Source organism: Pseudorasbora parva, chromosome 1, assembly GCF_024679245.1.
Source record: "Pseudorasbora parva isolate DD20220531a chromosome 1, ASM2467924v1, whole genome shotgun sequence".
Taxonomy (NCBI): Eukaryota; Metazoa; Chordata; class Actinopteri; order Cypriniformes; family Gobionidae; genus Pseudorasbora; species Pseudorasbora parva.
The window spans coordinates 5372830-5444918 of record NC_090172.1 but is presented as its reverse complement, the minus strand read 5'-3'; the positions used below and the strand labels follow the sequence as shown (position 1 = coordinate 5444918).

Genomic DNA, 72089 nt, shown 5'->3' with positions numbered 1-72089 from the left:
CCTTGATGAAAACCTGCTCCAGAGCACTCTGGACCTCAGACTGGGGGAAGATTGATCTTCCAACAGGACAATGACCAAAGATAACAAAGGAGTGGCTACGGGACCACTCTGTGAATGTCCTTAAGTGGGCCAGCCAGACCCCAGACTTGAACCTGATTGAACATCTCTGGAGAGATCTGAAAATGGCTGTGCACTGACGCTTCTCATCCATCCTGATGGAGCTTGAGAGATCCTGCAAAGAAGAATGGGAGAAACTGCCCAAATATAGATGTGCCAAGCTTGTAGCATAAAAGTCAAGAAGACTTCAGGCTGTAATTGGTGCCAAAGGTGCTTCAACAAAGTATTGAGCAAAGGCTGTGAATACGTCTGCACGTGAATTTCTTTTTTCTTTCTTTTTTTTTTTTAATTTGCAAAGATTTCAAACAAACTTCTTTCAGTTGCTATTATGGGGTATTATTTGTAGAATTGTGCGGAAAATAATGAATTTAGTCCAGTTTGGAATAAGGCTGTAACATAACAAAATACGGAAAAAGTGAAGCGCTGTGAATACTTTCTGGATGCACTGTTGAGAACATTTTTAGTTAATGTTTCACTAACATGTTCTGAATATGTTTCAGAGTGGAGGGATCTATATGTTTGCCAATCAGAAGGGCTGTGATGGAGACCGCCTGTACTACGATGGCTGCGCTATGATCGCCATCAATGGAGATATTGTTGCCAGAGGAGCGCAGTTCTCTCTCGAGGATGTAGTAAGTGACTGAATACTGAAACTCACCCAAGTGGCTGTGATTAACATGCTAAACATTTCAGTCTGATCAATCAGATGCGTTTCTTTTGCCTTGCAGGAGGTTGTCACAGCCACTCTTGATCTGGAAGATGTGCGCAGCTATCGAGGAGAGAGATGCCACCCACATATGGTGATAGACACTGAAAGACATTAGATTTTAATATAACTTACCTGCTTTAAATATTTCTTGTACCGCACAGGAATATGAGCACAAACCGTATCAGAGGATGAAAACGGACTTCTCTCTGTCTGACTGTGATGACCGGTGTCTGCCCACACACCAGCCTGTGGAGTGGACTTTCCACACCCCAGAAGAAGAGATCAGGTAACTTTTCACACAGAAAAATTGACTTCAGTAAATATACATAAACAGTGGAAACCAAAAATGAAGCCAAAATATCCCAGAAACAGTCGTTGCCGAGTATGTCACTTGGTGTCTGCGCAGTATTGATCATGCGGTGGACCCGTGGTATCAAGGTCCCGCCCGTATTCTCGCAAACACAGCTGTCAATCATGACATTATGCCCACATTTATAGCATCAAATAACTAGCTAAAACCAAACTTCTTGGAAAAGCAACAAATCTTAAACATACTTCTGCATGATAAGAACTAAATAAGAACGAATAAAGAACATCTTTGGAAATGTAATATTTGGGTAACACTTTATAGTAAGTATGTAATAACCTACTTACAAATCATTTGCAAACTATTAGTTTATAGTTAATTAATCGTTTATAAACTGTAGTAACTACATTACGGTGGGGTTTATGACCTATACTGCAGCCAGCCACCAGGGGGCGATATGTTTTGGCTTCACTTTTGAGTGTTTGCAGCACGATCGGGAGAAACAGATCTGTTTTGCTTCTCTCTATTGGAGATGTACATTAATAAACCCTCAAACAAAAAGAGTCCTCTAAAGCCAATTCTGACTCAAAGAGCAGCCAGTTTACACAGAATTGCTAAGTGATTTAAATTAAATAAGATGCTAAATGAAGTGTTCTGCTCCAGTGAGACTATTTTTTACTCTATTACTATAGAGGTTTAGAAGAGGAGTACCTTGTGACACAAATTTATTCCTGACTGTGTTTATCATATCTGTTTGGATATGAGGAGCTTTTAAAACACTATACAGTGCAAATATGTGTACTTTTTTGTGTTATAAAATGGTGCAGTGTTTATTAAATCAATTACATTATTAAATATATATTTTGGGTGTTATTTCAGTCTTGGCCCTGCCTGTTGGTTATGGGACTACTTAAGGAGGAGTGGACAGGTGCGTTTTTTTGTGTGTGCATGTTAATAGGAAAGTTTATGTTGGGATATTCTCTTTGTGCTTGTTTTGTGTGTATCTTCTTGTCTAGCTTTTGGCAATGCGTGTGAAGCTGTTTAGCCAATGAGGTTTGTATGTTTTTTTGGTTTTCAGGCTGGCTTCCTTCTTCCTCTCAGTGGTGGTGTGGACAGTTCATCTTCTGCCTGTATTGTGTACTCCATGTGTGTGCAAATCTGCCAAGCCGTCAAAGATGGCAGTAAGTCCAAAACTCACACAACAGCTCTTCAAAACATGTAATTTAGATGGTTAAACGCGTGCACCGCTCTTCTCAGATTCTCAGGTGCTGGATGATGTGCAGCGGGTGGTCAACGATTCGTCCTACAGGCCTGAGGACCCACGTGAGCTGTGTGGACGCCTCTTTACCACATGCTACATGGCTAGTGAAAACTCTTCTGAGGACACCCGCAACCGAGCCAAAGATCTCGCTGCTCAGATCGGCAGGTCGGTGGATGAAAACATTAGATTGATGCATTTGACCAGGGCTTGATGTGAACCTTTTGCTCACCAGCCACTGTGGCAAAATTACTAGCCCATCAGCATTTTCACTGGCTGCAATTTTACAAGGTGAGGCCTCCGTGGATCGGACTTGTTTGATCGACTGGATCGAGATCTGGGGAAGTCAATACCTCCGAATCATTGTTGTGCTGCTCAAACCATTGCTGAACCATTTTTGCTGTGTGGCATTATAGCCACACACACACACCCTGACATCCACGTGACAAAAAAAAATGGATTGCAGGACTCAAGGTTTCCCAGCAAAACACTGTCTCCGCTGGCTCGCCTTCTTCCCATAGTGCATCCTGGGGCCATGTGTTCCTCAGGTATGTGACACTCACGTACCCGGCCATCCACTTGATGTAAAAGAAGACACGATTCATCAGACCAGGCCACCTTCTTCCATTGCTCCGTGGTCCAGTTCTAATACTCACGTGCCACTGTTGGTGCTTTCGGCAGTAGACAGGGGTCAGCATGGGCACCCTGACTGGTCTGTGGCTGTGCAGCCCCATACGCAACAAACTGAGATGCTCTGTGTATTCTGACACCTTTCTATCAGAACCAGCATTAAATTCTTAAACAATTTGAGCTCCAGTACCAGCCTTCACGTGCATCAAATGAGCCTTGGCCACCTATGACCCTGTCACCGGTTCATCACTGTTCCTTTCTTTAAATAAAAATACAAAAAAAAGTATTTTCTGCTCATCAAGGTTGAATTTATTTGATCAAAAATACAGAAACACAGTATTATTTTGAAATATTATTACAGATAAAAAAAAAATCTATCTTTTTAAAAAGGTAACTTATATGATGATTTTTAACAGTACAGAACTTTATTATTGTGCGATTAAGAGGTTTATTTTGAACTGTTTTTCCCTCAGCAATCACCTAAATATCAACATTGACATGGCAGTGAAAGGCATTCTGGGAATCTTCTCTGTGGTCACAGGGAAGTGGCCCCAGTTCCGCGCTAATGGAGGAAGTGCCAGAGAGAACCTGGCTCTTCAGAACGTCCAGGTACAGCCCTCGTCATCGACAGACACTGATGCTGTCATTAAATGCATGATATTAGGAACTTGTTGCCTATTTTCTGCACCTCATATATAATATGAACATTATTTGGTAGATTATGATTTTGAATAAATTGAGAAGCACATTTTTGGGGGGTTAAAAATAGAGATCATGAGTCTCATATGATTATGAATAGATTATAATTAAATAAAAAATACCATGCAATTTACTAGGAATAAAATAATAATTCAATAATTAAAATAAAATATTAAAATATTAATAATAATAATTAAAATAATTCATTACATTTATATATCGCTTTTCTAGGCACTCAAAGCACTTTACATAGAAGGGGGAATCTCCTCAACCACCATATATATATATATATATATATATATATATATATATATATATATATATATATATATATATATATATATATATATATATATGTAATATTATGTATATGTAATATTGTGATATATTATTACAATTTAAAATAATTTGGTTTTCAATTTATTATTCTTTAAATGATCATTTATTTATGTGATGCAAAGCTGAATTTTCAGTATCATTCCTCCAGTCTTCAGTGTCACATGATCCTTCAGAAATAATTTTAATATGATGATTCATTTTTAAAGTTGGAAACAGTTCTGCTGCTTAATATTTTTTCATAACCTGTGATACTTTTTTATAATACTTTGATGAAACATTAAAAAGAAAAAAGAAGCAAATGTTTTAAAAATAGAAATATTTTGTAACAACTGGTCAGTAATTTGGGGTCAGTCAGTCATTTTTTTCTTTCTTTTTTTGAAATAAATCAATAGTTTTATTCAGCAAGGATGTGGTAAATTGATAAAAAAAAATACAGTAAAGGAAATTTATATTATTTGAAAATGTTTTTATTTTGAATAAATGCAGTTCTTTTGACCCTTTTATTCATCAAATATATTCAGCAGCAGAACTGTTTCCAACACTCATAATAAATCATCATATTAGGATGATTTCTGAAGGATCACTAAAGACTGGTGGAACGATCCTGAAAATTCAGCTTTGCATCATAAAAATAAATGATGATTTAAAGTATAATAAATTGAAAACCAAATATTTTAAATTGTAATAATATATCACAATATTAAAAAAAAAAATCTGTATTTTTGATCAAATAAATGCAGGCTTGATGAGCAGAAGAAACTTCTCTCAAAAACATTATAAATAGTAATGTGTCCAAACTTTTGGCCTGTACTGTATATATATTTTATTAATTCATTAATTTAAATTATTTAAAAAAAAATTTTTTTAAAAAAGATTGAATAAGACTTAATTTTTTTAATTACTGGATGAATCAGCGTTTTTGAACAAATCTCTTAAATTAATGATTCAGTGGCAAAAAAGAAGATGTACAGTCACTTGTCTCCGGCGACTGGTGTAACAATGTAACTGACAGAATCTTTTTTTAAGCGTCAGGTTACTTTCAAAAGGTGATTTCTGTTTTGAGAAACTCGCTACCTTAGACATCAGTGTTTAGATCCAAACTATAAACCCTTATCCCAGTATTTCTGTGATGACATACATTGTTGTAATGCAGAAAAGCAGATACAGTGTGGTTGAAAAGACTCTTTTTCTTTTGAATTGATATCATGGATTTTTGAATATTTATCGTGCAGCTCTACATTAGTCTCAGAAATAACCAAAAGCATACGAATACATTGGACAGCCACATTATGCAATAACATTCTGTGAATGTGCAGTAGTTGCTGGTGGCCATTTTGAAATAAAATAGATGTTTTGATCATTCGTTTTACTATGTAGCTTTTTATATATATATCCCCTGACATCACAAAAGCGCGGGCTTGAGAAAGCCTTTTCTATGAAAGTGATACTTTTGCTGACTTTTTCAATGTGCTGTTTGCTTGCATTGTAACACAACCACCACAATTTTCACAAAAAAAATATTGCAGTTAGTCACCCCAAGCGTCCAATGACCTATAAATTAGCTGAGGCTCACTATTTCTCACTATTCACTATTTAAAAGCATAAGTAACGCAGTTACATTTTTCCACGGTCTGATCAGGCATAATTTTGCCAGTCTAACACATTCAGACATAGATGATGCATCACAGCTCTGAAAGAAATGAAGAAAACGTTTGACTGATGAAGACTTATATCAGTGGCCTAGAAAATTATAAATACTTTTGAGTATTCGAGCATTTCAGCTCATTACCAATTTATTTAAATTGTGCTTTTCAAAATAAATAATTTTGTGGGAACGTGAATTTAAAAAATTTGCACGGATAAACCATTTATAAGAAATACTGCATTATTCAAAAAAATATATAAATTTTGATTTCATGGTGAGTTATCATTGATGATGAAATATCAATGATACATTCTTTTGTACCTGAAAGTGCATGATGCATGCATGTGTATGTGTACTTTAACACAGGCTCGTGTCAGGATGATTTTGGCCTACCTCTTTGCCCAGCTCTGTCTGTGGGCTCAGGGAAAACCTGGCGGTCTACTAGTTCTTGGTTCAGCAAATGTGGATGAGAGGTGTGAATTGTTTTCTTTTGGTATCCCACTATCAATAATAATGGAGATCACTTAAAAGAAAGTATTCTCTTACTTTTCAGTTTGACTGGATACTTCACAAAGTATGACTGCTCCAGTGCCGATATCAATCCCATCGGAGGTGTTAGTAAGACGGACCTGAAGTGCTTCCTGCAGTACTGTGTAAAACACTTCCAGCTCACTGCCCTCATAAGGTGTGTAATCTTCCCTTTTGTCATACATTTGCTCATATAACACTGATTATCTCTTCATCACGGCACCTGTTAGTGAATGGGATATATTAGGCAGCAAGTGAACATTTTTTTCCTCAAATTTGATGTGTTAGAAGCAGGAAAAATGGGCAAGCGTGAGGATTTTAGCGAGTTTGACAAGGGCCAAATTGTTACGGCTAGACGACTGGGTCAGAGCATCTCCAAAACTACAGCTCTTGTGGGCTGTTCCCGGTCTGCAGTGGTCAGTATCTATCAAAAGTGCTCCAAGGAAGGAACAGTGGAGAACCGGCCACAGGGTCATAGGCGGCCAAGGCTCAGATATGCATGTGAAGACAAGCTACTGGAGCTCAAATTGGTCAAGAAGTTAATGCTGGTTCTGATAGAAAGGTTTCAGAATACACAGTGCGTCGCAGTTTGTTGCGTATGGGGTTTCCCCTGATTCTGCTAAAACGTCAGGTTGCAGCACATTGAGAGTCAGAAAAGGCAGCATGCTCACTTGTGCCCATCTTCTGTGCAGCATTTTAGATGCTCCACCAACAGCAGAGCTTGAGCCGCTGACTGATGGGAAGGTGGTCCAGACTGATGAGGTACACGTCGTCACCTCATTCTCTAATACAGTTATCAAGAAATGTCACCGAACATTTGCACAGACAGATCGCATGTGTTTTTAAACATTAAAATGTAGCATGTTATGGGGAAAATATATTCTACACCATATATTTACATATATTTTTTAATAAATATTCTCAGTATGTTTATAACAAGGTTTACACACCAGAGCCATGATGTTCTGGATGGCGCAAATGTGCTTTGTGTTACATGCATGAATTAAATTATGAAGAATGTTGGGTTGGAGATGCTTTTGTGTGTTTTTTTATGCTTATATGGCTTCGGCAAGCAATTCTTTCAATGGCTTTCAAAAATGGTGGGGGGATGATGTATCATGATGCAAATGATGACTATGCATATTGGTCATATAGCAATTAAAATATTTTGTTTCATAAATACTTTTAATGAGTTTTAGTTCTGCTAATAAATATATGACTGATATTTAATATAATATTTAGCAAATGATCATATAAAAACTATTTTGCAGTTTTAGGTCAAATGAAAAAATATTTATGTAAATATATTATACTATAAACACAACATATAATATCTCAGTGAACAAATAAAAAAAAAAATGTAAATTTGTTTAATGTCTGATATCTTTGCAAAGTTACGGTACTTGTTCAAGGTGTGTTTACATGCTCTAATTGTCATCAATCCGAATGAATCCATTTTACATTTAATATTTAGAAAGTTTGTTTATATGAACCCTAACCATTTTTGTTTACATGTGCATTTATATATTTCAAACAAAAGGCCACTGCATGCGTTGTTTCAGAAACTGAGAAAAGCATTCACATAATTGTAATTTTTGCCTTGATGACACCTAAAGAAAAGCTGACAAATGTTTTAAATGTGTCAATTTTTTCTGAAATCCTCAACTGACCAGTGCGTAAGATGTAAATAAACATGTGCAAGTTCATAAGAAGTAAAACAATGTAAATTTATAAAAAGGCTCTGATAAACATGCAGCACGGCAAAGGTATTTCTGAATCCGGTTGAGTCTTATTCAAGCATGCATATGCTTAGTTTTTCTTATTGATAGGATTATTCCAGGTCTATATGACACTCCTTTTTATCCAGTTAAAACCAGAATCCAACAATCCAATAACTAACAGGCTATTTGCATGTAAACGGCTGTTTTAAAATGTGTGTTCTATGTGTGTGTGTTTTTTTGTGTTTTTTGTTCAATATGTCCTTGTTTTTAATAGAGCATGTTTTGCTGCAATGCTTTTCCCATCTCTGTGTGCATGCAGACAGATATTTTTACAGCACTGAGACCTTCCTCACGTGGCTCTGTGTCCCCCTCCCACAGGCCGATATGGGAATGACCTACTCAGAGCTGTCTGTGATTGGCCGACTCAGGAAGATCTCCAAGTGTGGCCCGTACAGCATGTTTTGCAAGCTCATTCACTCATGGAAAGAGACCTTCTCTCCCTCACAGGTCAAACCTGGCCTAAACATTACTGTACTCAAATTAAATGTACTTTTAAAAGCAGTAAATACTAATGTTTTACCAGTATTAGGGGTAATTAAAGGGTGAGTTCACCCCAAAATTAAAATTCTGTCATTTGCTTACCCTCATGCACTGCAAATAATGCTTTTCTTAGTTCTTAGTGCTCTAGTATTTTTGTCCTGTTTTAAGTCCAGATATCAAAAAATTCTTACATTAGAAGCATTTACTACATAAGCAAACATTTGTGTCTTGGTTTGGGAAAAATAACTCAAAATGAAGTGAGCTTTTGCTTAAAATAAGCAAAATAATCTGCCAATGGGGTAAGCGAAATAATCTTGTTTTCTTTTTAAATAAGATTATTTATTTTACCCCAATGACAGATTATTTATTTTATTTTAAGCAAAAGCTCACTTAATTTTGAGTTATTTTCACCCAAAACAAGACAAAAACATTTGCTTGTCTAGAAAATGCTTCTTAATGTATGAATTCTTAGATATATGTACCTACAACAAGACAAAAAGTAAGAAAAGCATTTTTGCAGTGTCATTCCAAAGTAATCTTCAGATTGCTTTTATGACGTCTTTACTGCCTTTCTGGGGCTTGAAGTGGTAATTGTGTAGCTGTCAATGAAGGGACAGAAATCTCTCGGATTTCATCAAAAAGATCTTAATTTGTGTTTCGAAGATGAGCGAAAAGTCTTCGGAACGAGGGTGAGTAATTGATGACGAATACCATTTTTTTGTTGATTTTGCAGGTGGCTACTAAAGTGAAACATTTCTTTAGGATGTACTCAATCAACAGACATAAGATGACGACAGTAACACCCTCTTATCATGCTGAAAACTACAGTCCAGATGACAACCGCTTTGACCTCCGTCCTTTCCTTTACAACACACTGTGGGCCTGGCAGTTCCGCTGCATCGACAATGAGGTCAGCAGTTCTGCAGAACAGTGTGAGCTCAATGGGCTGTAGTGTAGATCTGTGTCTGCATGTAGTGTTTCTGTTTGTATATAATACACTCTTTACTATGTTGAATAGGTGGCTATGATGGAGTGATATGGAGGGTACAAGTACCAACTGTAATCTATCGATCCTTGGCCCAAAGATTCATCTCGGACACTGATGTGATAGTGGACAGCTTCATTTCTTGGAATTATCGATATACTGTATGATAACAGTTTTTAAAAATAAAACATTACATGTGAAAATATTTACGTCAGGCCGTTAAATAATTCAGAAATAATGCACACACAAGGTGGTAATGCAATCACGACACAAAACCAGAGTTAATTATTCAGATTACAATACGGTTACCACACCTAAATTATGTTTTGTTCAGATAATGCATTTCAAGACATAAGTCAGGTTTTGTCTTTAAAGGGGTGGTTCTGTGTTTTTTTTTATGGGCTTGGTTGTTTATGGGGCGCAGTATAACATGTCTAAATATATATATTTTTTTAAGGCCGTATTTTTCTCATATTCTCCCTTTATTCCACACCGCTGTCTCCACTGTCCTTTGAACGGCTCGTTTGCTTCCTGCTTCTATGAAGCCCATCCCTCCAAAAAACACAATGGTCTTAGATTGGTTAGATGGCCAAATGTAGTGTCCTGTATTTTTATTGGCTGAAGTGTCAAACACAGGTTGTCCGGAAACGCCACGCCCCTCACCATTACAGGCAGAAGTCACATCTGCGGAGACTAGCAAGGGTTTATGATGTCACCAACCCAGGAAGAAGCTCGTTGTAGTCCAAACCAGCCGTTTTTGTAGTCAATAAACTGCCACAACTTTAAAAGACAATATCTTCGTTTGCACTGAACTTTCAGTGCTGTAACTTTGCAGATACTGTCTATGCTCAAGCAGCAACATTACACACTAACTAAAGTTAAAAAAGGGAAATCGCATGCAACCACCCCTTTAAAACGCTCTTGTGTGCAGGACTAACTTCTTACGTATCTCACCCCAAGCCTCCGTTGCTAATTCAGAAACGTTGCTAAACTATTTTACTGATAAAATCGCCAGAGCAGCGCTGACACCATGTTTCTGCCCGAGTGTGTTCAGAGACAGAGAGCATGTGTGTTTCATACATAATTAAGTATAATTTTGTGGGAAAACCATGGAAATAATTGCCGTTTTTATCCTATTGTTTGCTATATTTATTTGCTTGTTCAGTGTCTCTGTGGGTCTGGTTCTTTTGCTGTTGTCGCTGCAAGGACCTTTGAAATAACTCAAATCATTCAGTGAAGTGATATGGAACTGGTCAAGACCTGCTGGAACTACTTTAGCCGTGCGTTTCCCTGGAAATAATTGCACACCCTGTCAACCAATCAGATTCAAGCATTCAACAGCCCTATTGTATAAATATGCTTATATCACTCTTTATTGGCATCTACTGTATAATTGCAAAGAACGTTTAACATTCATGGAGCAAAAAAAGGTTCTTTTTAGATCATTAAAATGTTCTTCACACTAAGAAATCATGGTTGATTGTCTACTCAAAGGTTCTTTTGGGAACCAAAAAAGGTCCTTCAATATTCGAAACCACTTTGAGAACCAAAGTGAGAAGTAAAACTGAGAAGGAGAAATAATCTTAGTGCCAGATACAGCTCTGGAATAATTACGAGAACACTTAAAGGAACTATAAGAAATGTATTTCAAATAATAATACAATGACTCCGGTATGTCACTAGACATTAAAGGGTTAGTTCACCCCAAAAATTATTTCATTAATCAGAAAGGCCTCCATTGGCATTCAGTACATTTCCACTGACCCACTCACAAGACCCATAAAGGCACTAAAGACGTCGATACAAAGTCCATCTCACTACAGTGGCTGTACAATCATTTTAAAATGCGACGAAATGCAAAATAACGACTTTATCCACCAAGTTATAAAATGATTGTACAGCCACTGTAGTGAGATGGACTTTGTATCGACGTCTTTAGTGCCTTTATGGGTCTTGTGAGTGGGTCAGTGGGAATGTACTGAATGCCAATGGAGGCCTTTTTGAAGCCTTTCTCAGCTTTCAACAAAAATATCTTCATTTGTGTTCCGAAGATGAACAAAGGTGTTATGGGTGTCCAACAACATGAGGGTGAGAAGTTAATGAAATAATTTAAATTTTTGGGTGAACTAACCCTTTAGGAAATTATGGTAATTTTAAATACGTATGTCACAGTAACAGTAGTGACAACAGTAGTCCGGCCAGGATATTGTCATTTTAAAGTTGTTGTTGCAGCCCTCAACTGATGTTGATGTTGACTTGTTGTGTTTTGGCCTGAAGCTCCGCCCTCCACCTATCGACCAATCACAAAGTCAGTGGTGTTTGGGCATCCGGGTGGCCAGCTCTGCTCTAGTTACCACAGCTGCAGATCTACAAACGTTCCTGCTGATCCTGCAGCCAATCTGGCAACCTCGAGTCAGGGGGAAGGGGAGGGGGATAAACCGATCTACTGTCATTTGAAAGTGATTGCAGTACCAGTTTTGGCCACAATCTTACATACACTTCCTTTAACATTTATTTCTCAATGTTAAGTGGTATCTTTTTTTTCCAGAGCTGTATACTGTATCTTTCATTGAGGCATTTGTCATGAAAAATAAAAATTATATATATATATATATATATATATATATATATATATATATATATATATATATATATATATATATATATATATATATATATATTTGTTCTTCTAGCATGTTTTACAAAATACCAAGGTACTTCAACAAAAACCTTTATTTTGTCAAAAACACTGTGATCAAAATTAGAGAACAATAACCAATGCAGGACAAAAAAATAGTAGGATGTATAGAGGCCCTTGCTTTGAATGAGCTCAGCACATCTGCGGCCACAGGACATCACTAGATACTCACACTGCTCCGCTGTGATCTTGGTCCACTCTTCTTCCAGTCTCTTCCACAGTTCGGTAAGTTTCTTAGCCATAACTTTCCCACCAATGATTTTACATAGATTTTCAATGGGGTCTCTGACTCTGGGCTTGCCATTTCATTATTTTAATGTTCTCACATTCAAGGAACTGATTTACCCGTTTTGCAGTGTGATAGGGGGCATTGTCTTGCATAAGAATTGCAGGCTGATTGGGATTTGCTCGCAGTGAAGGAACCACATGTTGCCGAAGGACGTTCTGATAAACAGGTTCTGAGGTTCTGCCATGTAGCTGTATAATAGGCCCAACTCCTGCTGCAGAAACATCCCCAAAACCATGCCACTTCCTCCTCCATCTTTCGCTGACTTCTTTGGGCACTTTCGGTTCATTCTTTCCCCAGTTTGATGGCGAACATAATGTTTCCCATCAGACACAAATAAATTAAACTTGCATTCATCACTAAAATTAACTTTGGACCAGTTCTCTGTTCACACAAGCTCCTCAGTCTAGCCTTTTGATTCTTTCTGCTGATGAGAGGTTTGGTCACTGCAGAGTGAGCGTTCAGTCTGAATTCTCTTAAATGACAAGACACTGTATGGCGAGACAGATACCTTACTGTGTTCAGCTCTGAACTGGCGAGTAATTCCAGCTGCAGTGTTGAACCGATTCCCATTGTAAGTTTCCACATTGTCCTGTCCTCTCGTGCATTGGTCTTGCATACTTTTTGGGGTACTTGAATGAATAAAGCTTCAATATTCTAGAAATTACAGATTTGGAATGACCAACTTCTTTTGCAATAGCTGAAAGGGTCTTCCCTTTGGCCTTCATCTGGACAACCTGGTGTCGTAGGGTTTCATTAACCTTAAAGTGGCTTGCCATCTTGCAAAATCAGTGAAAATTGGAAAGTTTGCTTCAAGTTAAATAGGGTTTGCCAAATTATTACGGAAATTAGCACCAAGTGCCAGATTAACAGCCAAAGCTTGAAGGTATTTGAAAGTGTTCTCTAATTTTGACCAGCGATATTTTTTAATTGTCTTATTTAAGTTGTATATACTGTACTTCAGAATGTATTTAACTTGTGAAATATGCTTAAAAAATGCCCTTCTGCTCCTGTTAGGATAATTTCAAAAAGGACTAAGCAATGACCTTGAAATTTAGGAAATTGTATGTTGTTCTCTAATTTTGATCTCCACTATATATTCCCAGATCAGCATGTGTAACGGAGGCCAGCTAGTAGTTGCTGTGTGAGTAAACCTCACTCCTCTGACCTCAAGAGACGCTCTAGCAACAGACCCCGGGTCCGAGTCCCGCTTGGAAAGGGGCAGTTCGAACAGAAGGGGTTACACATGCAGTGTGAATGACTCTTTGGGATACAAAGAAAATGACTAAACGACTGCAGCATTTTTTTTTATCAAGAACACAGGCGTGCCAATTCAATAACAGTAAGGCAGGGGATATTTGCACTAAGTGAAAATAACATACTTTCTTAGTGCTCGACGCTATTTACTTAGTGAAAATAGGGATATAGTCTATTTAAACCATGTAAAAGTAGTTCGTTGCAATACGTAAATAGTAATTAATGCTTTTTATACTTTATTTTGACAGATACTTTTTGCACATTAGTAGTGTATAAACAGGATAATAACATGAGTGAAAATGATTATATTTATTAAAATTATTAAATGGATGCAGCCTTTATGGGACAATAAAAGCCCTCCCTATACCAATCCCTAACCAATAAATACTTTTATTATCATTCAACATTTTGTCAGGCAATTTATTTCCACTTTTAGAACATTTTCTTCATTTTTATTTAAAGTAAATTTCTGATGTGATATGTGATGGGCAAAGAGAGAAGAGCGAGCTCTGCAAAAGGCGGATTGGAACCCGGGTCGGTCATGTCAAAAACTAGTTCCACGAGCCTTACGCTCACTGAAGACAGAAATTTGTGCGTCTTTTAAAAATCTTGTTTGGCCCAACCAGGCATTGTTAGGTGGAGCTAGTGTGAAAAGCACTTGACAACAAGGCACACTATTTGCACTTAGCCACTTAGCAAATATTTAGCAAATAGTGTGCCTTGTCTTGGTGTAAATAGACACTCCATACTGGGTCATTCCTGTTATTCAGTACTCCTGCTTGTATTTTTAGAAGTATTTATATAAAGACATATAGCTGACTTCAAGAAAAAAAAGGTTCTGGTAAAAAATCAGGCACTTAAGCTCAGTAAATTGTAGCTAGATTATCTGAAAAGTCACAGGATGGAACTTAGGTGAGCCCAAAATGAAAATTCTGTCTTCTGACTTGTATTCATTCTTATTTTGAAAAATGTAACCAAAACGTTTTGCTTACCATTGACTTCCATTGTATGACAAATCATTTTGATATTTGAGATATCAAAACATGATATTTTGAGACATTTCCCTAAATATCTTCAATGTTCCACAGAAGAAAAAACAGTCATACCAGTTTGGAATAACATGAGTAAATGTACATTTTCATTTTCGTGTGAGCTATTCTTTTAACCAGGTCATTTTTTAAATGTTGTGAACAAACTTTTAATAATGTTTCACAAATAAATAGGGTGAATTCAGGTTAATCGGGACACTTTTTCCAAGTCAACTCAATGGCAAAAAAGTGCAATCACGCTAAATTCACAATACAAACCAACAAATTATTATTTGCTATTGATACTGTTGCAAATGCAACCCACAGCTTTTCCCACCGGAAATTATGTGACTTAATAAGATGGAAAATGACAGAGGACAAAAGCCATTAGCCTACTAATTAAAACAACCCCAAGAAAACTTTATTTTTTGTTTTTTTGTCATTAGCCTAATACGATATGGCATGCCAAATAACGGTGTTTGACAGATATTTGCTGTTAATGCAGAAAGCACGAGGCGGATGTGGATGAGTTTTGGGTTTAGAATAATTACTTCCTCTTTTGTAGTGTTAAACGGTCTGAACCTCGGTCGGATACACACATAGCCGCAGATATCATCCACACACACACTTTTTTGAATTGCTATAATGAAAGGAATAAAGTTTATTTTCAGGTCGATTCTACCTACAGTAATGTGTTACTGGTCGCCGGTAAATTACCACGCTTGCTCAATCCTCTTGCAGCTCATGTCATGACGCAAATAAACTGTAAGGAAAACTTGGACCTAGACTAAAGACGAGCAAAGAAAGCAGACTAAACGACACAGTCCAACTGGTGGTGGTGGATGAGGAGATTCCCCCTTCTATATGTAAAGCGCTTTGAGCGCCTAGAAAAGCGTTATATCGCCTAAATGTATCGAATTATTATTAATATTAATTAACTGAGTAAAGTGGTCTTCTTTCGAACCGAATCTTCAAAAGAAGTGTTCAAAAGAATCGGTTCGAACGAGTCTTCTCAAATGAAACATTTCAAACGTAGGCTATTTGAACTGATTCATTTGAGAAGACTTGTTCGAAACGATTCACTAAAGTGAAACTCACCTAATGGTAGTGCTCTGAGCAGCAGAAGGTTTTATGTGAGAGAGTAGAGGATATGGGAGGAGTTGACAGCTCCTAAAAACACTTCGAGCACGGGTGTCCTCCCTGGCATGTTTTTACACAGACTTCTAACGTTAGCTGGAATGAGACCAAGTGCGTCTCCATTATGTTTATTGTCGAGACTCTCACCTTATTTAACATGGGTAGTAGTCTCGCTTAGGCTTGCCTTTCTTCACTACTGAAACCTTTAACTCTCTCTTTGGGATTTATTTGGAGACTTGAAGATGGAAGAAGAGCCACTACTTACTGGCAGCATTAACCGGAGCTCAGGTGATTATGGATCTCAGGATAGTGATAAACATCAACATGAAGATTCATCAAGATCAAGACGGCTGTCCTATTCAGTGACTGACGACTCGGAGGAGCTTGGTATGTTTTCCCTGACCTAAGTCATGTGTCCCGGACTCTTGTCTTACCTCACCTTTCTGTTTTTGCTGTCAGACAAACACACCATTGTCCGCTTATTTGCTGAATTGCTCTTTGAGGTCGCTTTGACTTCAAAGGTTGTTGTTGCTTTCTTGCATACGTATCAAATTACGGAGATTAAACATTGGGCTACAGCAGTTGAGATATTTTTTTATATATATAAAAAAGTGTTGCTACAACTCTTTATATCAGGCTAACCTGAATGTTAAGCTGACTGGTTATGTATTAGTCTGTGATAATATAAATCCAGTACAAAGTCAGATCACTCAAGTTATCAAGATTTGCTGGCTCATATCCTGTTGAGAATCTCAGGTTTGGCAAGAGGATCCTGGATAGGCCCTTTGACACCGGTGCTTTCAGGACCTGAAATCTGAGCTACACACATCATTGTCTTACATTCAGAATATTCACCGATCAGGCATAACATTATGTCCACTGACAGGTTAAGTGAATAACAATTGCTAGTGGGTGGGATATTAGGCACTGCAGCAAGATAACATTTTGTCCTCAAAGTTGATTTGTAAGAAGGAGGAAAAATGGGCAAGCGTAAGGATTTGAGCGAGTTTGACAAGAGCCAAATTGTGATGGCTAGACGACTTGGTCAGAGCATCTCCAAAACTGCAGCTCTTGTGGGCTGTTCCCGGTCTGCAGTGGTCAGTATCTATCAAAAGTGCTCCAAGGAAGGAACAGTGGAGAACTGGCCACAGGGTCATGGGCGGCCAAGGCTCATGGATGCACGTGGGGAGCGAAGGCTGGCCTGTGTATGGTCTGATCAAACAAGCAAGCTACTGAAGCTTAAATTTCTCAAGAAGTTAATACTGGTTCTGATAGAAAGGTTTCAGAATAAACAGTGCATTGCAGGGTGCCCATGCTGACCTCTTTCCACCACTGAAAGCACCAACAGTGGCACGTGAGTATCAGAACTGGACCACGGAGCAATAGAAGAAGGTGACCTGGTCTGATGAATCACTTTTTCTTGTACATCACATGATGTTGGCCGGGTGTGTGTGCATCACCTTTACCTGGGGAACACATGGCACTAGGATGCACTATGGGAAGAAGCCGGTAAGGAGGCAGTGTGAGCTTTGGGCAATGTTCTGCTGGGAAACCTTGGGTCCTGCCATCCATGTGGATGATACTTTGACACGCACCACCTACCTAAGCATACCGGATACCACTGCACACTGTCAGGGGTCTAGGATGCCACAACATGCTTGTGCAGTTGGGGGCGGAGTTTTTTAGATTGATTTGAAATATCAGCAGCATTTCTTAGAAATTGCTTTTTGCACCTTCAAGACATAGTTTTAAGATAGTGGCTGTGTTTTTGCAACTAGCCACATTTTGTGCTGTGAGAGTGGAATATGGGAATGATGGAAATTGTGTTTTTGGAGCAATAATATCTTTCACTGGAGTTTTGTTTAAATTACAGTGCGTTTAATATTATTATTTTTTTACTTTATTTAATATTACGTGATCTCCAATGCAAAATAACCTTTTAGGGACTTTTTTTTTTTTTTTTTGCAATATAAAAAATAAATAAAACTACTGTTGATCCATATGTTTCTCCTATGACAGATGCAGATTCAGAAATCTATATCCAGCAGGCTGTTGTATTTATTGAAGATGCAATTCAGGTTAAAAAATGTTTTTGCTTTTATTTTTTTCCATATTATTTATTAATATATTTATTGATTATCTAATTTCCCTGTGTGCTCTTTCCCATAGTATCGGTCCATCAATCATAGGGTTGATTCTGGGTCCTTACAGTTATATAGATGGTATTACTCCAGGATATGTCAGTGGTAAGCAAGCAGAAGTTGATTTTAGTTTTTTCAAAGGATGATCTTTTGCCAACTGTGTCCCATACATGTGGACAGCTGTTCTGACTGGTGCTCCTAAAAGTTGATCAAATTAGCTTTTATCAGAAAATATACAGTAAAAAAAAAAAAAAAAAATTCCCCTTGAAAAAAAAAAAAAAAAACAAACAAACAAAAAAATGTTATCACTGATATTTGCATCCAAGGGCATTTTGCCAAATGTAAGGCTGTTTAGAAAGTGAATGTCTCTCTCCCCAATTGCATGTGTCAAGTTCATGTGGCTATAGCAATAGCTAATATACCAGCAGATTACCACCTTGTGTTACATAAACTATCAGTGTCGGGAAAAGTTTGTTTTTAAAGTAGTGTTACAATATTGTGTTACTCCATTTAAAAGTAAATAATTGCATTACTTAGTGAGTTTTGCATTACTTTTTCTAACATGTGGATAAAAAAGTTATCAAAACCAAAAGTGAAATGAATAAGCCTCAGACTAAAGGAAACGCAAGTTCATGCCTGTGCAGTAGAGGTAAATCAATGAGAAAACAAAGTAACTTGTGTTACTTATTTGAAAAAGTAACTTAGATATTTTGTTGTAAATTTAAAAGTAATGCTACTTTACTCATTACTTTAAAAAGTAATGATACTAAGTAATAAAAATCTGATATTACTGAATCTTAATTCAAGTTACTTTAAATGAATTATCCCCAAAACTGAAGACTATTGGCTACTTAAAAAAGGGTTGATCCTTCAATATGCACAACTGTTCAAAATTTGGGGGTCAGTAATATTTCTCTTCAAAAAGTCTCTTAAGCTCAATAATATTGTGCAATATTACAATTCAAAAGAACTCTTTTCTATTTAAATATATTTTAAAGTTTTATTTATTCCTTGTGATAGAAAGCTGAATTTACAGCACCAATACTGCAGTCTTCAGAGTCACATGATCCTTCAGAAATCATTCTAATATGAGGATTTGTTGCTCAGGAAACATTTATTATTATGATCAATGTTGAATACAGTTGTGCTGCTCAATATTTTTGTGAAAAACGATATAGTTGATACTTTTTGTGATACAATATTTATGTATCAATGTAAAAGTCTTTACTGTCACTTTTGATCAATTTAATGTATCCTTGGTTAATAAAATAATGTATTTATTTAAAATAGGGTACTAACCTGAAACTTTTGAATGGTAGGACTAGCATACCTTGTCTAGACTTCCTGTACCAATCATAAATAATCATGGAAGAAAAATGGGATCACAAAGGTCTATTGGTGGAATGAATCTGTCAGTTAAACACTCTCTCTCTCTCTCTCTCTCTCTCTCTCTCTCTCTCTCTCTCTCTCTCTCTCTCTCTCTCTCTCTCTCTCTCTCTCTCTCTCTCTCTCTCTCTCTCTCTCTCTCTCTCTCAGGGGTCTGGGGTTCACCATTGCTGTTGTACTGGCACTGGCCTTCATTGAGAGACCCTCCTCTCTAACTTACACTTCCGACATTCGTTTCAAACCCAAGCCCTGGGAGCCACCCTGTGGACTGACGGAGGGGATTGAGATAGTCTGCCTTTGTATCTTCATCCTAGATGTCACTGTTAAGGTAGACATCCATTGTCATTATTTGTCATTCAAACCCGTATGACTGACTTTATTGTGTGAAACACCATCTAGGATAATGTCTCTTTTCCATTTTTTGCTAATCCCTTTAACAAAGTTAGTCAGCATGAAGTAGAAATTGCAATTAGTCTTTTCTTCTCTATTGTGACGTATATACAAGTGAAACGGCTGGTTTGCTATTGGTGGATCTCATGTGAGTGACAGTTTGCCCTGGCCAAGGAAACACGTCATCAGAGAAGAGATGTCACTGCAAGAGGGAGGGGGAGTTATTTTTGATTAGATTATGGGGGCACATAAGCTTTAAATACAACAATTGTCAATTTCATGCTGATTTTAAATTGACTTTTTAATTAAACTAAGGAATGTATTGAATGTGTTGTTTGTTTTGCAGAGCTATCTGATAGGATGGGAGGAGTTTCGTATGAACAAATGGCTGATTGGTTATGTAATAGTGATTGCTGCATCAGTTATTGATTGGATGTTGAGTGTTAGCATGGTGTGCAATGAGGTGAGTGCAAAGCTGCTTATTAATCCTGCCTATTCTTAGAAATAAAATGAAGGAATAAATAAATATCTGTATTAATTTTTTTTTTTTTTAATCAAATAATATCTAAAATCATTCCCATTTATATTTAAAGTTAATTGTGGCAATAAAGCAATTCATTCATAAATCACTCTTCAAACTAATACAAATAAATAGACTTGTTAAAGTACCCAAATGTGAAATAAAGATATATAAAAACTTAATAGAAATGGAATAATTCATATTTTAATTAAAGTTAAACATAGTTCGCAGACATAATAGTGGAAGATTTCTTACAAAAAAAATACTTCCTTTAAATGCAAAAACATTTTGATTCACATCATCATTGGTGTCATAGCAGACAATAGCACTTCTGATTCTATTTATATAATTAAGTAAACTCAAAAGGTTGATTTAAATAAAATAAACTGTTTTAAATATGCTTATTTGTCAATAAGATGTGATTCATCATTTTTTTATTTATTATATATTAATAATACTTGATTTCTTTATTTTACAGTCCTCCATACCCTTAAAGGCATAGTTAACCCTCACTCATTTACAACATGACATGGGAAATTAAGTTAAATTTACATTTTTGGGTGACCTGTTCCTTTAAAGCAGGGGTGTCCAATCCTGCTCCTGGTTGGCCACTGTCCGGCAGAGTATAGCTCCAACTAAACACACCTGAACCGGCAAGTCCAGGTCTTACTATGCATACTAGAAACTTCCAGACAAGTTGGAGCTAAAATCTGCAGGACAGCGGCCCTCCGGGAGCAGGATTGGACACCCCTGCTTTAAAGTCTTCAATAAGTACAGTAAATACTGAGCATGTCTTAGTAAGCAGGATTGACTCAATCATCAGGTGACCGATTGTAATATTGCCCTCTCATTCTCTCCCACAGAATTTGAGAGTCAGGAGACTGGTTCGCCCGTTTTTCCTCTTACAAAACTCTTCCCTCATGAAGAAAACTCTAAAATGTATCAAAAGGACTCTTCCAGAGATAGCAAGGTAATGATGGGGTTTATTTTTTCTTTTTGGGTTTTTCCCATACGGTTCTTCTTGTAATTGCAGACTTATTTTCACTTCTCAGTTTGGATGCCGTCTCATTCTAATATTGCGATTTATTTTAAAATAATGACAGTAAATATTGTTCTCTTTATTTTTCTCTCTTTCTCTTTCAGTGTTATCCTGCTCCTGGCATTACACCTCTGCATATTCACCATGATTGGAATGCTGATCTTTGCCAAATCAGACGTAATAAGTGCTCACAATCATGATTTCATTTTTATATTTGAGTCCCTATATGAACAAACCCCTTACTCCAAATATAATAATACCTTATTTACAGCTGGTATTAAGATGCGCTTTAGTCGATCAGATCACAAGTAGACGAGGGAGACACATTCCTGTTTACACCTGGTGTTTTAATCCGTCTCTCTTGTCCACTTTCAACCACTTCTGACCTGATTTCTGTAAGAGGAGGGACTATGGGCGGTAAATATATGGCCTTTTTCAGATCTTTCCATCTAATTGACTCACACAATTTGCCTATGAACGTTGCTTTAGTTTCTGCTCTGGCAGCCGCAAGACCAGCTGAACGCTGTAAGTGTGTGTTAGAAATCAGGAATGGTGAGAGAACATTGTGCTCGGTACGTTTTTCATCTTCAAACCAAACTTGGGTCTCCAGCCGACAAAATGTAAATCCCGTCTGGCTCGCGCTCTTCCCATAATGTTCCCGCATTAGGTCAGTAGACGGAGAGAAGACGGTCTTTTGTGGCTGTTTGAACACATTCGACCACATGAGCGTCTACACTACGAAAGCAATCCGGTCGAATGTGTTTACACTACCTCTGGACGTGGCCGAGAGTGGAGAAGCTCAAAACCTTTTAGACCCGTTTACACCTGTATTTAGTGTCGTCCACTTGTGATCCGATCGACTGAAAACACTTCTGAATACCAGTGTAAACAGGGCCTAGAATTTATTCCTTGGATATATACGAAACAGGTGTTTTGGAACCATTTGTAGCTACACTCTGCAGGACAGTGGAGTTTGACATGTAGATAAGACTGAAGATTTAACTGGGCAAAAATATTCTATAGACTTACATATCTAGGTCATATCTTGAGACCAGAATGTACACGCTTGGGTGTGGGCTCTTTTGACATGGACCTGTAAGCCACATCGCAATCATACAGATCGCCTTAGTAGAACGCAGTTGAAACCACATATCTACATGCCGAAGACTTCAGCAACCACACACCTCCCGTCTACAACAACCTAACATCCTGGCAGCAGTTGTTGCATGGGAAAGAGCCACTTTCATTTCCTTCAGAAAAAGTACTAAATGTGCAATCATGACAATTTTATTTGGCAGTGAGAGGGAAAAATAACCTCTAGCAACCTTTGTATCTTGGCTCATTTATTTAAATGAGCTTACAAATAAGAAACATCACAATTGCTACAGTTAAGTTAGTCGATAGGTGCGTCCCAATTGCGTACTAATTAGGGCAGTGCAAAATGGACAAAAAAAATCAATCATGATTTTTTTGATCAATATTGAGATTTCTAATCATGGTTTGAAACAATATTTCCTTGCGCACAACTTGTGAATAATTTCTTGGGAAGCTGGCTGTATTGCCAATATTTGCGGGCACAACTGTGTATTCAGTAAGTGTATTTAGTAACTGTATTCAGTCTTGTCGTTGGTTATTTCTTTATGTTTTATATCTTTTTGAATGAAGGGTATGGAAGAATCATTTTTGCATCTTTTGCAACATCTCGCACGACACAACGTTCTACGTGCTGCTCATAGTAAAATAAGTTCATCTCTAGACCAGCGTCTTGTGTTTTCAACCGCAAAAATGCATTCTGTGTGAATGGCACTCAATACTCTTGTTTTGCCGCAGTGAAAGTTTGACAGGTCTTGCAAATTACCTGGATCTGTCACATCATCTCTTCCGTTTTTGTTCCTTATCCTGCTCTGAATTAACTTTCCCGGTTTTGGTGCTTTCTTCCATGTCATAATGATAAATAGACTCTGTTCTGCTCTTGCGCTAGATTAAGGCGCACTGCAATCTGATTTCACACTACAGTTCAGTCAGGTCCACTTAAGTCAAAAACACCACAGACAAACCATAGTCAACTTTTTTATTGGCATATTTAGCTAAATTTACATTTGGCGATATGGCTCTGTTCTAAATTGCCCATCCTTTTCATGAGCTTCATGAAAAGCCAAGACAGGGAACAGCAGCAGCTTCAGGGGACAACCGCTCTTTCTTTCTTTTTTTACTGTGAGGGCAGCGTAAATCCCCCAGTGAGAACAGAGCATGTGTCAATGACAACAGAAAGACACTGATTAAGTTAAACACAGTTTAAGGAGGAGCTGAGGTGGAGGAGCAGCATGCAGTGGAAGCCGGCAGACTGAACTTAAGTAAGGTGCCCTGTTTGAGAGTTGCCAATTGAGTGCATAGGAATCAGATCAGTTGATATGGCCGTGGTTGGAAATCTTTCCATAGCGGAGCTTGACTACGTGGCCTGCCTGAACTAACGCAGAAAGTGTTATTTTACGTTGCGTCTTTTGCACGCTAAAGTTCGTTATTTGAAATGTAGACGTGCGTATTTTCACACTTTTCAGAAGGCCGCTAGCTTCACACTTTCCGTAACATTGACAGATGATGAAAGGGTTTTCTGTGGTTTAGAAATTGCAGAGGCTCACATCATGGTTTCATTACGATACAGCCCTAGTACTCATGTACTATTCAATGCGTTTTATAGTATATATATATATACATGTGTTCACACAGAAAACTTCCAAATAGATTCCAAATGTGCATTTTAAACACCCGGATGATGCACTTAATTAACTGATAAAAAGTGTGGAATGTTGGACTTTGATGTGGAATGACAAAATAACCTTATACAATTCATACATTACACAGTTGAGCACATACACTCACAAAAATGCTGGGTTAAAAACAACCCAAGTTGGGTTAAAAAATGGACATACCCAGAAATTGGGTTGTTTGAATGGGTCCATTGACTGGGTTCAAACAACCCAATTTATGGGTTTGTCCATTTTCAACCCAACTTGGGTTGTTTTTAACCCAGCATATTTTAGAGTGTATTGTATAAGTGTATAGTGTGTCATTTGGTGCTCAGCTGATATGAAATGTACATTTTAAATGAGTGCATAATTAATTGATAAAAAGTGTTGAGTGTTGGACTTTGATGTGGAATGACAAAATAACCTTATCAAATTCATACATTACACAGTTTGAGTACATTTTGTGTAAGTGTGTCTAATTTGGTGCTCAACTGATATGTTTCTGTAGGACCCTAAGAAGAATGGCGAATGGGAAACATACTTTAAAAACCTGCCGAAAGCCCTGTCTTCTCTGCTAGTGCTGCTCACCACCGCCAATAACCCTGACGGTACGTCTTTACGTGGCTGTAAATGTTGTGAAGTCTCTCCGGAGGTGCCACTCTCTGAATGACTCAGTAAGGTTTTAGTTCAGTGACACATATGACTTTTTGACACCCCTGTGTCGAATTCTCTGTCATCTCTGGCTCATTGCAGTCGAGGCTGTGAGTCATTGGCTTTAACCACATGACACGATGTCTTGTGACTTGTCACAGCATTCTGTTAAACTTTCACAGGTATCTGTGTATTTTAAATGTGAAACTGCACCAGTGTCCTCTTGTAATCTGTGTTCACACCAACATCTCTTTCTCTCTCTCAACAGTCATGATTCCAGCGTACTCTCTGAACCGAGGCTATTCTATATTTTTTATACTCTTTAGTGTGTTTGGTAAGTTTTATGACACTCAGATGAGTTGCACTGTAAATATATAGAGTACAGTAAATTATACTTGCATTTATAACTCTCAATCTGCATTAAACATTTGTTATTGCTTCTGTCAGGAACGTATTTGTTGATGAATCTAATGACGGCTATTATTTATAACCAGTTCAGGGGATATTTACTGGTGAGTGCTTTACTGGAAAAGGAATTGTTCAGCATTATAAATTCTGTCATTATTTTCAAACACTGATGATGTTTTTCTTCCATGGGACACAGAGATTATTTTGTATGTAATTTCCAAGCCCCTTTTTTCCATACAACAAAAGTTAGTTGCCATTAGATATTCACCAATATGAAAATAATGTTGATGCTAATTCTTTATATTTGAAAACCGATAACGAATACATTGGCCAATAAATCTAAATCCATTTTTAAAATACACTTTTTGATAGCCTGATTACAAAAAAGCAAAGGTCTCACCATGTAAAGCCATGTCCAAAGCACACAATTATAATGTTCTCATTATTATTTTATTGGGCCTATGTGACAGACCTGCGCTGCTGCACATGTTGCACTGAACCGTGTTTACCTTTTTGAGGTTATATTAATCATATTTCAAGCGATTCAAAACCATCATGGTGAACAGTGCGCATGACGTTGTCTTTCCTTCAGCTGCCTCTGTCATATCATTAAAAATGAACATACAGATATAGTGTGCATCCCTAGTTTCCATCCACCTTTTTTAATTTTGTTGCCTTCCACCTAAATGGTGATTTTTACCTGGAAACACCTCGGTAAAGCGATAGGGCTTTGGCCTTGATTGGGTGGGTTTTGAATAGCAATAGCTGGTTTTATTACACAAACCTGTCAACCCTGAGACAAAGTCTGTTATAAATATGATTGGGAAAGCCGTACGCAATTTCGACTTACGGCATCGCGTAACCCCTGACAATGCTTTGATGCCTTTTGCGGATAGGGCTGGGCAACAAACTCAAGCAAGGGTTAAGGTTTACTCTTTCTCCGTAAATCAATGTGTACGGCAATCCGCCAGAAGTTAGATATTTTAGTTTATAAAGTTTTCATTATGGATATTTTTCTTACACAAACACACCACTTCGCTTCAGGAGGCCTTTATTAACCTCCGGAGCCGTGTGGTGCAGTTATAGATGCACTGTTATGTACTTCAAAAACGAGACCGTCACAGCTATTATAAAGCTTGGATTAGCCAGGACATTTTTTAATATACAATTTCATTCTTCTGAAAGAAAATAATTCTTCTGGATGACTTGAGGGTGAGAGTAAATCATGGGCTAATTCTCATTTTTGGCAAAACAAAAGTGAAAAAAAGGTGAATTTTTTTTATTTAAAAAAATAGCTTTGCCCTAATATTTATTAAATAAAGGCAGAAGCTTTTTACACTTACTCCGCTAATATACGGTTGGGCCAGAGACAAAAATACAAAAAAAAACCACCTGAGATCTGTCAGCAGCCGTAGTTTAGTAAGTAAGGCATGTTCCAGATACTTTAGATGCGATCGACCCGAGTTTGAATGCACCTTATGATGAACTTGTTCTTCTCCCTTTTCCCATCACAAATCAGATTGGAACCTTTTTTATTGGAAAATTTGGAAATTGTTTGCTATTTTTACATGGAGTAAATAGAATCTAGTTATTTAAACATCAATTGCAAATAATGCCAGAATGTTCCTTTTGGGTCAGCTGTTGCTTTAGTTATTGTGTTTATTATCTGTGTTTAGATGTCAGTTCAGACGTCTATAATCAGGAGGCGTCTGGGTATTCGTGCTGCGTTCGAGGTGCTGTGCTGTCCGGGCCGAGGTCACACCAGCACTCAGTCTGAAGGCCATGTGTAAGATCAAGTCCTCTCAAACATCATAGCTCTTCCTTACAAACATTCATTCATTCCTGTCTCTGAATCAAAAAAAAATCTGAATTACATAACATTGCATTGGCTGTCAATTATGATGGAAAAGTAGACAAGTGAAGTTACAGCATGCCCACCATCTCTTTTGGTTGTTATGCATTAAGCCATTTGTGGTGCCCTTACCATATACTGTACATGTTAGACCCTAGACCCAGTAACAGGCTGGCATAAAATGTCTTGCATAATACTTTGTAAGGAGGCCATAATAATTTTTGACTCATGGCTGAAGTTAGGTTTCTTCAGCTGGTCCCACTTTATATGAGGTGGCCTTAACTACTATGTACTTACATCAAAAAGTAAGTACAATGTACTTATTGTGTTCATATTATATTGCAAGGCAACTTTAGCTAATATTGAAGTGGGATACGGGTAAAGTTAGGGGCAGGTGTGGTTTGTGGGTCAGTTTAAGGGTACATAGTTAGGACAATGCATGTTAGGACAATACATGTAAGGACAATGTAAAAACATGTATGTACACAATAAGTGCACTGTGTCAAATTATTAATTACGATGTCAGTACAAAGAAGTTAAGGCCACCTAATATAAAGTGGGTCCCTCCAGCTATCCCCAGGTTGGCCAAAAAAAAAAAAAAAAAAACATCTCAAAATGCATCAGATTGTTGCTTTAAAATATGAAATATTTACATTTTTCTTATTACCCTAGAGTCTCACCTTTTTCACCCCGACCCGTTTTTATGCCCGTCTGATGTGGTGTTTTCTGACTATTCCTGTTGCTGCACAGGGAGCGAGTGGCGGTGAAAATGTTTCTGCAGGTCATGAGTAGAGTCCACATGAAGTCTTACTGCAGACAAGCTATCCTTAAGGTGAGTATAGATTGCAGAATAGCTAATGGAAGTAAACAGGAAGTTTGTTTGACCTGGCTTTTGTTTCTCTCAGGCTGCTCAGCAGTTCCCAGACGGCTTCATCAATGGCGAGGCCTTCCAGAGGCTCTTCAATGAGCTGGACAAGGATTTTATGAAAGAGGTTTGCTTGTTTACATTACAGTGTGAATTCAGACTCGTTTTGAACAAGTCGGTTAAATTAGTATTATAATCAGTAGAATATGGAGCATAGCAGGCCTGGGCCGAATTCATAAGTTCAGTTGGAATTTGGACAGGAAGAGGAATTAGCTATATGGAAGTTCACAATGTACGAAGCGAGGACCTTTATTAGTGCAAAACAGCAACAAAATGGGCAAGAATAGAACATTTGCATCTAAAAAGAATTAATGGATTTTGTTTGGGTCAATTTTGAAACCTAATTAAGTAATTAATAAGGGGTAATTAAGAATGCATTCTGGATAATAATTTGTTGTAAGGTCCATTAAATGAGTTAAATTAACATAATAAATAGAATAATGTATAGTAAATAAATAATAAATTATTTTAAAAATTAATTATTTAATTTAATCTAATAATATATTTAAATATAATCAATAATATAAAGTGTGTGTGTGTGTGTGTGTGTGTGTGTGTGTGTGTGTGTGTGTGTGTGTGTGTGTGTGTGTGTGTGTGTGTGTGTCATAATAATGTTTTTATGTTCAGGAAATTCCCCACGTTTTGTATATGGTCAGTTTTATGGGTTTTCATTTCAAATGTCTTTTTAAATGCGCTAATGGAATGTAATATTAATCTGTACTTACAGTTCACCCCAAAATGAAAATAAGCCCATGATTTACACACCTTCAAGCCATCCTAGGTGCAAATGACACTCTTTCAGACGAATACAATCAGAGTTATATTAAAACATATCCTGTCTCTTTCAAGCTTTATAATGGGAGTGAATGGTGCCTCAAAAGTGCATCCATCCATCATAAAAGTGCTCCATACGGCTCCCGGGGTTAATAAAGGCCTTCTGAAGTGAAGCGATGGGTTCTATAATCACTGGCTTCCAGTAAAGGTCATACATGAGTCTAGTTCTGACAGAATAGTGACCTCTGACCCGATGCACGACATTTTGATGAATGTGGAATCGCAGAGGATAGAGAAAAACAAAACACTGGTCACGAATTAGAAGTCTAAAATGATTCCCATTATTATGATTATAATTTATAAAGTTAAAATATTAATATTTTCCTTACATAAACACCTCAGAATGTTTTTATTAACCCCTGGAGCCGTATGGAGCACTTTTATGATGGAGGGATGTACTTTTGAGGCTTCAAAATCTAAGGCACCATTCACTCCCATCTATTATAAATTGGGAAGAGCCAGGGCCCTCATTTATTTGTGCGTGATGAGTGCATAAGAACAGTTTCACACAAAGTGTGGGTTTTATCAACTTGCACTTATATGCAGAAATGTTTGTAAACATAAGCACACCCTTACGCAGAGCTTAAGCTTACGCAGAGAATCTAGTCATCCCACATATGTCCTATGTTCCCTTTAATTAGAAAACTCTCAACTTATAATTTTTGTAGTTTTAAACATGATGCGTAATTAATGTCAAACCCTATAAAAGACAGCTGTGACAAATGTTGGATGTAATTGTTTTCTTTGGCCCCATCCTACATCTGGTTCCCTTACCGAAATCCTCAACAAGCAGAAATAAAACGGGGCTTTGTTGCTATCGCCAGATTCCCAAACATAATTGGAGCCATAGACTGCACCCACATCAACCAACGAAATTAATAATGTAAATAGAAAAGGGTGTAATTCTGTATTTGTGATGGAAATGTATTGTTGTTGCCATTATTGTGGAAAAACACAATCACGTGATTTTTAAAGGGAAGTGTCATCATATATGGTTCATTGTAGGCGTTTCCGAATGCTAATGACCGTGACCTTGAACGAGCATGGTACTTGCTCACGTGTGGGATTTATCAGCAATAATCACTTAATGTGCGTAAGAACTGCATGTGCACCTTTGATAAATACAAATTTTCTTGTACTTAGGCACATTATGAATTTCACTCGTACGACAAAATATAGAACCTTTCTACTCACTGTTGATAAAGGAGGGCCCAGGACTTTTTAAAATATAAAGCTTCATATTCAAAAAAATCATATACACCTAGGATGGCCGGAGGGTGAACAAAGTAGGGCAAAGCATTAACCCTTTCATTTTACTTCCAGATATGAATTACAGTCAGTCTCATTTAAATGTTTTGGTGTCAGCAGACATATGAAGCATTGTAATTTTGTGTTTTCCCTGCAGCATCCACCGAAGCCTGTGTACAGTTCATCTGTCCTACAGAAAATCCAGTACATCTACAGCCACTTTTATATTACAGTGTTGGGAAACGTTGTCGCTCTGACCAATGTCGTCTGTATCTGTGTAAGAACATTACATACATTTCCAGAATTCAGTAGTTTTAAACATGATTTTACACCCCCACCCCCACCCAGTGGTTCAAAATGGAAGTGCAGGCTCGTGTGATAAAAATGGCAAATTAAATTGAATGACAAATTTCAAAATGTAAACGTTTTTTTTTAATATTAAGCAAAACGACCAAAATATAAATCTTCACTCTTAAACAAACAAGTCATTTTTACTGTAATTTTTTCAATACAAATATGAAAAACATTGACCACAGATTATTAAAAAAATAATAATCTAGAAATATAAAAGAGATCATACACGCCATAATTTTATTATTATAATTTTTTTATTGAAAGATAAGAACAGTATTTGAAATCCCAGGGGCTCACAAAAATACATCTCAATATCTTTGTTGATCACTTGATATTTGTTTTGTTTTGTTGTGAAATAGGGCCATCTTGTGGACAGTTTATGCACAAACTCATTACAATAGCTACTGAAAGGACTTATAGTTTGGATGACGTAGTCCATCCTGTATACTTACTTATTCTGCCTCTTAGAAACTGAAGTTCATCTGATATCTGTTGTTGTTGTTTTTTCTCTGCAGACTGTCTTGGTTATGAATTCAGAGAAATCCACCTCGGAGAGAAATTACTTGTATATGGAGGTGAGCGCCTCATGCATTGAAAACAATTTATGCTTTTGCAATAATGACATTTCGGTAACACTTTCTATAAAGCCTGTATTTATAATGCATTATAATACATGCATAGAGCCTTATAAACAACTTTATAATGTGTTGTGTTATCTGATAAATAATCATCAGACATTATAATACATAGCTATTTGTGGTTATAACGTTTAAGAGTACAGTGCATTATAACACCAGGTGATTAGTGCATTATAAGGGTATTCTTAATGCATTATAAGGCATTTTAAACAACCATATAACGCGTTGTCATCTCTCACAAATAACCGTAACAACAGTAATTATACTATGGCTACTATTAGATTTGGCAAAGCTTTTTCATTTTACAGTTTTTATGAGTACAACATGATTTGCCTTAAGGGAAATGTCTTCTACAAACATTGATATCTTATGACTGTTTTAAAGAAGACTTAGCTTTTGTTAATTTACTTAAAGCAGACAAAGCCCACATATAAATATTTTAACTACATTATAAGCGTTTTGGATATTTAAAAGAAGATATTTTGTTTTTGTCACTTTACGTTGATCAGTAAAATCTACTCACAAGATCTGTGACGATGTCAAGATATGATACTTAAAAGGAAAGTAAAAGATATAAAACAAAAATTTATACAACTATAAATTACCCACTATAGCTTAAGTGGAGAACATTATATTATTGTGTGTTATAAACCATCATACTCTTAATAGTTATTATAACCACAAATAGGTTAGTTTTATCACTGCTAGTTTTATTCATGAGAAGATACAACACATTATAAGGTTGTTTATAAGGCATTATGCATGAATTATAATGCATTAAGAATGGACTGATACAGGCTTCATAGAAAGTGTTACTGAAATGTCATAGAAAGTATAAAAAGTGTATTGGTTGGTTTGAAACCTTTTGGCTGGTGTTTTTTTAGCAACAGTTGATTTATTGTGTCTTTTAAATCTTGAGTGCTCAGTGAATATTTTTGCAAACATCTTTTGTCTCTTCTAGATCATCAACTGTGTTTTCATCCTGTACTATTTAATAGAGATGTTACTGAAAATAGTGGCTTTTGGTTGGAGAGGTTACCTGTCTTACAGGAATAACATTTTTGATGGATTTCTCACTGTTCTTCTGCTGGTAAAGTCTTTTTTTTTTTTTTTAAATAACCCTTGGATTTATGCAGCGTACATACATACATACATGCAAGACACATTGTGTTGTTCTTATATCCTCAACAGGCACTTCAGATTGCCATATTCGTCACATACAAGATTCCCTATGAGGAAGTGTAAGTGTGTGTGATTTACAATCATAAGCTCACAAAACAAATCTGTTCTCCAAAGGCCTAGATCTGATGTTTTCCTCTCATCCTGACAGGGATCCGGTTCCACACCATGTGATGGCTTTGTGGGAGATGGTGCGGTTGGTCAACATGTTGATCGTTTTCCGTTTCCTCAGGATCATTCCAGAAATCAAGGTTGGTGACTGGCTGCTCACATTAAACACCTGCTTTCTAAATGCACACAATGGCATGATGCTACTCTGGATAGGGATGGGTATTGAGAACGGTTTCAAATTTCCAATAATCTGTGATTCAATAAGAAACATGCATTTAGATTCTGCTTATCAGTTCCTATTAGCACAATTTAATTTGATTTTAAACCATTTAAGCGCAAGAAGACTTAAAATTGGTTTTGTCGTGTTTTAATGCATTATACTTTCTAAAGGTGTATTATAACTGTAGTTACAATTATTTGTTAAACCATAATATGCATTAAAAGTACTTTTAAAATGATTTAGACTTTAAATAAAGTGTTACCAAATATTCTCATGTTCATACACATACACGAATACACCATTGCATTTTTTTTTTTTAAGTTTCTACCAGATTACTAGCGCATTTCTGCAGCTCAAGGTTGCTTTACATTGTACATCACAATACATTTACACATTCAATATTAATTCAATGAATATCACTATTAATATATACAGATTTACATTCCAAGCTTTCAGGTCATTGTCTCTCTGACTGGTTTGCTTTTCTTCCAAAATAGTGTTTGCACTGTTAACAAGCTGACTGCACATTATTGCGTATAATATTAAAAAAAGTAAAAAAAAAGTTTAACTTCTATTTCATTTATTCATATTTCATATAGTTGGCTTAATTGACCGTTCGCAAAGACCTGCCCCCTAGTTACTGTTGCTATGTTGGACAAGCCGCACTCTCTTTCTCTCTCACGCACGCACGCACGCACGCACACACACACACACACACATTCTTAAGCAGTGAAAAAAAGAGATTACTGACAATGCACTGACAGGCAGGACAGAACAGGATACTTTTAATATGAAATGATCTCAACCCTAACATTTTTTTAAAGAAATATAAACAATAAATACTGTTTTTGGCTCTTTAATATGTGGTGACAGGTCGCTGTAGCTCCTCAGTTAAAGCTGCTCATGCACCGATCATCTCTTCCTAATTTATAGTATCAAATTAACTTGAATGAACTTCAGAAGGAATTCAATTGTGTCAGTACACACCGTTTTTCAAGTTCAAAAAGTTCAAAAAGTTTTCAAAAGTCCACCGACATTAATCTACGAACTCTCGATTGTGATTGGTCAGATTACATGTCAATCAAACTGCCAGCGAAGAGTGAATTAGTCTACCACTATCCCCAGTTGTCATGAGACATTAATGAAGTGCACTAATAATTGCTTGATTATGTTTCCGATCTTTGCGCTTTAGTTGATGGCCGTGGTGGCCAGCACTCTCGTGGACTTGGTGAAAAACTTACGGGCATTTGCTGGCATTCTGCTGGTGAGTGAGTGGACTCTTTTCACAGTGTCACTCACAGTTTTAGCACTAATGATGAGGTTTGTCTCTTCACTTACACATGTGCCGTCTCTAATACAGGTGGTGTACTATGTGTTTGCTGTTCTTGGGATCTGGCTCTTCCAGGGAGCTATAACCCCTCCGCCAAACCTGAGGTACTGTACATCAACTGCACACTTAAAGGTACACCCAAAAATGTGTGTCTTATGCGCAACAAGGCTGCATATATTTGTTTAAAAATAAAAGTAATATTTCAAATTGTAATTTATTCTTTTGATGACAAAGCTGAAATTTTAGCATCATTACTCCAGTCTTCATTGTCTTATGGTCCTTCAGAAATCTTTTTAATATTAATATTGGTTCTTATTATTATCAATATTTTATCTTAAATCTTGCCATAAACTTTTGAATGGTAGTGTATCGCAGTTTTCTCCGAAAATTAAAAACATTTGTAATAATTATTTTTTAAAAAAAAACATTTTGAGCAGCATATCATCATATTAGAAGATTTCTGAAGTTCTGGAATTCAGCTTTGATCACAGGAATACATTTTAAATATTGTGTAAATCCTTGTTGACAACTCTAAAAGCTCTACATCTTCTCTCTCTCTCGATGTGCTCTCCTTTCAGTCCGATCTTCAACTCCAGCACAGAGAACAACACGGGTCCCTACAGCATGGATTGTGGCACTTTTGAACAGCTAGAATACTGGCCGAACAATTTTGATGATTTTGCTGTAAGTTGCACAGAGGTCTCAGCCTCCCATGACACCCTCGCAAACCATTCACATTCCAATAGGTTCACGACAAATAGGTTTTTCAGTTCCCAGAATGCTAAAATGAGCACTTCATTGGAAATGACTAAATTTCCTAGGTTTATAGCATTAAATTGTTTTAGTTTAGGTTTTATTTATGAATATTGTCACTCTCAGGTGGAAAAAAAATATTATCTTCATATTTTGGGATATTTCGGTCACCCTTTATATTTGTCTAACCAACAAAAAGTATTAAAAAGAACTTGTGACTAAACCTCGTCACTCCATTGAATCCTTAAACTGTCTGTAAAACCTCATAACTCCACCCCTTAATCTTCAGTGAAGTGTTGTTTCCATGATAAATCAGGTCCTCCCTACTGTCAAAGATTATACTAAGTACATACGAACAGTATCAATTAAAAATATGCATAATTTATTATATAGTGCATAATACAACTACATGAATGTTTCTTTCACTAAACGTTTCTTGCTAGTACATAAGCTAACCAATACAGACATTAATGCTCATTATAACATTGTTCAAACAGCATTTATCATAACATGATTTCATAAAAATTGTAATCAGACATTAAAGAGAGTAATTTGAACCAATGGGATCACTTTGGGTCCTAACAGACCCAATTTCGAAGAGGGCCTGAATTGTCAACACACCCACGTCTCCATTTGAGCATGATTTTGGTAAAATGTTAATAAATGAATGACACATGCAAGTGTCTGACCAAATATAAAGCCACAATATCAACTTTGAAAATGCTGTTTGATTATTTACAAAAATAGTGCTTTTCTTTTAATTTTGGTTTCTGCTAACAGCAACTATGTATTTTTTTATTTATTGTGTTCTTATATATTTTAGTTTCAAGCCTGCATAAAATTTAGATCTCAAATTTGATCTCAAAAATGAATGTGAATGATGCAAAATAAATGTTTTCTTTGTGTTACATTTTTCCAGTCCTCTCTGGTCCTGCTCTATAACATCATGGTGGTGAATAACTGGCATGTTTTCACAGATGCATACACCAGATACACTACAGAGTAAGCTATATCCACACACACACACACACACACACACACACACACACACACACACACACTGCCAATATTAATAACAGGGGGCCGTCATTGTGTTACAAACTGTTCTGTACTTGGGTTTGGATAAGACTTTAGGTTGAAGATCCAAATGCAGTTTTATTGGGACAATCCAGTATCGTAATCCTTATAACAAGCAAAGGTATAAACATGTGGGCAAACAATCCAGATAAACAACAGGGCAAAAAACACAGGCAAAAGTATAATATAAAAGAGAATAAAAAAACCAAGAGACCTATGAAACCCGGGTAACGCTAAAAGTCAACATACAAGACTTTGCAATACAAGAGTGTTTACACAGGGCTTAAAGGTCCCGTTCTTCGCGATTCCATCTTTCAAACTTAAAATGTCATGCCAAATATTGGCTCATTTTGGATTTCATGAAAGCTACACATTCCAAAAAAGTTGGGACAGGTAGCAATAAGAGGCCTGAAGAATTAAAGGTCCCGTTCTTCGCGATTCCATCTTTCAAACTTTAGTCTGTGTGTAATGTTGCTATTAGAGCATAAATAATACCTGTAAAATTATAAAGCTCAAAGTTCAATGCCAAGCAAGATCTTTTATTTAACAGAAGTTCCCTTTCAAAGCCTACAGCGAGCGGCCGGTTTGGACTACAGCAGGAAGTGCAGGGATGTAATGACGTCACTAGAACCGTTTGTTGACTAACCCTTCGCCCACAAGAACACGCAAAATATTGGGGCGTGGTCTCTTTGCTCTCTCACGTGGAGCATAGCGCACATTCAGCGCTTGCATCTCCCCGTTATGGTAAGAGGCGGGACCTTTCCGGGCAAAGTGTGCTAAGCTGCTGTCCAATCACCACACGGGAAGTGCTGGCCCAATCAGAACTCGTTACGTGTTTCTGAAGGAGGGACTTAATAGAACAAGGAAATCATCAGGCCGTTTTTAGGACAGAGAAAACAACGCTGTACAGATAAGTAAATTGTGTGAAAAATACTGTGTTTTTTTACACGCGAAACATGAACTCATGTTATATTGCACACTGTAAACATAATCAAAGCTTCGAAAACATGCGAAGAACGGGACCTTTAATTAAGCAAGAGTAAATTAGATAATAACACAGGGGTGAAGTAATTAGAGCATGATTAGTCCAGGCAAGGGGTTGTGGGAAATGTAGTTCATGGTGAGATGTAAATGTAAGGAGTGCCTTCTGGTGGAGATCATGGGAACTCCAGCTGGTGGACAGTGGACCAGTGTTTCTGGTCATTTTGAAAAACAAACATGACATGCATATAATTTTTTTCATAATATAGCGACAAATAATGTATGTGTGCAAATTGGCAAAAAAGTATTTCTTCATAATATGTATATTTTTTAAATGTAACTCCTAAAGTTTTAAACTTTTACACATCTCGCCAGTGCGCTGATATTCTAAAAGTAACTTCAAACACCAAATAAAGTGCTTTAAAGTCACCAACGCTCTGCTGATTCCATAGCTGAAGAGCTCCAAACTTCCACTCTAATTAATATTAACACAGAAACTGTGCGACAGGAGCTTCGTGGAGTGGGTTTCCATAGCCGAGCAGCTGCATTCAAGCCTCACACCACCGAATACAATGCAGAGAGTGGGATGGAGTAGTATAAAGCACAAATCACATTTCTCTGTTTGGCAGTCTAATGGGCGGATGTCAGGAAAACATTACCTGCAGGGCTTGACATTTACACCCGCCAAACCAATTTATATATAATATATGCTTTTTTCAATTGTAGTCTTTTAAAAAGGCGTCTGAAATAATAAACTAAGTGCAACATAGTACTTCGATACTGAAATATATGAAACACTTACAATATGAATTTTCCGCAGAATAGATACAATACTTGCTCTTTCTCTCTCTCTCTCTCTCTCTCTCTCTCTCTCTCTCTCTCTCTCTCTCTCTCTCTCTCTCTCTCTCTCTCTCTCTCTCTCTCTCTCTCTCTCTCTTTCTTACTAATTCCTGCAGATTTTGAGCTCACACCTAAAGTGTGTGGACATAAAGCTGCCTCTCAGCACTAAATTAAATAATTTTTTGCTGCTTATTGCAATTAAACATCAAATACACACAAAATAATGTCAAAATGCCAGTCTTAGTGAGTATTCACGTAAACACAGTCAGTTCTGTATTAAGTGAATGCAAACAGTTAAGAAAGAAAACGCATAACAGTGTAATGGATAATGAGATAATATTAAAAATATCTATTTGGCAGTTTTTCCTCATGGTATTGATATCAAAATCGTAGCCAGTGAAAATGTTGATGATGGAAAAGCAACCTAACTGCTATCACACCAATGTCCCATGTTATTTTGGGACACAAGTACACACACATACTCTTGTGACTATCTTTAACACATTTGGTTTCTTCGGCTAGGCAGTGTTTAGTAAAATTGTACCCATAATTCTTCCATGTCAGGTGGTCTTTGGTGTACTTTGTGGCCTGGTGGATGACATCTTCAGTCATGTGGGTCAACCTGTTTGTGGCACTCATTTTGGAGGTATGTAGATTGTTTGGTTTGAATAATTCAAGATTGAACACATACTTTCCTGGTCTTATCGTGAATGATTCATTACTGATACATATGATCTACTGAGCATATTCTCAATAGCTTGATTTGTTTTAGTGCTCACACCACCCCAGGGCCAATTATAAAGACTTAATCGGTCATGTCAGTGTCAGTGCTGATTGCCTAAACAAATACTAACCCCTGACCTTAACCTTAACGCAATACAGAGTTGGTAGCACACACTTTTTACATAGCATTACTGTTTGTCATAATGAGATCCTGAACTGAATCCATAAAGTCTGACCTTTTCTTGACAGGTTAATAAATCTGTTTCAAAGCATGCTAGTTAACCGTGTGTGTGTGTGTGTGTGTGTGTGTGTGTGTGTGTGTGTGTGTGTTCAGAACTTCACCTATAAGTGGGACCGCAGTAATACTCTGTCTGTTGAGGATGTGGAGAGAATCGCCTATCAAAGCACTGTGCAGCTTATGTTCAGGTGAGACTGTGGGAATAAAGCCATCGACAAGTTCCCATAAGGTGACACAGTCACACGTTACATTTATTTACTAAGCTATAACAGTAAATAAGAATAATTACTACACTAAAATGCTGGGTTGTTTTAACCCAATGTTGGGTCAAATATGGACTAACCCAGCGATTGGGTTGTTTTAATCCTGCGGTTGGGTTAAATATTTGCTTAACACAACCCAATTGCTGGGTTAAAACAACCCAACTGCTGGGTTAGTCCATATTTGACCCAACATTGGGTTGTTTTTTACTCAGAATTTTTTAGAGTGTAGTAACTAATCTTTACTACTATAGTAAGTCCAATTAATGAATTAATTTTACTCAGTACAGATTTGTGTAATTACTCTGTAACAACGTCACCTGAAAGTAAATTACAACCATGTAAGTAATGATATACACCACCAGGCCTCCTCAGATTGCAGACCAGATATAATGACATCTATAGCACCATTTTATGGTTTCTACAATTTAAAGTTAGCAGTGAGTCAAAACAACAGAGCTGTTCACACCACACCACTCAGGGCCGATTATGGTAACGATAATTTTCCACTCTATTCTATATTATCCTGTATTATATTTTCATCTAGAGCAAAATGCACTTAATTCAAGCTCTTTTTGCTCTGTGTGCGTTGTTTCTTCCTCCCACTAAAGATGGCGCGGTTACGCAGAGGACACACTGTTCCGCCGCAGAAAAAAACTATTTATAACATTATTGCGATTTTATCACAATTCTGACTTTTTTTTCTCACAAATTCAAGTTTACATATAAAAATTCTCACGAATCGTGATTAATCACAAACTTATTGTGAAATTAAACATATGCCATTTATCTAATAAAATACATAGATTTTTTTTTTCATAATTATCTATATCCCAAGTGAACAATCAGATAGAAGGATGATTTTCTGCAAGCTTTCAAGGATCATTGGAGACTCCAAAGGGACACAAAACAACCAAATATAAGGAGTCCATATTCTATTATATAATACTAAGCACCCATGGGAAAAAAAACATTACAGTAAAAACATTACAGATTTCAATGTATAGTGTGTGTATGTGTGTGTACAGATCAACAACACAGAGATTGTTTTCATTTTAGACGTCAAGCTGTGAACAGGACCACACGGCGATGCCAAAAAAAACTCCTTTGACTGTAAAAACCTATGATTACTAAACACAACAACAAATTAAATACAACAAATGACAAATTAAACATTATCTATTAAAATAAAATGAAAGTTTACAGTTAATTCAGTGAGATTTATTCAGCTCTCTAGCGCAGTCAAATAAGAAAACTAACACCAAACAGGAAACTATACTCAAATCTATACATTAATCGAAGTTTGATTCAAAATTGAGACTCGATTTTTAATTGAATCGTGACCTCAAAATTCGATTTGAATTGACGTACCAAGAGATTCCCAGCCCTAGTAGATAGACCCTACTTAATAAAAGCAACAAAAAAAAAAAAAAATCCATACTTCAAGAGAAAAGCCCTGAACCACAGTATAAATTTATTAATATGGTCTTCTGCCATACATGTGTATCTAAATGTTAATGTAATCTTACCTTTCTGATCTTACCATTTAATATTCATATCCGATTGCTCTCAACTGATTAAATATTAAATTAAATTTTCAGATGCAGCTCTCGTTGTTTTTTTTGTTTAGTGTTTCTTTCTTTTACAAAGTGCTACTGCTGTCCAGATGGAAATATACTAATCCCAAAAAGTATTGTCCGCACCTCCACTTAGAAGGAAATATATACAGACCAGAGCTTTTGTAAATTTAATTGAACACCCCTAATATAAAAAATAATAGCAAAATCTCTATCAATCATGGGTATTGGATCCATTGTATGTGTAAGACAAGACCCACGCTAGCCTAGAAATCTAGACGCACCCTAGCGGCAGCAAATTTAATCTGCCCAAGTGTCGTCTAGGAACTCTCAATACCCTTCTGAGCTGTATTCCCCTAACTCTTGCCGGGCCAATCACATCGTGTATAGAGTTGGTGGGCGGGGCCATAATGACGACGGCCGAGTTGCGTTTGCGTGCTTCTAGTAAACACAGAAACTGGCGAACGGCGGTCTTTCGAATCAGCTTTGACCGCGACTCTGGAAGACTTGGAGTTAAGCTTTTCTCTGAGAAAAGAACAAAGAACGGCACTGAAGTCATTCTTAAAAAGGGAAGATGTGTTCAGAGTTTAGCCGACCGGATACGGCGAATGTTTAATCTATCAACGAGCTCTGCTTCACATTGGTTGCTCTGGTTGGTGTAGCGCTATCCTATCGCGTGCAGAGGGAGTTTGAAAGACAACCGTTTATCCCGCCCCACGGATTGAGCCGTCTATGGTGAGTTTCCAGACCAAACATCCTGATGTGAGTCTGGCTTGTCAGGCACTTTTTAAGACCAGACAATGGACTCACTTTTAACGTCTGTAATTCAGCCCATGTCTGTTTACCTACCCCAAACTGATAAACATTTATTATTAAACTCATTAGACGCTTTTTTCCTCTATTCTTTTATTTTCTTAGTTTTTATTGAAAATAAATGCCTTTCCAATCTGATATGTGATGGGAAAAGGGAGTAGAGCGAGTTCGGAAAAAGGTGGATTTGAACCTCGGGTCGATTTGCGTCAAAACTTGCACTACCCCTACACTATTATTCCTGTAAATTGTTTTTTGATTTCTGTAATTTTGTCTGGCCCTAACAGATGTTTAGTAAACAAGATGATATATATTTGTACTTAATGTAAATGGGGGAAAAATTGCTTCCGACGCCCATGCTATCAATGCTCACTTGTTATCATCACCATCATACCAGACCTACGCCAAACCCTTTCATTAACTATAACCGATTTCTGAAAGTGAGAGACAAATGATTGGTAAGAATATTGTTCCAAGATCTGATTATTTTCTATTCTTTTGTTCATCTTCTGTTTTCAGAGATCACGTCCAGGAGCCGACAGAAGAAGAGTTAATAGCTCAGCTACATCAACATCCTCATCTCCACCTCTCCTGGTGACCCTAAACCCCTCACCTCCAAAACAATCCCAGAATCCTCCAGGCCTCATGTTTACATATCCATCCATTTTGAAGGGCCTGTTTCCCATTAAAGGATCTGTGTTGCTTCAGGTCGGCCTGAGAAAGGATGTATGTGTTTTCTAACAGAGCGTCACACGATTAATGTTCGGAGGAGCTTCAATTTAAAATGAAGCCTCAGCTTAAGTCAAGTCCAAGCTGTTGCTGGAGTTCCAGAGTTTTTGTCAATTTACAGCCTGTAAATTACACTATTTTTTATGTTCCCCATGTCTGGAAGGAATTCATTCTTTGAGATTGAAACTCTTGAACACAACTGCTGCATTTGATGATAACCAATATATTTTTTAAGCCTGTTACAATTAAACAACAAAATAACAATCAATATATTTTGTTCAAAAAAAAAAAAAAATCATGGAAACAAAAGGGAAATAGACTGTATTAATTAGTTTTAGCTTTGTTTTATTAATTCTATTTTTTTGACTTTGCCTTTGTTTGTTCAGTGCTTTTATTTATGTTAGATTGTACAGAAATCTTTATTGGTGTATCTCTCCAAAACTGTCAAGAAGCACGTCCAGATCACCATTTCATCTCCATTTCACCCCAAATATAATAAATATATCGGGTATACAATAAATAAATTGGGTCACACTGTTTTTTTTTTAAGGTAACATAGTTACACGTTACAACATATACTTACTATAGTAATAACAGTACATTGTGCATGATTACAACAAGTAACTAACCCTAGTCATTAGTACATGTAGTTAATTAATATTACTTTGTACTTACTTACGTCACCTTAAAGTAAAGTGTAACTATAAATTGTATAAAGAAAATGACAATTAAACACGTCTCATATAAAATTCTCAGTACTGCAGTGTGAAAGGAAAACAATATATTATTAAAATTTGCAAAGTACAATTGTAAGTAAGTATCATGGTAGTATTTTTTACACTGCCTTCAATTTATGCAATCAAAAAATATAATCGTGTCCTGACAGGACAGATTGTGGTTTTGTATTATTGTAAATATAGTAAATTTCTCATTGATTATCATGCAAATGTCAGAAAGCAAACGATTCTTCTTAACTAGGCTTCATTTTTTTCTTGGTGCAAAATTGTCTTATTTGTCTTTGGATTTTTTTTTAGAAATGTTCCCTGTTATTCAGTGAATTTCAATGGCTTTTCTCATTATTGGGATATTGTTCAGTATTATCAGCAGATGGTGTTTTACTGTAGGCAATACATTTTACTGAAAATAGGTTGAATAACACCACTGTATTTATTGTGCTCTTTCTATTCTGAGAGCAAATTGTTGATTAAGCGTCTCTGGTAACTGTGTATTTGCAAATCAAATTTTATCATGATTAGCTTTTTATCAAACAAACTTTATATGAAATCACATTGTATAAGAGGACCACAAAAGCCTTCACTGTGCTCTATGTCTTACATATGTGTCTAACTTTCAACAGTCTTTTTTAACAAAACCATTTTGTAGGTGATTATATGGACTTCCTCAGCCTCCAAGAAAGTAGATTAACACTCACACACACGTTCCACTGATTTAGGGGGCTAAACAGACAGGCTTACACAGGGCATGTTTTCCCAAAACAGAACGTCATGGTTTGTCTGACCTTGTGTTGAACACAGATCAGTGGCACACAATCATTCCTCTCATCTTCCAAACAAATACACAGAATCCCCTTCCACTGTTGGTTTACCTTTCCTCTAGATGTGCTGTCGCTTCAGTGAGGGTTTACAGAAAATATTAAGAAATCATTCTAATATTTTTAACTACGTTATTAATGTTGAAAATAGGGCCTACTGTTAATAACCCTCTGTCAATCTGACTGTCTGGGTGGGGATTAAAAAAAACACCTGAAGTAGTTCATGAAGAAAGCCCTGGAGCTGTAAACAGTAAGTGTCACTTTTGCTGACAAATAAATGTAAGTTAAAGGTGTACTATGCAACTTCCCGTCCACTGGAGGGCGCCTATTCTAAACAAATGTGTAGTTTGATGACGCCAAGTTTGAGCGCAGTATCTTGGGACATGTGGTCTTCACCTCACAGCAGGTGGAAAATAGGACTCAGGCAGAAATCATGTTCATGGATGCGGTTATTAACGTTACTGTAGTGTGAAGCAGAGCAGGACCGAGTGTTGAGGAGCTGAGCACGGCCGCTGGAGCGATTGTTACACAAACACACGGCTCACGAGCACCGGGACTTTTATTATGACGGGACGGGACATGATGTTATGACATTCCTCTGTGCGTTCACTCGGCGCTGCTGTGACATGTTCACACTGCTAAGAGTAAAGCGATTCTGCAGAATAAAACCGAGGGTAACGCAGATATGACGCGATTGACAGGCGACTCGCTCAAACGCTATGCTGACACGTCCTGGGTCATTGGTAAAATAGCAATTTTCTCAAATTTTACAAATAGTTGGAAACATTTGGGATATTGTAAGTAGGCCTACTCAACTGAACAAAATATATAAAACTGGCCTAGTGGTTTTTGGATATTTTACTGCAAAAATACAACATAGTTCACCTTTAAACATAGAGAACGAATAAACATTGTTAATTTAAATATACTGCAGACATTGCAACAATGCAATGCAGAGCTGCACGATTAATTGATAAAAGTTTGCAATCCTAATCCAAAATCATTTGTGCGATCTCATCACTAAATGATAACAATTCGCCTGTGTTTATTAAACCTTTGATAAAATCCCGGAAAATCACATCTGCGATTGTGCTGATGCTGCCAGAGAGGGAAGTTCTGACACATTAAACGCCTTCACAAAAGTCTTTTCTACACACACACAGACACACACACACAATGTGACACTGAAGACTGATGAAAGATGCTAACAACCCAGCTTTGATCATCTTAGGAATAAATTACATTTTAGAAAATATTAAAATAAATGCTTATTTTGATTTATTATAATATTACAGTTTTACTGTATTTCCATTCAAATAAATGCAAACTTTTGACCTGTATTGTAGGCTACTATATATCATGTGACCGTCAACTGACTATTTTTTATTATTAGAGTATAGTAAGTGCCAGCTGCTTGTAAGCTGTGTCAGTAGCTAACTAGCTATATAGCATTAAGGTGTGTGTGTGTGTGTGTGTGTGTGCCCTACCTTATATTTAGGCCTAATAGCCATGTGAATAACTACAGTTATAAAGTATGTGTGAATAATTTTAAGTCCGCATGAAATGGAAGTTCTGAAAGTCTTTTCTATTGTGACAAATATCCAAGTGAAACTGGAACAAGAACAAATGTAGGGCGAGACTTGATTTTGTTCATGAGGAATTGATTGGATGGTCGTGGTTTGCTATTGGTGGATCTCATGTGAGTGACAGCCCCCCCCCCCCCCCCCCCACACACACACACACACACGCCATTAAACACCTAATCAGAGAAGAGATGGCGCTGCAAGAGGGAGAGTTATTTTGATTCAAGATCAGAAAACAAAGATGATTTTTTTTTTTTTTTTTTATGTTCACATATTACAATATTCCATTAAATAATAATAATCACCATTTTGATTTAATGAAGACTTAACACGTTTACACAATACTATTCGTCCATCTATTTCAGGCAGACTCAAACTTAAACCAGGACTGTCATGGTCAGAAATGCTTAGATAGCAGGGCTTTCATAAATTCTCTTAGACATTCAAAACTCGGTTATTGATCTATTTAACGTGTAGTTTACATAGCCTGATTGTGAAGGCTTTAAATAATAAACAAGCTGTTCTTCTGAGGAATGCCTTTGTCAGCTGTGAGGAGATCCATATTGCTCTGGAATGTGTGGAGTTGCCAAAGAGATTTTCACCTCAGTTGTTAAATAACTACTCATGTGACGACACATTTTGCTCAATTAAGTACTAAATTCAAAATCATTATTTTAAATGACCCCTTAGAAATTAAAGGACTTCTGTCAAACATGCTGTAAGACAAAGCCTTGTCGGTGGTCTAGAAAAAGCTGTTTTTCCATTTGGATGAGAAATTTGTATGGATTATCTTTCTTTTTTATCTTCAAAATTATCTTCCAGTTGACACATAAAATGTTTTTTTCTTCTCGCTAACATTCAGAAATGAACTCTTTCCCCTCCAGAGTTTTTGAAAAAAGGTACCAGACAGCACCAGTTTTTGTGTGTGGTAATTTTCGCACAATTTTCATGACCCCCAGAATATTTTGTTGTTTAAATATCTGAACATGCAATATATCAAAAGAAAGAACACACTCTCTTTTTTTAAACAAAAACCCTAGCTTTTATTCTATCCCCATGCATTCTTTTCACATGAATGTGGGTAAGTTTCATAAAAAAACACTGTTTATGTTAAAGACTGTGTTTGGATCAGATTCAGAGCGATGATCAAAACATGGAGTAGATAAAGTCCCTCAACACCCCTAAAACTTCACAGTCATGTAGCTTGCCTGGGTCTACATTTCATTCAGTAACATTAGGCAGTTTTGAAAGCCTGACAAGCCAGACCCACATCAAGATGTTTGGTCTGGAAACTCACCATTGGCAGCTCAATCCGAGGGGCGGGATAAACGGTTGTCTTTCAAACTCCCTCTGCACGCGATAGGATAGCGCTACACCAACCAGAGCAACGAAGGTGAAGCAGAGCTTGTTGACAGATTAAACATTCGCCGTATCCGGTTGGCTAAACTCTGAACACATCTTCCCTTTTTAAGAATGACTTCAGTGCCGTTCTTTGTTCTTTTCTCAGAGAAAAGCTTAACTCCAAGTCTTCCAGAGTCGCGGTCAAAGCTGATTCGAAAGACCACCGTTCGCCAGCTTCCGTGTTTACTAGTAACATGCAAGCGCAACTCGGCCGTCATTATGTTAAGCCCCGCCCACTGACTCTATACACCATGTGATTGGCCCGACCAGAGTTTGGCTTTTAAGGTTCAGTATTGAGAGTTGCTATACGACACTCGCAGCAGATTAGATTTGCTGTCGCTAGGGTGCGTCTAGATTTCTAGGCTACAGTTTTGATTTATACGCTGTTTAATACTGATGATCGTGTTATTTTACATATGCATCTGATTACATATGATATCACTTGTTTCTGATTCTTCTTCACATGTGTTTTGATACCGAGATTCAGTACTCTTTCAGAAGAAGAGTAATAGTGCCCCCTTCCGTTTAACAGTGAGAACCCATAAAGCTGGAGAATTCCATCAATGGCAGGGAAAGAGTATTAAGTATTAAGAGTAGCATTTGGTATTAAAACCAAATAAAATGGCAACAATAAAAAGAACTAGTGAGGTTAGTTGATTACCTAAAAAGTCCATAGCTCTGCTGTCAGTTCACATTCGGCATGAAGCCTATTCAGAACCTTTTAAACACACACAGAGAGGTGGGTTCCCCATCATAAACTGATACAGGTTTGAACAATGTTGACAGCTGTGTCAGGCAGTGATGTCAGGCACAGCGGTATGTGAGCAATGCCACTTTCTGTTAGTTCTCCCATGCTTATCTTGTCTCGGCAACCTGCTTGTTTGATGATTGAGATTTTTCCCATTACGAGTTCTTTTGAGGGTTTTGCGTGTGGAATTCACAGCTTGTAAGGCCTTGCCTCCCACTGCATTCTTCACTCGCTCACACACAGAGTTCTCATTACGCAGCGCTGTATTTTAAGTGTCCTACCCCATTTCTGTCAGCTACAGCAGTCTGAGTCTGTCAGAATTGCAGTCCTCACCATGGCTTGGAATTGGTGACCGGAGGGAGCAAACATGTCTATAGGAAGATTATAACTTCACAGAGGCACTGCAGGCCTGGAGTGACCATGAAACCGTTCAGTTTATCATAAATCCATATCGTTGTCAGGAAGATATGGAAGCGGGGCTTGGGCGTGTGTTGATCTCATAAGGTTGAAGGCTTTAAACTTTCAGCTGTCAGGTAGCCTGGCTGGCGTTCCCTAAGCTTCATCTTCCCCCCCGGCGGCTGCCTATGTTAGCAGGTCAACAGATCTCGAGTGAGCCTTCAGCAGGAACCTCTCACCTGCTTCTGGGTGCAGTGAAAGGGCATCAACAGTTTTTTCTTCTTTAGGTGGTGTATAGGTTCTAACACAGTATGTGCAGAGACAACAATAAATGAGCCATTTGTATGTCTGCAAAATGTGTAAACAGTAAGGCTTTGTGGCACTTTCATTTCGTTTGTTTGAGAAGTCCAACATAATATTGGCTCGTCCAATAGCATAAGATTGGGGTGGGATTATCTGTTTGACCAAAAAAAATGTAGATGGGAACATGGCTTGACATTAACATATTTCAGTTGACGTTTGTATTTCAGTTTTGGTGGATTGAAATGTATATTTAATATGTACAAGTGCAATGTAATATAGAATTTTCTGATACTGATACTGAAATATCTGAAATGTTTCCAATACTCACTTTCAGCAGAATAGACACACGATACCAGCTTTTTTACCCCGTTTTTTTTTTTTTTTTTTTTTTTTTTTTTACGCTTTTGTTTGTTTGTTTGTTTGCTGGTAAAAAAAAAAAAAAAAAACTGTATTTGTTAACTCATGGGGCGCGTTGACACATGCAACCACACTTGCCAACACAGACACATTTTGCACAATGAAGCAATGGGAAAGAAGAAGCCTATGTGTGGGACTATCTCGATAGAAAGGGTGGCGAAGTTACGTGCAAAACATAGACCGTAAAAAAATATGGACGACTCGACATCATCCGTTTCCGCTTGGCAGATTTGAAGCTTTCAGGCGGCCTTGCACGGCGCTGACATCTTGGGACCGAGTCTGCGCAGTAGCGATTTCGGGACCGGAGTTGCGCAGTAGAGCGCAGGAAGTAGAACAGGAAGTACAGCCGCGATTTTAAAAGCCCGCCCACACTCTCGCAGATGCAGAACAATTAATTATGTTGGTGTGAAATAAACAGTTATGGAAATGTAGAAATTAAAGCTAAAGCTCTAATCTGCTCCCAAAAATTTCGAAAAAAGTCCGTTAGTGCCTCAGTGACAACTTCACTCAGAGAAGCCGTCAGTCTCAGCTGTCAATCATGACGTCACACCCCCCGTTTTTATAGCATCAAATAACTAACTAAATATAAACTTATTTTTAAACGAACACCTGAAATGAAATCATCGTGATGATAACTGCCTTCAGTGACATAACTTTGGGGAAACATTTTTGAAGTGTAATTTTATTATTTAGTTTGCCTCGCGTCCATTAGAAAACACAGAGGGGCGGCTATACTGGGACCGGTCACCGGGGGGCGATCGAGGCGCGAAAGCTTCAGTAAATGAGAGGGAGACTGCAGGCTTGGTGCAAAATATGCTACATGGTATTACAATACAGCAGAAGTACAAGCTCCTGCAAATGCAAAGCAAATGAAAGGCGCTTCCCGAGGCTGGCCGGCTGAACGCCTCGCTATAGCTATAGCGACAAAAAATTGTTGACAAATATCTTTGTTGTCGAGTAGTCGTTTGATCTCACGTGAGTTAATGTAAGGGCCTGCAATATCGCGATTTGACCGCTATGGCGCTGTATCGCCAGAGTGAAATGCAGCCCTTACAAAATTGCTATTGTGGTAGAAGAAAACAGCGCATATTATGACAGAGTGCAAACGAATCTGATCTCGCAAAGTGTGGGAAAGTTTGACAAAACTTCAAACTAAGAATGTTGTCATGTGCAATACATGCAAGGGGAAACTTGCTTTTAACGGGAGAGCAATGTGCATGTTGGAGCACAAGAGGAGCCGGTGAGAGGAGAGTTCTCCAGCTGAAGATAACTAATTAATAAAATATCTTTATTAGAGAAGGCATTACTAATAATATTATAGTAATAATAATGATTAAAGTATAAATAATAATTACAGTAATGTGATTTATTTTGGATGGAATAAAGCTTGATCGAGCTTAGGAGTCCTTATTGTAACACTATTAGGTAGGCTATTAGTCTTATCACTTGCCTGTATTTTGTTCCATATTCATGATGACTTACAAAAGGAGACGGATCATTAATGTCAGTTACCGTTTCATACTGTTAATTAAAAGGTGAATGAGAATCTGTCAGCTCAATTGTCAAGTAAAAATGTATTGTAATTTTTATACTTGTAATAATTGTTTGCATATTAATATTTTTCCATTCTTTGTCCTGAAGAAAATGTCATGTTTTTCGGTTTCAGTTCTAAGAAAAGCAGCCCCTATTATTCATCACTTTTCATCAGAGGAATTGCAGCTGAATTTTTATTTATTTTTTCAGCTGGAAGAGAACAGAATATTTAAACAATGCTTTTTCAAAAAGCCAAAGTGATTTTATGTTTTTTATATATTATAGCTAGAATATGTATACCTCAATGTTTTAACAAATTGAATAATCTGCCAAAAGTTATTAATTAGTCGCCAACGGTGATGGCAATAATCGATGATTAGCTGATTAATCAGTCTAATAATCGTTAGATTAATCGATTATCAAAATAATCGTTTGTTGCAGCCCTAGCGGTTGTTCAAAGCTTCAAATGGATTTAGTGCATTTTCGTTTTGTCATCTCAATTTGGTAATTATTTAAGTGAAAATATTTAGTGTAGGCCTATTTATTTCATGCTTTTATTTAAATGATTTTATTCTGTTTTTCTCAGTCAGAAATGCTGCAGGTGCGTGAAAATGTGATAATTTGTGAATCCAGGTTCTGTTGTCGAGCTGTTCTGTATGTTTTGCTGTTTGTACCATAAAATAAACCTGTAAATAAAGTATTTTTATTACCCTTTTTTATATAAAAGTGTTCGATCCAGTTCGATCCAGTGCCGGACCGGACTGGATCGAACAGGTTCTCTGAAGAAACAAGCCAGCCAACAAACACACAAGCCCCGCCCCCCTTCTTCTGTTCCACCAGGTGTCCTTTATTGTAAAGCGATTGGTCCAATTCCCTGTCCATCATACTGAGTGATCTCGATCAGCAACCAATCGCAGCACCTAAAACTGAATGACAGTAGAACAAAAGAGAGACAAGCAAACCATAGTGAAGGGGAGAAACAACCAATAACGAAAGGGGGAGGGAAACCAATTAAGCACGTAACAGCAGGTCACAGACACTCTGTGTCTGTAAACTGCATTTTTATTTAATGCCAATTCAATATTATAATCGTGTCAGTTAACAGATAATAATCGACTGATGAGCATCAGTTGTCGGTCGGGAAAATTAACCGAAATGAGCATCCCTAGTAGTCAAGACCTGAATGGGAAGAAAAAAGATTCTTGCTTTTGTGGCTGCTATGGACACTAAAATTACACACATCAGCATTAAATGTTCTTAAAGGGTTAATTCAATGATTAAGCATTAAGCTTTGTATTTAAACTGGGTCATTAATGTAGTAGAAATGTGAAATTATTTTGAATTTGGTGCCTTCTAGACTGAGAAAAGACAGAAAATGTATTCTCCCAGAATTCACTTGCTTCGCTGCCCTACGAGGCCACTCCCAATGTCACTGCTACTGGATTACTAGATCAATTTCCCACCGCATTAATTTTCACAAAATCATGAAAGACTGAAAGTGTCTGTTCAATATAATGTGAGTGAGCCGAGCGAGAGTCACGGCACAAACGCAGCAGGAGTCAGATTACATTCAACACGAGAGCTGAGGTAAGCGCGGCCGGCGCATACATTCACAGCACACGTTCAGTCTGACGCGTTTTCAGTTCATGCCTCTGGAAGCTTAACTTTCATAGGAATTCATTGAAAAAGTTGAAACACTCCCTTTGCTCCGCACCGGTCCGTTTACATGAATGGCCACAGCTGCCCGAGCTGAGCGCTGCGAGTGTGATCCCACCCCCCATGGACCGGTTGACAGCTTGCGGAAATGGCTGTAGTCTGTAGTGGACTCAAGTTAAATTTACTTTATTGTTTGGTTTTTAAATGCATTTGTGCAAAGATGAAAATTATTTTTTTATCAATAGTAGTTTAATATGTCAGTCAGGGGTTGCAACAACACAAATCAATGACAACAAAGCATGCACTTAACAGGTATTGAATGCATGTCTTAATCGGCAGCAGAGCTTGTCAAATGTTTCTCTAATGCTTGCTACAGAAGATTTCTGCAAGATAATTACAATTCACTGTACGACATGGATCTAATACCATGGGCAGGACATATGCAGACTGTACGATAATGACACTTATCGAATCAAAGGCAACGACACAAAAATAAAACGTCATCTGCATGAGCTAGTGGTGAACACTTAGAGAAAGATAAATCGCACTTTGGCAATTGTGGGTTTTTGTTGAAAATGGACGCAGTCATTGCTAGGGAAAGAGGCCAACGTTGCATGCCAGCTTGAGGAAAGTAGTTTTTAGTTTAAGTGCCATATTGTATTGATCAATACACCATTTCATGTCACAGTTTTATTGGCTAGTCAGTAAATGTAGATCGTAACACACTGTGAGATGATCATGCTAAATTTCTGATATTGTCAAAACGGCTGTCTTCTCACTATATCACTATATTGACCATCATTTAGGAGCCAAAATTGGTCATCTTTCATCTGGAAAAGCCCACAATCGTACAATATTAATCGGGCATTAGCATGAAAAAGAAAAAACAACCTCTTCAAAAGGTCACTCTTTTTGTGAACACCTGCTAGACTGCCCTGTAATTATGACAACAAATGTGGACGGGGCAGCAAAAGCGACTGCAGTGTTTTTTTGACTTTGTAATCTTTAGTCAAGATGTCATAACTTGCTTTTGGTGTGAAATAACTTGTATATGATTAGAGATGGGTCTCGTTACGGTTTTAACTACTCTTTTTACTACTCTTACCGGTACTGCTTATCGATCCGGTACTTTAACAGTATTCTTCTCGGTTCTTTTTGTTACACTTTTTTATAATAAAAAGAAAATTAAGAACATAATTAACATTGCTTTATAATCTGAAAATGTAAAGTATATATAGCAAAATAAACAGCAATGTTTGAACAAAAAATTGTTTATGTGTTTTATATGCATACGATAAGAACAAGAACAAAGAAACAAAGTACAAACAAATGGTCAAATAAATACAATAAATATACAATAAAGCAAAGATACAAATGAAATACAGTGCTTTAATCTCAGAAAGGTCTAACATTACTGTTCAGGTATGGCCTACAAAAGACATCTAATAAAGTAATAGTGTATAGTTGTCACTGTGCACATTTATAGATTAATGCTTTTTAAAGCTGTGAGTATCTTTCCCTTCACCTTTTGTTATTTGATTCACATTTATTGTCAGGGTTTATTAGACGCTGCCACTTTAAGACCGAATGCAGGATTAATAATATACATACAATTTTCTCACAACTATTAACGGCCATTTAAGTCATAAACTGGGACACAGCAAGTTTTAATACTTTTACCTCATCATCTATTTATAATTCTTGGCAACCAAAATAAAATAAAATATAATTGCATATAGAAATGGCTGGCAATATAGAATTAGCAATATAACGTCTATGGAGCGATAATAAATAGTACGTGTATTTTCGTCGTTGCTCCAGTACCGACAGCAGAACCAATGCATCAGAGCTTATTGATACTGCGGTCTTTCATAATTTAGCACCGGGGCTCATTTAATACCGGGACTGGGTACGATCCCGATCTATGATGTATGCAAGGCTAGTGCTTTATGAAATATGTCAGTCACAACCTTTGTTTCATGCTGACTTTAATTGTCAAGTAAGGACACATAAAATAAGACACAGAAGGGATCAAAATGTATTGTAAAGAGCACATCAGTGTAAACATGTCCTCTAAGCTCACTTGATGGCACTCTGGCCATATCTGGCAGTACAGTTCATTAATACAAAAAGTTTAGTTCATCAAGCTTTTGATCTTTTGCCACTTTGCTGCTATTGGTGTCACCCTAACGTTTTCAGTATTGTTGGACGCTGGTGCAGAACCCATTGTTTAGGGACATTTGACAGTTCTGTTGTCTTTGGCGGGAAGTTCAGCTAAACACCTCTTTAAGCACTAATGATGCCCCTCATTCTCGCCTCCCTCTATTTCTGCTCGCTCCGACCCCCGCCCAGCACCTGGACCCCCATTCCCGAATCCCGCTCATGAAAACCCGGCCTTGCCATCTTTTTTCAAGCTGTAATTAAGGAGATGGCTAGCCAGGCTCTGCTGTAATAGGAGTGAAAGAAATGTCCAACCTCACCCTCTGGCAGGGCATGGCGAAGAAAAGGAGAGGGTGTCACTGCACCTACACAATGCAGTTGGATCAAGGAGGGTCCTCGATTTGACACGTAGAGACTGGACCATCCACTCCTCTTGCTCCTCCTCTATTCTCCTCAATTCAACGCCCTCTCCGCACACCTCCCCAACTGTAATTAGGTGGCTGTCCCTGCCGCGGGGCCCTTTTGACGTTCGGTGTGCGCAGAGCCCCAGCAGATGCACCTGCCCCCTGTCTTCCTCCGCTCAGGTGAGCGAGGGCAGTTAATCTCCTGCGACCCCTGGCAGACTCTCCCAAACACCTGTCTGCCAGGTGCCGCTTTATCACCTGGCCGCTCCCTGTTCTGGCCTGGTCGAGGATAAGGAGGGCGGGAAATAGCGAGGGACAAAGAGAGAGAAAGTTCAGCACTCTTCAGCTCCAGCTCAGCCCACACCTTTCTCCTGCTGCCTGGTCTTTTGTGGACAGCAGCTGCTTATGTGTGTGTGTGTGTGTGTGTGTGTGTCTTTGTGTGATCAAAATGTATTGGAGTGATAAGAATGGCTTGGAATTGGTCTTCTAACATTTCTAGTCATTTAAAAAAGACTTCAGTAAGTTTTAAGGAGTAGAACTTGTCAGTTAAGTTGTGATGACTTGGTTGACCACGATATTTAAGAGAGGCTGTACTCTTTCGTGAAAATAGTTATGGCTGAATAGTGTTGATAAGAGTTATTGGCTGTCTGAGTATACGCAACTGACCATGAATGCTTTCAAACTCAAGCTCAGCTGCTTCTTAATATGCCTACTTCCCTAATACTTGGGGTATACTGGTCGAAACACACTGTGTACCACCCTTAGTTCCTGGGGAAAGTTCCTGTGGTGGAAACACTGCTAAAATGTGTTTATGCGAGTTGATCTGTCCTCTTATTGGTCAGAGTGTCCTCTGCACCATCCATCAAGATGAATGGCAAGTTCGCTCGACGAGCTTATTGTGGCTTATTTATAACTGTCGACACACATGCAAACACTGTATGAATGTAGCCGTGGAAGAGCAATTACACAACATTTTAACACATTTGCCATTATGAATTATGATAACGCTTGGTTCGCTGGAAGAGGTCACTCCAGAGTTCGCTTGCAATCGGACCGAGACGACCTTGTTGTTTTGGTGTGAGTCAGAGTGTGATTGCTGTGTTCAGATATGCCTAAACGAAGCGAATTAAGCGAGAAAACGCACCAGGCTCCAAACAAAATGCTCCCCGAGCCAGGTATTAAAGCACCGCTAGAATCTTGCTGGAATCAGTCATTCAGGTGTTTTTTGGAAAATTTGGATGCAGGGTTAGTCCCTGACATGACAGACCATTGCTGTGCAACAAAGATCCGCTGGGAGAGCAGTGGTGTTGTAAACAGGTGTTCTGCATCATGTCACTATATTGTGGATTCCAACATGGCTGGAGAGCAGTGAACAATAAGAAGCCAGGACTGCCGATGTCAATTTTTAAGTAATATATGATATATCTTTGTATATCTCTTTGGAATACATCGTTTTTGATTGGTCATTTCTTTGGGTCATAATATCCTCTAAACTTTATGGCCTGGTTTCACAGGCAGGACTTAGTTTAAGTCAGGCCTTAGTTCAATTAGGACATTTAGATGTGCATCTTTAGACAAAACAATGGCATGACTATATTTGATATATGTCATTGTTGCTGATCAGATAAATGTAGATGTATCTGAAAGTTGCTTTCAGTTAAAACAGCTCAATAATGCATTTTAGTTTGGGACTAGGCTTGTGAAACGGGGGGTATAAGTACATTTTTGTCTCTCTTGTGTCCTTCTGTAGTCTCTTAGCCATGTAATAACTGGGATAATGTGCTGCCCATTGGTCATCATTGCAAAATAAACTCCCTTCAGGGTAATACAAGACCCCTCCGCCTGGCGTCGCCCTAATAAGCCTTTGTGTAAAATACAGCTTTCTTTCTTTCTTTCTTTCTTTCTTTCTTTCTTTCTTTCTTTCTTTCTTTCTTTCTTTCTTTCTTTCTTTCTTTCTTTCTTTCTTTCTTTCTTTCTTTCTTTCTTTCTTTCTTTCTTTCTCCACTCCATCTATGTCTCTCTCTCTCTTTCTTAAGAACTGCCCCTTCGCTTCGTTCCTCAGGTTGCCTGTGCTCTCTGAATGGGCACTCTTTAGGGGGAATAGCCGGGGTTCAAAGCGCTGCGCTCTGGCCGACTGAATGGAGTGAAAAGGATCTTTAACAAACATCCCCTGTGTGCCAGGCGCTCCAAACCCTCCAGTAATAAATTAACTTGTGGCCAAAGTGCAGCGAACATTCTGCAGCAGCGGAAGCAATCTGCTGCTATCTCACCCTACCTCTCCCAGATTAATGAAACAGAATGCTGGCCAATTTGCATACAGGTGAGAGGAAGAAAAAGCCAAAAGAAGCAGGTCTAGATAAAGGAAGCGAATGGGGTGATGAGCTTTGAATAGCAAAAGAGGGATACTTTCATGCACGGGGACGGGAGAGAGAGAGAGCGAGAGAGAGAAAGAGAAAATAAGAAAGAGAGAGTTTTTTTTCCCTCATCCTCAAAGGCCGGGGTCAGTGCTGGCATTTGAAGAGACTGCGCAGCAGCTGTCTACATAGCTCCATCATTAGCTGCAAAGGGGGCCATTAGTCCTTGTCAACACTGTTCTGGCTCACACAAGCACAGTGCTGTTATACTGGCCGCCACTAGAGGTCAGTACGCGCTGTGCCAGAAGCAACAAGTGTGCGCCAATCAGTCCGAGCTCCCTTTGTTCTAAATAAACGTAGAAGTTTTGGATGCATGTGGCGGCAGTTGATTAATTGAGCAAGAGCTACATGTCAAAAGACTAGGAAAACTCTTTTTGACTTCTCTCTGCTTTGTTTTGCAAGTGCGCACCCTGTTATGTAACAACCCACCGGTGCGGTTCCCATTTGACTCTTGCTTCCTGGCTAAACAAGCCATTTAGCCATTTCATGCTGCAAATGCAGTCCGCTTGAGAGATAAAGATGCACAGCTGTATAATCTCCCCCTATGTAGTAAGATAACAGTGACCTTTTGCCGTTGCATCTTCTCATCTTTCGCCCTATCAGAATGAGCGACTTATCTGTCTCCCTGCAGAGAAGCAGCGGGTCATGTCTGTAGGCCACGCTGAGAAAATTGATGTTCACACCTAGGCCAAGTGATAAAGCACAGTTCGTCTTCATCATTGGTGTGCGTGTGTGTGTGTCCTTCAGTGCATGTGTGTAGATATGAGAGGCAGATTTCTGTGTTCTTGCGGCAAATGTGAGAAGCGTCATTGATACAGCATCTTAAGTTTCCTGGTAATCGCCCTTGAAGGAAGTAATGTGGCTTTCCCACAGAGACAGGACAATAAGCCCAGTCTTGAGCGGTGAAACTCAGCTACCTTGCACGGCCCGTCCAGGCTCTCCTGGTGTATGGAATGCATGTGTCGGCTCAAATTCATCTACTTGCACTGTATCCAGAGGTGCATAAAGCTGCTACTTTGAGTACATTTGTTGAAATATGCTCTGGAAACCAGAGGCGGACAGAGTACACACTTCATTACTTCAGTAAAAGTACAGATACCCCTTGCTAAATTTTACTCAAGAACAAGTAAAATTACTACAGTCAGATGTCTACTTAAGTAAAAAAAAAAAGTTTTTAAAAGTACTTGAGTATCAAGGGTACATTTTACATTTTTACATCTTACATTTATCTATGAAAAATCTTAATGTTAATACCTCGGAGAATGTAAAATGAATTGAAAGTAAATTCAAGGCATTTTCATCTTTTTACCATGTTGCTTTATTTAACATTTCTCACTTGCCCACAAGGCAATAGCGCAATGGCAACGCTATGACAAACCTCTGCTAGAGTTTTAATGGATTTTTCTGCACCCACATTTGAACGTGACTGTGTTAAACACTCAAGAACATCATGGGTTGGCACATTGTTTCGTCCATGGTTTCATCTCTTATCTAAAGGCTACAACATGCTCCGCACGAACAGAGAAAAAGTTGTCACTCCCATGGCTGCGAGAACAAAATGACGTCGTTTTGTTCTCGCTGCGCTGGTTTGGGAGTTCTCGCAGCTTGTTCTCGACACATCACCTGAGCAGAACTTTTTTTCTTGCAGGTGTCCGAGAACTATTGTGTGATTGGTCAGACATTTAAAGTAGGCGGGGTTAATGCGGAGAAACGCAGATGATCGGCATCTGCTTTTCTCGTGAAGTATGGAATGTACTGCCAGAACGAACATTGTTCTTGTTCTTGCCACCTCGAGAAAATGAACAAATTTCTTTGTTCTTGCAGAGTATTGCCCGAAGCTTCAGTCTGATTATGGAGTTGACTTTGGCAGAAAGCTAAAGGTGATTGCTGATAGGCTGTCCAAATCAGTGGCACCTGTACAATCCAATCACGTTTGAGAGGGAAACAACAAATGGAGTATTTTTTTTATTTATTATTTTTTTGAAGTAGTAATGGGTACTTTCAGTTATGGATATAAATGTGTAAAGATTACAATATTTGCCTCTCAAATGTGAGTAAAGTCATGAGTACTCCCCAAAAATGATACTCAAGTAAAGTACAGATCTCTCAGAACTGTACTTAAGTACTGTACTCAAGTAAATGTACTCTGTTACTGTCTGGCTCTGCTGGAAACATATTGTGTACTTTTATAATTTCTCAAACTCAGCGTGTCAAATGCATTGCATTTTAGCATTTTCAATCACCCCCAACAGCTTCATTGTTGGCTAGAGGTGCTAAAGGACGTGTAGCTAAAATCGTGCTGTCTGAGCTGGTATTGGTTATTGCGGCTAATCCAACTGTGTCCTGTTAAGAGATTGTTCAGTGTAAAGCTAATATCCGAACCGTTTAAGGCTGTTAGTGGTTTAGTTGCGCTCTAGTAAACTCCACCAGGAGTGTCAGGTCAGTCTAAGCTCATTACAGTATTTTGAGGCACACTGTGGTGGCTAGTGCAGTGGCCCTGAAGGGTCAGAGGGGTTATCCTATTGGGGCAGAGGAAGACTTTGCTGCTGTGATGGCCATGAGGTTTTCTTTGTAGATAATTTGTACTTTGCTGATGTCATGTGGATCTATAAAACAAATTGTGATAAGCCTTCGCAGTTAGAATAATTACAAAATAAAAACTGCAGAAGTTAGTATGGAAAATATACTGTCAGAATATAAGATTTGAATCCAAATGCATTCTGGACAGTCAATCAATCAGTAAAATTCCCCTTGGAGTTAGCCGACTGAGAAACTTTGTACAGCTGGTATTTAAGATCACGAGTAGACAAGAGAGACATTCCCGTTTAGACCTGGTGTTTTAATCTGTCTCTTTTGTCCACTTTCAACCAATTCTGTTCTTATATTTTTTTAACGACAAAATAAGCTTATATGAACGCGACCAGAGATGATGGAAAAACATAGCTACGGAGAACCTCAGCTTTAGTTTCTGCTCTGAGAGCCTCAAGACCGGCTGAACGCAGTGAGTGTGTGCTAGAAATCAGGAATGGTGAGAGAACATTGTGCTGGTGCGTTTTTCATCTTCAAACCAAGCTCAGGTCTTCAGTTGTCAGAGTTTAAATCCCGTCTGGCTTGCGCACTTCCCATAATGTTCACACATTAGGTCAGTAGACGGAGAGAAGATGGTCTTATTTGGCTGTTCGAACACATTTGACCATATGAAAATAACTCTGGAAGTGGTTGAAAGTGGACAAGCTCAAAAAGTTGTCACCTGTATTTAGTGTCGTTCACTTGTGATCCGATCGACCAAATGCTTCTCAATACCAGGTATAAACAGGATCTGACAGTCAACCAAATCCAGATGTATACAGTATCTGGATAAAAGGTCAAAGTGCACAGGCCTTAGTTATATCCAATCTAAGGGATAAGGATAGGTGCATGTGTGTGTGTAAAATGTACTAATGATACTCATATTCAGACTTGAACAAGCAGTATTATGTGATTGTTCTCGCTCTTGTACAAGAAAGTAAGTGCACAAAGAAATCTTAATACACCCTTGTGTACCTTAAATATGATACGATATATTTAGGGTTCAAAAGTTTGCAGTCAGCACTTTTCAGATTGTTCCGGCTCGTTTGTACCAAGTCAGCTATCATTTATCAATTGTTTTGGCCATTCATGGCCTACCTTTATCATCCTGTCATTCACTGGTGTGGTGTCCCATTGATGAGACAAAGTAAGTCTAGCTGTCCGTCTTCTGAGAACTTTGACTCAGTTTAACCCCCCTGAGCAGAGGCCATAGCATCCATTTATTGGGAATGAGTTTTTTTATTTTTATTTTGGATAGCCCGTGAGGATATGCAGATGGAGTAAAGTCTTTGAGGAAAAGATTTGAGGAGAGACGATACTGCTATTGAAACAAATAAGCCAAGTAAATAGAAAGAAGAAAGACAAATAATCTCATAGGACCGGGAACCCCTTGGACTGGACAGGGCAAGAGGGAGGCCGCTCTATTTCCCGCTTGCCCGCTCCATTAGCATGCCCCCCCCCCCCCCCCCCCTTTACACGACACATGCATACCTCACACAGTTGCCATCGTTAGTGACCGCAGCCTGTCAGCCGCTGCTGCGTTGTACTGGGCCGTGCTGGGCTGCGATGGGCCAGGCAGGGCCCCCTTTGTGCCGGAGCGAGGAGGAGGGGGCGAGCGGGCCTGACGGCAGGGCCTTGCAGCTGTCGTGAGGGTCGAGCCATGGACGCCTGTGATCAGCCAGCCGTGAAATCTGCCCTGAACAGAACTGCATTCAGAGCCTGACCCTCTCACACACACTCCCAAACACACACACACTCGCTGCGACACTCCGCTCTCTTTGGTGCTAAATCTTCCCCAGGCTTGTGGAGCTCGTCTGGCGCCAGCTATTCGTTGCGCCCTGCCTGTCGATAACCCTTGCTTCCCCAAAACCCCCACTCACGCCTCCATGCTCTCCTCTCGCACAAACAGACCCTTTCCCCCACCCTTTTCTGTGCCAATCTCTACAGTAGATTTAAACAAATTGATCAGCAGGCATAAATAAATAATGATTTGCCATCAAAATACAGTAAGTACAAAGAGTGTCAGATTAAGGATTCAGGGATGTTCAGCATGGTTTATTTGGAACCAAAAACTTTCAAGTATTATTGGAAGTTTTTATGTCATGTGTTTTTGATGTTTAGGAGTGTAGCCTACTCTCTTAAAGTTGTTTTTTGTTTGTTTTGTTTTTTAAATCAATATTACTTTTGAAAAATAGAAGTTTAAAATGATCTAGGCTCATATAAAAAGAACTCCAGTCATATCAGTAGCCCAATAAAAGTTGTTTTGTTTTACATGAAGTGGGTTGCCTCATGGGGGCAGACATGTTGAGATCACATGACCAGCTGAAAACTACTTTATCTCGCCCTGTTATTGGACACTTTCACTCATGGAATGAATCATGGCTGACTGCAAATAAAGCATTTCTGATGGGGAACTGAGCTGAAACCATTTGCTTGTATGTGATGCTGCACTATTAGGTGTCAGTGTATACTGATCAAGCATAACATTATGACAGGTGAAGTGAAAAACACTGATTATCTCTTCATCACGGCTCCTGTTAGTGGGTGGGATATAATAGGCAGCAAGTGAACATTTTGTCCTCAGAGTTGATGTGTTAGAAGCAGAAAAAATGGGCAAGCGTAAGGATTTGAGCGAGTTTGACAAGAGCCAAATTATGACGGCTAGACGACTGGGTCAGAGCATCTCCAAAACTGCAGCTCTTGTGGGCTGTTCCCGGTCTGCAGTGGTCAGTATCTATCAAAAGTGGTCAGAGGAAGGAAAAGTGGTGAACTGGTCATGGGTGGCCAAGGCATATTGGAGGCTGACCCGTGTGGTCCGATCAAACAGACGAGCTAATGGAGCTCAGATTGCTTAAGAAGTTAACGCTGGTTCTGATAGAAAGGTGTCACGTTTTCACGTTTTAAAGGATCTGCTGCCAACTGTAACGGTCACCCACCATGGGCAACCAAAAAGGAATGGTTTGGCCAAATTAAACAGAGGCAGAGTGACTACAAGAAGTTTAAAGTATCAAATGAATATTTATTTAGACATCAAAATAGAAATAACCCAACCTTAAAATATCATTACCAGAAAATAAGAAATAAACTGGAAAAATAAGCATTCAAATAAATCCAAATTAGAATCCAAACAAAAAGTACAAAATATAATACTTTCCAAAATTAAGTTCCTCGAAGAACACAAAAGAAAGGAAAAACAAAGAAAACATAGAAAATACCTGTAGCCCTCAAGCCACACTCTCCACTGCAGCCCCTGCACAGACTAAACGCCATTCAAACAAATACAAACATTTATACTGGCGGCCAGCACCATTACCCCATGGGGAGGGACGAACTCACATACAACACTTTACACATTTTCCCATAAATATAGATTCCAGGAGAAACAGGTTGACAAAGCATGAAAAATCAATACATCTTCTCTTATGTTACCTCACATGTCATTTCACATACATTGAACAGGAAATACTAACAGAAACAACTCGGCCGCGTTGTCCCCGAAACCCCCACGCTCAATGATTAAATGGTACAGTCCCCACATAAGCGGAACCGAAGATTCCCGCCACTGTTTCCCTACCGGAACTCTAAAATCATGGGACACATATCGCACAATCACAGGTATTTCATTCGCGCCTTCCAATACTAGGCAATCATAATAAACTCATATCAATAAACAATCTCTGTGTGTGTGCGTGTGTGTGCACGTGAGAGAGAGAGTTCATTTCCACATTTTCAGTCCATATTAGCGATGCGGTCCTTCCGTGACCGTCACACTCCCCCACACCCATTTTCAAGCCGGGAGGCGAGAAAGAAAGTCTGCCGTAGCATTGCTCTTCCCTGGCACATGCTGGACTTTAAACCGATATGGTTGCATTGACAAGTACCATCGAGTAATTCGTGCATTTGAGTCTCTCATGCGATCCATCCATTGCAGTGGTCGGTGATCAGTTTCCAGGAGGAACTCTCGGCCTAGAAGGTAGTACCTGAACGTGTCCAGGGCCCATTTGACAGCCAAGCACTCCTTCTCAACTGTAGAATATTTCACCTCCCTGGGATACAGTTTCCGACTTATATAGGCCACCGGATGCCTATTGCCCAGTTCCCCTTGTAACAGCACTGCTCCTATGCCTGTATTAGAAGCGTCAGTCTGTAAAACAAAGAGTTTTTTAAAATTGGGACAAGACAACACAGGATCATTACATAGCGCCTCCTTGATGTCCTGAAAGGCATTCTGAGCCATTTCCGTCCACTGAATTTGGACAGGGCAGTTCTTCCAGGTCAAGTCGGTCAAAGCTGCTGCTCGACCAGAAAAATCAGGCACAAATCGTCTATACCACCCAGCCATACCTAGGAACGCTCTCACTTGGGTTTTTGTCTGAGGAAGGGGACAGTCTTGAATTGCCCGTATCTTTTTAATTTGGGGCCTAATTACCCCACCACCGATCACATACCCCAAGTATTCGGTCTCCTTCTTGGCTATGGCACATTTGCGGGGATTGATCGTAAGACCAGCTGATTGAATTCGCCTAAACACCTCTTCCAGATGCTCAAGATGTTCCTCCCACGATGAACTAAAAATTACGACGTCATCTAAATACGCGGCTGCGTATTCTTCCAGCCCAACCAGTACCTGGTCCATTAATCTTTGAAATGTCGCTGGCGCCCCATGCAGGCCAAAGGGCATAGTGCAGAAATGGAAGAGTCCCCAGGGGGTCTTAAAGGCTGTCAGCTCCTTCGCATTGTCACTCAATGGGACTTGCCAGTAGCCTTTACATAAATCAAGTGTGGTCAACCACCTAGCCCTTCCAAGCTGGTCGATCAAGTCGTCAATTCGTGGGGTAGGATAAGAGTCAAATTTAGACACCGAATTCAGATATCTGAAGTCCACACAAAAGCGTAGACTCCCATCTTTTTTAGGTACCAAGACCACTGGGCTACACCACTCACTTCTAGATGGCTCAATGATACCCATACTCAGCATTTGATTCACCTCCTCCTTCAAAGCTGGTAAGAGACGTTCCGGAATACGGTAGCTCTTACGTCGGGTCGCAGCTCCCTCATGCAAGGTGATGTTATGATGAATCAGAGTGGTGCGCCCCGGTTCCTCCTGGCACACCCCAATGCCGCAAATCCTTTGAAGCTGTGACTGTTGAGGGGGTGAGAGATGATTGAAGTCCATGGTGTTTGCTGAAGGCAATGGTAGGTATTGCTCCTCCACTTCATCTTCATCCACTACCTGCCGGATCATACACACCTCAGCCACTTGGGGCAATCTCTCATGCCATTTCTTAAGCAAATTGACATGCAATACCCGACTTGAGCGCCGCTTTCCTGAAGTGGCAACTTCATACGTAGTAGGTCCCAGCTTACGGAGTACTTCACAAGGTCCCTGCCATTTAGCAAGCAGCTTGCTACTATCACTGGGTAGCATCACCAACACCCTTTCTCCAGCCTCAAAACTTCTGACCTTAGCCTTTTGATCATAATACTGCCGCTGACGTTGCTGTGCTTGGACCAAGTTTGACTGGGCAAGCTGAGTCATGCTCTTCAATTTCTCCCGCATCTGGAGAACATAAGAAAGTACATGTTGCGTTACGGGGGCCTCCTGGCCACCCATCCAGCTCTCCTTCAGTAGGGACAAAGGGCCTCGCACCTCGCGGCCATATAGCAACTCAAAAGGTGAGAAGCCAGTAGACGACTGAGGAACCTCCCTGTAGGCAAATAATAAGTACGGAATCCACTGATCCCAGTCACCTCCAGTTTCACTCACATATTTTCTCAGCATTTGTTTTAATGTTTGATTAAATCTTTCCGTCAGACCATCAGTCTGCGGGTGATAAGGTGTGGTTCTTATACCCTTAATACCTAGCAGACTGTATGCTTGTCGAAGAAGCTTGGACATGAAGTTTGAGCCTTGATCTGTCAATATCGTTTTGGGAAAACCCACCCGCGAAAACAACTGCATAAGGTAAATGGCCACCGTCCTTGCCTTGACTGACCTGAGGGGGAAAACCTCCGGGTACCTTGTTGCGTAAACGGTGATTACCAGCATAAAGCGATTTCCTGCTTTACTTCGTTCTAATGGCCCTACCACATCCATCCCTAACTGTTCAAAGGGAACCCCAATTACAGGCAGGGGCTCTAACAGAGCTCTGGGAGGACCTCTACTGGCAATCTTCTGGCACTGAGGACAAGTTCTACAAAACTCTGCCACCTCTTTATTCATATTTGGCCAAAAAAAATGACGGCTAATTTGAGCCTCCCTAAATGGCCGGCCCAGGGGATGGAATGGCCCAATTCAAACACAATATCCTTCGCCTTCTGAGGGACCACAATGCGAGCATCTATTCCCTTCCCCTTATACAGCACGCCCTCTTTAATACACATCAGACTCCCTGAACTATCATCTTGTACTTCTTCTTGAACCTGCCTATAAAGGGGACCAATCACTGAATCCTCTTGCTGCATCAACCCAATCCCCTGCGGGATATCCATTGGGACTAGACCCTGTTCTAACCAAGGTTCCTCACACTGTGTCCCTGCAAAACTGAGCTTCTCTCGTCTCTTTTGCCTTTTCCACATTTTACCCCCCAAACACAATTTTTTACCCGGGGAACCCCCCGAGAAGCTATTGTTTAGGGCTAGTAGTTGGCGGATTTTGTTGTAAAAACTTGGCAACCCTGTCTGCACACGCGCTGGAATAAACGATATTTGCCGGTGTTGTAAAAAAATAAAAGAATTTATTGATACACAGAGTACCCAACATGATCATCATCTTTGAGAGAAATTGTGAAGGTGAATGCATTATGCAAACAAGCTCTTCGTTTAGGATTCGTTCAAATATAATTCAAGCTCCTTTGATGACGTGATGATTATGTTACTGTTGATCATCTGTCCGTCATCGTCTAAAGCCCGCCCTGATGATTTCATTGGTCCAAAGAGTTTCTGTTCGGGGATAATTACTCCTCCATGGAGCGATGCCAGACCGAACCGCCCGACCTAAAAATGTTGTGGGCGGGGATAAATTCGGCTGGCATCCAGGCTAGACCAACGCAGTATTAGGTCATAATATTATGCCTGTTTGGTGTATCCAAAATGATTACCATATCAGCCAGTGCAATATAAACAAAAAAAATTGTGCAAGTTGAAGCAGGCAATTTCCTAAACCTTCCTCCCATCTGTATTAGTGGTTCAAACAGGCCACAGTCATACTTGGTATATCAATGCGACCAAAGAGCCACATTTTCTCCACATATTAAGATGGGACAAGAGGAAGAATCAACATTCAAAATGTATAAAACTACACACTTTATCTTACATCCTGATCATATATTTATCCTCAGGTGTGGGTATTCTATACTTTGGGGGATTTTTATACTTATAAAGGTGTCTGATCTGTGTCTACACCTCACTGTCTCAAATGAAAAGAACATTTTCAAATCACAGATTCAGATGTCATTTGCATAAAGCAACAGCAGATAGTGATGATTGATACATTCATCTCACAGTGGGGAATCCCAAAGCCTTTCATTAAAAACAAACTCTGCAAAAAAGAGAAGCATTCCTTTTGAAAGATAATGCGTTTTAAAGACAATTTTATAAAATTCAAAAAGAAAAGGTGTTTAAAGAAAGTGTTTTATGCTTGTTCAATGACCCATTTACAATTATTGCACATGCAACCGTCCTTATAACTCCAAGGATGGGTTGCACCAACAAGGATTAATCTCAAATCTATAGTTTAAATCAAAGTTTATCTAATGATTCTGTTGCACCAAACTTTAAACCTTGATTAAAAATAAGCAGGTTTACTTTTAAACCATCATTTTGATCTTGGATTTAATTTATATTTAAAATAGATTAACTTTAATCCTGTTGCTCCATAACTCTAAACTCAGATTTAAATCTCAATTAGGGATTAACTTTAAATGTACAGGTGAGGAGGTTTAAATAAAATAAAGTGCACCTACAATTAAAATATGAGGCTTATTGAAAAAAGATGGAAACCATGTGCGTTGTCAGGTCTTAGGCCCTGTCCACACAGAGACGCGTTCAGCTGTCGTATACATTTTGTACCGTATCAGCATTATTGTAAGTGTAGGTTTAAGGTTGGGGTAGGTGTAGGCATTAATAAATCATCTGTTACGTAGGAAATGTATTTATTATTTTATCATGAGATTTTGCCTCACCTCCTACCACATCTACCCATTCTAGCCACAACTCTTTTTCTCCATTTTTAGTGCATTTCTGTGGCAGAATTACAGCGCCACACACTGGCCTGGCATATATACTACATCGTTTTGATTCGGTTTCACTGATCTCTTGCGTACGCAGAACAAAGGTGAAAAAAAGATTGAATTGGGAAAGCTCTGGCCTCGTGTGGATGGAGCCTCGGAGAGGTGTTTATTACCAATAAAAATGAACAATAAACTGCATTGAGCGTCAGAGTGTGAGGGTCTTAGTGGCCTAGTTTACGCCTGCTATCTAGTACGTGATGCGGATCCATCACTCATCTAGGTGTCATAAAAAGAAAAGAAGAGAGAAATCAAGCATACGTGTTAGTTCAGGCAGGTCTATTGTGTTTTTTGACTCAAGTGGACCTAACTGAGGTGAGCGCCAGTGATTGCTACCATGCCTCACGTTCACGTCTTGGAGTTGTTGATCTGGCCACTTGATTTTAAACACAGATCAACAAAGCAGGGATTTTGAATTTTTATTATTTTATTTGAATTTTATTAACTTTCTCTGCCATGATGGATTCACCTGTGTTTAAAATGGCTGGGCGGCAATCAAACGGAGAGGCGTAGATAATAGGGTGAGAGTCACTCATGCCAGTTGATTCTTCTTATCTCTGTTGTTTTGTCATAATGTTATGCTGCCTTATTACTCCATTAAATGATACTAATAACTATATTTCCAGGCTTATGAAATCTGCACGCGCTGCCGCAATGTCGAAAGTTATGATCTCCCCATGCAATTAAACTGTAAAAAATAATAATAATAATAATCCCATTCAAATTTGCCAGAACTTTACCGTAAAAAATACAGTAGCAACATTTTAGGTTTTACAGATTTATGTAAAATTTACAGTAAATTACAATATTTCATTAACTGAAATAACATCAAATTACCATTCCTATTGAAATACTAATATCTGTTATGTAACTTTATCAATCACAGTGGAGATGAGTCACCTGATGAATCAAAGCTCAGGAGGACAATACTAATATATAGATGGTCCACAGTGTCATTCACAAAAGCACTAAACTTAAACTTAATTTAACGACATTACATGTAACATAAAACCCTGATGTACATAACTGATTAGAAAAAAACAAAAAAGAAAATTCATCCAATGTGAAGTGTCACGCAGGGAATTCTGGGAATGTCAATATATGGTTTTTCACTGTACATTACACAATGACCTGTTCTTTTTCACTTACATTTAATTGTATTTTACTGTAAAAATTGAATTAAATGTAAGGTTAGATGTATTATAGTTATTCACCGTATGGAAACTTTCGGTTAGCCAGTTTAACCGTAGCATTTTTACAGTCTTTTACCATTAAAAGTTCCACAGTTCATGACACCTTTAATACTGATGGTGAGGAATTACACTTTCAACATCTCATAATGTACCTCAAAATGAGTAGCATATCACTGAGAAACGTCCTGCTCAAGTCGTCCTTGCGATGGAGGTTCGGGTCGAACAAGTAGTTCTTCAAATGTTTCATCATCGGACTCACGCTCGGATTGATATGGTAAAATTGATGCCATCATAACTGTCTTTACAGTGTGTACAATCAGTAAAGACTGAAGTTCAGTTATGGTAATGGCCATTTATCTTCCGAAACGCGCTGTAAGCGGTAGACCAATCACAACAGACTGAGCCTTCTGTCCAATCAGAGCAGATTAGGCCCGTGGAAAGGAGGGATTTAGAGAGCCTGATTCATCCGACGAGGTGTTTGCGAATCATTGAACAATTTGGTGATGTGCAATGTATATTATGAGAAATTCAAAGTGTTTTTTTTACCTTTGATGCATGTAAACCTGTTGTAGGAGAATATAAAATAGCATAATAGGAGCACTTTAATGCCTGATGTGTACTAGTTAATTTGGACCTAAACCTGTACTGACTAGACTGGCATGAAAACAACGCCTTTAGAATGTGTGATATGAGAGGCTCTTGAACTGACAGTAAACTTCCTTGTCAACTGAGCTGTGCATTAGCGCGCTACTTGCCTTGTAATTTGGCCCAATTATTCTTCTGTTTAAAAACACGCACTGAGATTAACGCAAAAGAGTAGCATCTGGCTGCTGAATTGCCTGGCCATGAGAAAGTAGCATGGCGTGTATTGCCAGGAAAGCAGTTCAATGGGATAAATTTCAGCAAGTTAGCTCTTCATGGATTGGATTACAAGGAATTTATTCCTGAATGAACCCGAGGTTGGGTAAGTAAACTACGCAGTGTGTGCTACTTCTTATTCATCCGAGTGGTTAAGCGCAGCAGGGTACTTTCTTTTTAATTCCCCAGAGTTCAGAGAAGTTGAACTTCTGAAATGTTTCATTTTAAAAAGTGCTAACTTGCAATAAGGCAATGGAGGTTAAGTGGGAATAAATCCGGATGGCCATGTCCTGATGCCCATTTATCCGCGGGGGCCAAGGGCATATGGAGAGGCTGGGTCAGCCCACCCACGCTGCTGAGTCAGCCCACATCCTGGGTCCTGTGCCCTCATCTCTTGGCACTTGTGCATGGCTTGGAAAGGAACCAAGATGGCGGCTGCATGTAGGGCTGTCAAGTTCTGCCAGTCGAACTCATGTTCCACTTCCTCTTCTATTTGCCTTTTTTCCTGTCAGACCAAGTTTGTCTCACCCTGCCCCCCACGTCTACATTTATTGAGCTATAATATGAATTCATCACGAACTTGATCTTTGTCTTTTTATGTGGTCATTTGGCAAATAAAGGTTGTGGGTGTGTGATGAGTGAAGATCACATCCGAAATAGCTGCCATTTAAGAAAAAGGGGAAAGCCTCTTTGGATTACTCTTTGTTTATGCAGATTCTCAGCGCCGGTTAGAGTGAAGTGTATATTGTATTATGGGAAGATGTGGAGGAGGATATGGAGCTTCTGAAAAGGTTGGGTGTGTGTGAAGATCAGTGACTGATAATAGAACAAGCCACTGCAGGCAAACTCACCCTGCCTTGTGCTTCACTTGGAAAACCGACTGCACTTCTGGAATGCAATATTATTTCATTTGACTACTGGTAAATACCTCAGGGGCTCAAGTTATAATATTTATAATACATCTTGTTGTAGCCAAAAACAAGGCTAAACCTGACACTCTGGTTGTATATAAAATAAAAGCATTTAGGCTCAAAAGTATGTGAAAAGCATGTAACAGAAAGCAAGATTTTTTCCCCCAGCCAAACAGTTTTAACTGGCACCTAAACAGGACACTCCATGAGCGCTCGCTCTCGCTCTGTGCATGTCATTATTCAAAACACAAGAGTCACACATGACGGACTTTAGCCGAGAACTAGCCTAATATATGCTGCTTGACTATGCTCGTGTGTCATGTTCGCTTGTTAGTCCATTTGCGATCGTATTGTGTCTCACATCAGCGATGATAAATACCCGTTCATTTCCACACCGTATGGAGCATCTAAATCTAATCACTGTGTGCTTCAAGCATCAGCTCACACAATGTCTCCGACAAGTAAGATACTATACTCCTAATATATGTTTGCTTACTCTTTTCATGATCTATAACCCTTATCCAGTCATAATTGTAATATGTCGTTAGCTGGACTGTCGTGCTTGTGTTCTATGGAGTTGTTCACAAGAATGGTTTGTGTGTGTTTTTGTGATCGCTATGACTCTAATCTTGTCATAATTGCAATCTGTCTTTAGCTGGACTGTGTGCTTGAGTACTATCGAGTTGTTCATGAGAACGGTTTGTGTGTGTTTTTGTGATTGCTGTAACTCTAATCTTGTCATAATTGTAATATGTCGTTAGTTGGACTGTCGGCTCATGCTATCGAGTTGTTCATGAGAACAGTTTGTGATTTTGTGATCGCTATGACTCTAATCTTGTCATAATTGTAATATGTTCATTAGTTGGACTGTCTTGCTCGTGTACTATCGAGTTGTTCACAAGAACGGTTTGTGTTTTTGTGATAGAAGGGATGACTTTTTCATTGAATATTCGACCTGGATTAGATACACAGAGATTCTGCCATAGCCGTTGATGCTTTTGGGTTCACGTATGTGTGGGGCAGCGCTATCAAAATATGGGCGAGACCAGAGGTGGACAAAGTACACAACTCTATCACTTGAATAAAAGTAAAAGTACTACTGGTGAAATATTACTTTGCTACAAGTGAAAGTTGTAAAAATAGATTTTTACTCAAGTAAAAGTACAGAAGTATTTGTTTTCAAAAATACTTAAGTATAAAAGTAAATTTCATTTTTTATGCCAATGCATTATTTTATTATTGTTGTATAAATGCACACTGTCATCATGGTTTAAGCCAGTCAGTGATGCTCCATCTGACGTACTAGCATACGACTAACTTAAACTAATTTAAATACTTGTATATAAGTTACAAAGCTCTTTACAAAGCTGATGTCACTTTAAGGCCGAATGCACGGATCCAATACACTGATACACATCTGATATTCTCCCAACTTTCCTCTTCTCTTTCTCCCAGATGTTTATATTTTTAATATTTTATAAGACATGCACCAAGTGTATGCCAACTATGCTAATCTTGAATTTTTTTAAAACTGAAACATACTTTCAAAGTATGGCTATGGGTGCACACACTTGTGCCTAAGAACAGTCTTCTTCCATTTTGCTATGAACTGGTGGATCAGTGTTCAAAAAAAGTTGGGAAAATGTATATGACCCTATAGGAGTGATTCCTGACAGACTGTCTGCAACAACAACACCAATGAAACTTTTAAAGAAGGAAAAAATCATCCTCCGACTTTCAGAGCTGCTGCCGAAACGACTTTCGACCTAGATAGAAATGTAGTGGAGTAAAAAGTACGATATTTGTCTTTCAAATGTAGTGAAGTAAAAGTAAAAGTATCCAGAAAAAAATATACTCCA

At 38.5% G+C, this 72089-nt stretch overlaps 2 protein-coding genes across 5 annotated transcripts in view; both read left to right on the top strand.

The window, feature by feature from the left end:
• Window positions 1–9681, top strand: part of nadsyn1 (NAD synthetase 1) — a 13299-nt gene extending 3618 nt beyond the window's left edge. For 2 of the 3 annotated variants that reach the window (XM_067448336.1, XM_067448358.1), the window contains 13 exons: window positions 618–749; window positions 846–917; window positions 988–1112; window positions 2013–2061; window positions 2212–2314; window positions 2391–2559; window positions 3495–3630; window positions 6071–6177; window positions 6258–6389; window positions 6925–6994; window positions 8332–8460; window positions 9227–9425; window positions 9512–9681. In XM_067448336.1, the coding sequence (XP_067304437.1) occupies window positions 618–749; window positions 846–917; window positions 988–1112; window positions 2013–2061; window positions 2212–2314; window positions 2391–2559; window positions 3495–3630; window positions 6071–6177; window positions 6258–6389; window positions 6925–6994; window positions 8332–8460; window positions 9227–9425; window positions 9512–9645 (1557 nt within the window). In that variant the 3' untranslated portion in view covers window positions 9646–9681. The remainder of the gene's footprint in view (window positions 1–617; window positions 750–845; window positions 918–987; window positions 1113–2012; window positions 2062–2211; window positions 2315–2390; window positions 2560–3494; window positions 3631–6070; window positions 6178–6257; window positions 6390–6924; window positions 6995–8331; window positions 8461–9226; window positions 9426–9511) is intronic. The other variant, XM_067448347.1, reaches the window with a different exon arrangement.
• Window positions 9682–15834: 6153 nt separating this feature from the next.
• Window positions 15835–42483, top strand: tpcn2 (two pore segment channel 2). 2 transcript variants are annotated; one of them, XM_067448318.1, is made up of 25 exons: window positions 15835–16271; window positions 17904–17962; window positions 18054–18130; window positions 19562–19739; window positions 20148–20264; window positions 21185–21291; window positions 21465–21537; window positions 24616–24715; window positions 25027–25092; window positions 25206–25270; window positions 26843–26952; window positions 27769–27850; window positions 27924–28010; window positions 30183–30302; window positions 30895–30954; window positions 31979–32107; window positions 32209–32258; window positions 32348–32447; window positions 33720–33791; window positions 33888–33961; window positions 34436–34541; window positions 35530–35612; window positions 38073–38154; window positions 38566–38657; window positions 41636–42483. In XM_067448318.1, exons 1-25 carry the CDS (start codon window positions 16127–16129, stop codon window positions 41712–41714), a joined length of 2313 nt encoding a protein of 770 aa, XP_067304419.1. In that variant the 5' UTR covers window positions 15835–16126; the 3' UTR covers window positions 41715–42483. The 2 variants fall into 2 exon arrangements, 1 of the variants encoding a protein (XP_067304419.1); XR_010906412.1 differs by lacking the exons at window positions 38566–38657; window positions 41636–42483 and having other exon boundaries at window positions 33888–33989; window positions 38073–38129.
• The last annotated feature ends 29606 nt before the right edge of the window (window positions 42484–72089 follow it).

Excerpts from the sequence above, each read along its gene's own strand:
- tpcn2 (XM_067448318.1), top strand. The coding sequence starts at position 16,127 with ATGGAAGAAGAGCCACTACTTACTGGCAGCATTAACCGGAGCTCAGGT. Across the intron at positions 25,093-25,205 it reads TATACTCTTTAGTGTGTTTG|GAACGTATTTGTTGATGAAT; the intron begins GTAAGTTTTATG and ends TGCTTCTGTCAG. Across the intron at positions 25,271-26,842 it reads AGTTCAGGGGATATTTACTG|ATGTCAGTTCAGACGTCTAT; the intron begins GTGAGTGCTTTA and ends ATCTGTGTTTAG.